Source organism: Elaeis guineensis, chromosome 1 (assembly GCF_000442705.2).
Source record: "Elaeis guineensis isolate ETL-2024a chromosome 1, EG11, whole genome shotgun sequence".
Lineage (NCBI taxonomy): Eukaryota > Viridiplantae > Streptophyta > Magnoliopsida > Arecales > Arecaceae > Elaeis > Elaeis guineensis.
Window position 1 is genome coordinate 168,884,897 of NC_025993.2, and position 68,802 is coordinate 168,953,698.

Sequence of the window (68,802 nt, forward strand, 5' to 3'; positions counted from 1 at the left end):
TAAATGCCCCTTTGGTAGGGTTCATAGACGATGCTATACCTATTGAAGGGGTTGTCACATTACCCATAATCACTGGCCGAACCCCTTGGCAATCGATGGCCTAGGTGGACTTCTTAGTGGTACGAGCACCCTCTGCATATAATGCCATCATTGGGCACCCAGGCCTCAACACCTTTCAAGCGATAGTGCCCATTTACCACCTCAAAATAAAATTTCCAACCCATAAGGGGGTCGGTGAGGTTCGGAGGGATCAGATCTTGGTGCACCGATGCTATACCATTTTGCTTCGAGATGCCAGACAACCTGAAGCTTATCCTATTGATGGGCTAGACACCCACAATGATCTAACAGAAGAACATGGGGAGCCGGTGGAAGATCTGGATGCAATCCCATTAAATGCTGGGAACTCGGGACACATGGCACGAATCAGATCCAAACTGGACCCAGAAGTAAGACAATAACTTTTTTTTTGTAGGAAAATGTAGACATTTTTATCTGAACTCCTGCAGACGTGCCCGAGATCGACCCCATGGTAATGATGCATTGATTAAGTGTCAAGCCCACTTATTAGCCAGTCAAGCAAAAAAGAAGAAATTTTACCCCCGAATGACAAAGAGAAATGGCCGAAGAGGTGGAAAAGCTGCTAAAAGCCAACTTCATTAAGGAAATAACTTAACCTAACTGGATTGCCAAAGTTGTCTTAATAAAGAAGGTGAATGGCAAATGATGGATCTATATAGATTTTGTAGATCTAAATAAAGCATGTCCGAAGGTAGCTACCCTCTGTCCTCGATTGATCAATTGATAGATGCTACTTTGGGGCATGAACTCTTTACCTTTGTGGATGCCTTTTCAGGATACAATCAAATCTAGATAAAATCTAAAGATGAGAAAAAATCCACCTTTATTACTGATTGAGGTCTCTTTTGCTACAGAATTATGTCCTTCGGTCTAAAAAATGTAGGCGCTACTTATCAGCGCCTGATAAACAACATATTTGAACATCAGATTGGTTGAAAAATGAAGGTCTATAGAGATGATATGCTCGTCAACAATAAGACTTCATGCTGCCACATGGATGACCTCAAAGAGAACTTTGCCACACTTTGAAAATATCAGATGAAGTTGAATCCGGCAAAGTGCGCCTTTGGCGTAAGCTTAGAAAAATTTTTGGGATTTCTAGTGTCAAGTCAAGGTGTGGAGGCCAACCCAGATAAGATCAAAGCCATCTAGGACATGAGTCCGCCAAAAATCATAAAAGAGATCCAAAATCTCATGGGATGGGTAGCGGTACTCAACCGATTCGTATCCAAATCAGCTGAACAGTGCCTCCCATTCTTCCAGATTTTGAGATAATCTAAGAATTTTTTGTGGACTTCGTAATGCGATCGTACCTTTAAAGAGCTGAAGAGCTATTGACTTTTCCACCACTCCTCAGTAAACCAAGGATAGGTGAAGAACTCTATTTATACCTAGTAGTATCGCCCATCACTATAAGCATTATTTTGGTTCGAGAACAAGAAAAAGTTCAAAAGCCCATCTATTATGTTAGCTGAACCCTCCATGATGCGAAGACTCGGTATATTAAAATAAAAAAACTCATCTTCACCCTTATTATTTTCGTTCGATGATTTCAGCCCTATTTTCAAGCACATCTAGTCATGGTCATGACTGATCAACCCTTAAAGGTGGCCTTACATCGGCCAGACACTTCAAGATGATTGGTGAAATGGGCGATCAAACTCATGAAATTTGGGATGGAATTCAGATCTCGATCTTCTATTAAAGCACAGGCCCTGGCTGATTTCATTGTAGAATATACTATTCCTGAAGATCCAACGAAGTTGGACATGGCCATAGGAACAGAAACACCCGATCTGAACCTACCCTATAAATTAGATTTTTGGACCACGAATGTAGATGGATCAACCAATTCCGCTGGGTCTGGTGTGGGCTTTCTGATTTCAGGACCGGATGGATTCGTCATGGAATACACCTTATGGTTCAATTTTTTCATGACGAACAATAAAGCTGAATACGAAGCTCTCTTGGTTGGATTAAGAATAGCATGGGAACTGGGAGCTAAAAATTTGAGGATTTACACTGACTCATAATTGGTGGCCGGCAAGTCAAAGGGGAATATGAAGCGTGAGAGAAAAACATGAAAAAATATCTCTCAAAGGTAAAGAGTCTCACATCCATATTTTCTAATTTAGAACTTCAACAGATACCTCGGGTGGAGAATTCAAGGGCCGATCTGCTCTCCAAATTAGCCACCTCTGCACTGGACGATCTTCCTAAATATATGTTCTTTGAAGTATTGGAAAGACCAAGCCTTGAAGACCCGATCTATGTTCTACAAATGGAAGAAGAACCCAGCTGGATCGATCCTTTTGTCCACTTCCTGAAGGATGAAATTTTGTCGGCAGACTCAAAAGAAGCCAAGAAACTTAGGCACCATATTCCTCATTATATCCTCTATGAAGGCAACCTTTATCGACGATCTCTTTCTTTACTGCTCCTCCGATGCCTCCACCCCTCTAAGGCAAATTATGCTCTTCGAGAGGCACATGAGGGGATATGCGGGAGCCATGTGGCCAGAAAGTCGCTGGCTTATAGATTACTACGACAGGAGTATTATTAGCCCAAAATGCAGGATGATGCCATCGACTTTATCAAGCATTGTGACCAGTTTCAGAAGATTGCCAATGTTCATCATCAGCTAGCCATCCCGTTAGCCCCGATTACAGCTCCTTAGCCCTTCGTGCAATGAAAAATAGACATCCTGGGTCCTTTTTCTTCAACTTTGGGACAAAGGAAGTTCCTACTCGTGATAGTTGACTATTTCACTAAATGGGTGGTGGCCGAACCTCTGGCCAGGATTACTGAGGTTTGGAAGTCCATCATTTATATGTTTGGTCTTCCACGAGTATTGATTACAGATAATGGAGGATAATTTTTTAGATCAAAGTTTGCTGAATTCTATCAAAAATGGGGCATCTTTCAGTATTTTACATCGATAGGACATCCATAGGCAAATGGTGAGGCTGAAGTCACCAATCAAATTATTTTGCGAGGGTTAAAGGTCAGGATCGATCGAGCCAAGGGAGCTTGGGTTGATGAACTCTATAGCATACTGTAGCCTACAGAACCATCCAGAGGACTCCAACAGGTGAGACTCCCTTCAACCTTTCCTTTAAAACAGAGGCCATCATACCAGTAGAGATTGGACTTCCATCATTTCGGATCGAGAATTATAGTGATGAAGCCAATATGAAAAATCTTTGGGCAAATCTAGATTTACTGAAAAAAGTTCGTGAAAAAGCACAAGTTCGAAAGACAGTTTACCAACAAAAGATGGTCTGATATTATAACTCCCGTGTCAAGAATAAAAAATTCAGAGTCAGTGACCTAGTCTTACGCCATAGCAAGATCTCTCAGCCTGTAGAATATGAAAAGTTGGCTCCTGGATGCGAAGGTCCTTACCAAGTGGAGAAAATCATTAAACCCGGAACCTACCGTTTAAAGCAACTGGATGGAACACTCTTGCCCCATGCTTGGAACTCAAAAAATCTTCGCATGTATTATAAATGATGTATCTGGTTAATAAAAATATTTCCTCCTTCCTTTTTTGAATCTTTATATTCACCAAATTGATCTCCAACCTCAGTCCGATCCTCCTTGCAAAGGAAGCTCCCACCTATTCGGTGGGAGTGCAAAGCAAAGTCCCTACATATTTGGTGGGAGTACAAAGGAAACCTCCACCTATTTGATGGGAGTGCAAAGTAAAGTTCCTATCTATTCGGTGGGAGTGCAAAAGAAGCCCCCATCTATTTGATGAGAGTGCAAAGTAAAGCTTCCACCTATTCGGTAGGAGTGCAAAGTAAAGCTCCCACCTATTCGATGGAAGTGCAAAGAAAGTCTCCACCTACTTGGTGGGAGTGCAAAGCAAAGCTCCCATCTATTCGATGGGAGTGCAAAGGAAGCCCCGACATATTTGGTGGAAGTGCAAAGCAAAGCTTCCACCTATTCGATGGGAGTACAAAGCAAAAGCTCCACTTATCTGGTGGGAGTGCAAACGAGGCCCCCACCCATTCGGTGGAAATACATAATGCTCCCGTGACATTACAAATGCCCACACTATCAAAGATCTAAGCTCTGTTATTTGCATATTTGTTGAGTTGTGATTGTATCACAAACTCCCCACATGCACCCCCCACGTTTACTCGACAATAAGACAGGAACTACTCACTAGAGAGTCGTACCCTAGGTTGTGTTAGGATATGTTGCTCTCCTGACTCCAAGCAGTAACAATTGGTTTTAAGGCCATCGGTCATGAGTTCGATCTCTGTGGAAGTCGCCGAACTCCTAACCCAGCTATTCCATACCCCCAACAAAGAACGTCTAGGATTATTCTAGTAAGGCTCGGAGGGAGGGAACGAACAATCTAAGCTAAATTGAAAAATAAGCTCTAAAAGCATCAGTGAGACTATTGCTAATAGAGTCGAAGTAAAAGCTCGTCCAAAGATAAGGCAAGATCGAACCTAAGCTTGAAATAAGATAATTTGCGAAGATAAAGACCTGAAGATCCTTCTAAAAGTCTAAAGGCCCTTATGATGGGAAGATTCTGGATAGAGCATTTTCGCCGACCTAACTTAACTAGCACAAAACAATCAAATACAATCAAAAAATAAAACTACAACAAACTAGAGTATGCAACGTAAGTTCTACCATAGTTCAAACATTATATGTATGATGATTATAAGGTAAAACATTGCGGCAAAGGCGATTATACAAATACGAGGAAAATGAAAAAAGAGAAAAAATGGGAGCTAGTATTTACTCTGCTTCGTTATTAGCTCAATGGTTTTTTCACTCACCGCCCATGAAGTCCTCACCGATCCAGTCGGGAAGCAGCACGTCATCGGCAGCAGTGGGTAAAGTCGGTACTAGTAGGCCATTGAGGGCCCCAGGGATGAGATCTCCAGGCGATGAAGACTGCGGTCCGCATTGAAAAGTAATCACGTGGCCCACTATCCATCTCTTGAAAGCACATGCTCCGCACAAATATCATTAGAGAACATCGTTGAAGCCATACCCGACCTGGGCATGGCACTGGGACAGTCCCTCAAGATTGTGGATCTGCTCTTTCCACGAGTAGGATGGCTATTTTCAACACCTCCCAAGCTAAATTTCTCCACCATTAAGTGACCCCCCTTTCTTAGATGATAAGCAGCGAGCATGGTCAGAAAGAATGGCACTTCTACTTATGGAAAAAATTTTTATCGTGCATTTGCAGTGAGAGGCACAGCCCCACCGTTCCATAGCACCCAAGATGTGGAGCTCCTCTCAAATATCCTTTCCCTTATAAAGAGAAAAGTAGAATTTAAGCATCTCACAACCACTTCTATTAACCGGTGTGTTGTGGTAACTGCCAATTAATAACAAGCTTCACTCCAGCTGTGTGCACTTAAACGTAGATGTGAGATAGCCGTGTTGTCTTGTCTCACTTTTTTCAAATTCTGAAATGACGAGCACTTAATTCAAGTACAGAGGCACAGGCGTATTACACCCTTAGGCAAAGGGGTGTTCTATATTTCTACATCAACATGTATGCAATTGTTTTCTCTCAACCTGGTAGAAGCAGTGAATGTGTTGGGCAGGGATATTAAGCCTGACCCAAAATATATTCCTACCAAATACCCAAGTAGGATTCACCTCCCATGGGATCTGTGTCACCTTAATCATCGATCCTTTGAGTTAAGTGAATCTTGCCCCCAACCCACTTACGCCTTCAGATTACTACTACCACTGTACGAACACGAGCAATGTATGATGGTGCCCAAACACATATCCAATTCATACATCAAGCCTTCAGTCCCTATTATGAATTAACCAAATTAAGATAAAATACTTCATTCATACTAGCTATGGAGTTAAAATAAAAATAATGAACAAAAAAAAAAAAAAGAAAGGGCTCGATTTTGGCCAATGAAGATTACAAGATAGGAATTCTTCCCGGTGATCTTTCGAGATCAAGAACAAGTACAATGGCTGAACTCTCCTGCTCTTCAGAACAGATCTTCAAGATATCGAGAAGACTAGTGTCTATCTTTAGGAAAAGCTTGAAGGCCTATGCTTCGCACTTCCCAAATCTAGCTCTAAAGGCTTGACGAGATGCACTGATAACCCAAGTAGCTGCTTCTCTTTGAGCAGCTTCAAGCAAAATTTTATTTTTGATCCTACCTTCGATAGTCCTTCTCCACCAGTCTGATCTGAAGCTCCACCAACTCCGATCTCTGTTTCCTGATCATCTTAAGGAGATTGGCGTTGGCCTATTTGAACGAAGTAAAATCCACTTGAAACTTACCTGACAGCTGTCATTCCTTTTCGATCGTCTGATCACGATCAACAATCCTCAACCGCTCCGAATGAAGTTCCCCCTCAAATTGCCTTATTTGTGCGGCTGATTTCCTGATGATTCTGTCCCCCTCCTCAACTAATTTATGCTTCAGCATGATGTAATCATGTAAATTTAGCCAAGAACCCTCACAAACGTGGCTCACTTCAATCGAAAGATCTTCATATTTTTTTGTCATAACTAGTAGATCTTGTTTGGCCTTGACCGCAATCTTCTTTGCCTTAGTAAGCGCCTTCTGTAATGCCCCAATCTATGGCTAGTTGGCAGCACCAACCTTATGGTTGGAGAACCAGTTCATTGCTTATGTTGATCCGGCTGAAAGTAAATGCTAAACATCAAAGGAGGCTATTCTAATAGAAAGAAGACAATACTACTGAGAAGAGAAGTAAAACTTTCATTTTTATTAATCCAAAAATTTATTTACACTGTCTAGGCATAAATAAAAATACAATAACATCCTAAGTTTTTCTGACCTCGACTTGAGCCATGGAAGGCTCCAAGGCACCTTCCGTCAGTGACGCCCCCGCTGGAGCTGGAGGCACAATGGATGATGCTGGAGCTAGAGTTATGGTGGATGCTGCTGGAGCAAGAGTCCTTTCAGCTATGTTTTCGACAGATGGTGGGATATCTACAGCAATCGCTCCAAACTCCTGCACCCCTTCAGCCTCAGCTGAAGCCGAACCCTCTTCGGCTTCTACTTCTCTGACGGCTCCTAGAAAAGCCAAGTCGAGACCAGAGAAACGTTCTACGACCTTGACCAAGCAATCCTTTTTAACCAGAGCATATGCCTCGAGGGCGAAATCCACCTTAATTTTGGAAAGCTTTGTGAATTCCCAAAAGGTCTCCACAGCTAGCTGCCCTTCTTCGATGACTTATCTTTCCATCTTTTTTTGATCTCGAGGAATTCGGCTTGTATTGCCCGACGTCTCTCCTTCTCCGCAGCCAAGTCGGCTTCGATCCTTTTTTTGTTCTCCTTCTTGTCTACCTTCATCCTCTCCAGTTCATTCCTCAGGTGATCAGCTTCGGCCTCGACAGTCTTTAACTTTTCGTGTATCTCAGCAAGCTTTGACTATGCTTCTCTCACCAAGATGATAAAGGCTGCAATCTGATGCCCCAGCTAAACCAATCAAATTCGATCAGTAAAAATATAAAGAGGCAAAGAAAGGATTCAGAAGAACTCACCTGAACTAAGAAAGATATTGATTCCTTCTGCTGCAATCCGAGACTTTATTGTTCAACCCTCAAAATATCAGGCCCGTGTAGCATCCCCTTCAAAGCCCTTCGGACATTCTTATAATCCTTAATGATAGCATTGTTGGGGACTCTGGCTAAGTATTCCCACTGACCCATCCGATCAGGAGAGCGGGTTGACATCTCCCCTCCTTGGGGGGTAGGAAGGACTCCCAGATCGGGGATATCAACTTCTGGGGATGGCATGGGGCGAGTATGGGTTGATGGTGGGGGCATTGAAGGTGCTCTCCCGGCACTCACTTTGATGGATTATGGTTTCTTCGTAACTCTCACTACGATTGGGAGGGCCCCCTTTCTCTTTTGCTGTCGCAGGGCATCTCCTTTTCGAAGCACATCGATTTTTTCCGACCTCATCTTTATATTATCCGATAGTTAACAAATTAAAAAAATTAAATAAAAAAAAATAAGGGTTGACCAAACTGACCTCCAAGGACAGCTAAACTTAGCCTACCATGGAAGAGGGCTGATTCTGACAGCAGATCCTTCACAAAAGGGATCTTATACTCCTACAATATCTCAGAACTATGAAGATCCTACTTCTCCAGCTTCAAGACATCGAATACAGCCTCCCTTGGCCGATCTCAGTTCGATAATATTAAAGACTCCAGAGAAGGGTCTGAAACAAAGAAAAACCGCTCCTTCCATTCGTTGACGGAGGTAGAAGCCTCCTTTATTAGGGTGGAGGCACCCTTCGAAGGAGAAATGTACCACCAATCTATAGTACATCTCTTTAGGATAAAGAAAAATCAAAATGGAAAAATCGAAGGATGGACATCGACCAAAGAACAAGCAACCATGAATTCGATGATGAAGCAGAAAGAGTTGGGGACTAGAGAACAAAGAGAGAGGTTGAAGAAATGAAAACATCTACTATAAAGGGGTGCACAGGCAACTGAAGCCCGATCCAAAATGATTCCTTATAAAGACCGATCCACCCCACAGGAGGATTGCCAATCCTTTTGCTAGCACTTGGGGATTCAAGCTTGAAGGAAGCAGGAATCCTATATCGAGCTCATATTAGATCCGAATCTTTTGGACCTAGCATAGATTCGATTGTGTCCGGTGCAAAAGTTGACTCGCTTTCACATCCGACACTGTCCCCCTCGATGCTTTCACCTAGTGTCAAAGAACGTCTTGAGGACCAGCTTCTGCTGGAGTCCTTGGTGCCGGCCATTGAGAATCAAAGAAAGGATAAAAACAAAAAAGGAAAGGTAGTGGGAAGAAACGAGAACCCATCTGTCAACTAAGGCAAAGGAACAAAAGAGGAAGTCACGTATGCCAAACACCCTTCCTTTAAAAACTAACCACCATCCAAAATTTGAAACCTTCAGTGAATAATAGCCGTGTAGCACCTGTCGTCTCTCCATTGGCTAGCGCAAATCGATAAACGGCTCATTATGAGGAACTCCAAAAATGAAGCGTGCCGCTCTTTGAATTTTATGAAGATCGATTCCTTCTTCCTTAGCCTTTAATGACTAGATAATGTAGCGGCCTCCCTTTTGAAAAATATCTCCCTGACTCCGAATAGGTGCGCATCCTCTACTATTTGCTATACTCCCATCCTCTGAATCGCTTAAGCTTCAGACTCGGGAGTAGAAGGCATATGTTGGAGGGTAACACTTTGATCATCGTAGAATGACGAAGGAAGTTTTGATGTACTTAGTACTGTTTGAATCTCTTTGATGATTGACCTCGAAATCAGTCAGCTGGACATTCCAAAGGAACACCTATAAGAAGAAGAAATTGAGATAATACTCACTGTTGGAGGGAAGAATCCTCTTTAATGTTGAAACCCGCCTTCGCCAATCGTTGAGTGGAGCCGATCTCTAAGGGGTTTGACTGCACTATGCCTGTTTCGATCTCCGCTTGGGGGTCAAGCTGAGGGACAACGGACGATCCTCCCCCCATAGGCCTGATAGACCTCACCATCCAGTCATATCACTCTACTCATCGGTCGTATGCCACATCGCCTCACTGTCTCTTTCACAACCCACTGTGTGCCCAGTGAGTTTATGATCAGTGTCAGAAGTATTTAAGTATATCCTCTGCCATCTAATATGATGGGACATCGAGGAAGTGCCCCTTTGTTCTTTCAACCTTGATCCTAGTCTCTTCCTTTTTTGGAGGAGCATTAATAAAGTTGCGACATCAATCTCTATCTCGGTGATCGATTTAGGTATCCTACTGATCCATATGCCAGCCAATCCATTCTAAAGTAACCACCTAAACATCAGGTTTAAGGCCAAGGAAAGCCCGATGGTGGCATTATTCCTAAAAATTCTTGGCCGATCCTCACTCTTAATCGGACCAAAAATCTTTTACTATTACAACATTTTCGAAAAGGCTGGCCCCTATTGTGCTGACCCTCTGAATAGAACTCCGTAGTGAATCATTCGATGCTCGTGCCCCTATCATCGAATCTGATCTCTATCAGTCTATGGTTGGCGAACCCGAACGAGGTAGTCGGTTCTCCTCTAATCGATTTTTTTAAATAATGGATCTCTGATAGTCCCCAGACTTTGACATCAGAGGAAGGATCGGACATCGGACATCAGCTAATTCTCTTGAAGGCAAGTCAAAGGATCACTTGTAATTTTTGGTTAAAGCACATCAAGTCAGGATACATCACCGCCATCTCACTCACCGCCCATATGTCTATTCAACCCAAGTGATATCTCTTTCCCTGTTGGCAACACGTTAAGCCAAAAATCCACCTATGAATGACATATGTGATGAAATCTGTACGGCTAATCATTACTAATCTCCCTATAAATAGAGATAAAAAAAAGAGTGTCATTTACGCCCCGCATATGCTCAATACCCCCTGTGCTCTCCTACAACTTCTTCTCTTTCTCCTCTGTTATGTCAGATTTCTGATTTGACCATCGGAGGGTCATCGCTGGGACCAACTCCGATTGAGATTTATTTTGTAAGAATGCCGCTCCGATGGTCCCCAGCTTATTTCAGTCGTATCCATGTATAGTTGGAAATCTTCCGCAACACCTACTATGGAACATGGAAATGGGGGCACAAATCCTTCCTTCTTTTTTTTTTGGGTAAGAATCCTTCCTCTTTTTTTTGGCAAATATAGGTGGCACCTAGAATTAAAGTTTTTTGGTGGAAGGTGATATGGCAAATGGTACCCTACAAGATTTATTTTACTTAGATAAGGATGCTCAGTCTAAGTATCGTTAACTGTGGCTTTTTTGATAGATTGGAGGACACAGAGCATGTTTTGGTCACTGCAATAATGCTAGGACTACATGGGGTCGTATTCTTCACAAGGTTGGTGCTTTTCGATCCTTTTGACTCTTTAAATGTTTTGGTAACATACTTCATGCAATGTGGTTTGTCAGCATTTGCCGTTAATTATAGTTTGTGGTGCTTGGATGCTTTGGTGGTCCGGAAACAAGAGCGTTTAAGAGCACTAATTCTAATCGTGAGCATATTGCCAGTCAAGCTATTAGATTGGCTTTTAAATTCTCTGATGCCATGTTGGATGCTCGAACAAAAAATTAGTGATGGTGGGATATTTACAGCTCCAATAGCTCCCTTTTAATGCCTCCTTAGGTGAATTGGATGCCCCCACCCTTTGGGTTGCTAAAAAGTTAATTTACTTGGCTCCATTGGAGACCACTGAGGAGATGATGGACTTGTGGTAAGAGAGCATTATGGCTGCATTCTTGTAGTTGGTTTGAGGAACTTTCCAATAACTTTCATTCCTTCAGTAAAGTTAAGGGCTACTTGGGAAGGACTCACCTGCTACTATTATGGCCCTTAGTGCTAAAAGAATTATTTTGGAGGGTGATTCCATCACAGTAATCAACTGAATTAAAGATCACAAGCGGCCAAAATCCTCTAAATCCTTTACTTAGAGATATTCATCTTCTTATTACTATATTGGAGGTGTTTAAGGCTGAGCATATTTATCCTGAGGCTAATTCTGTGTAGATTGTTTGGCTAGTGGGTGTTGGGGTAATTGAATCTACTCTCCTCGATTCATAGTCGACAAACTCGACTTTTAGTCAGTACGACAAGTGGAACCTCCGACTATCAATCGGTTACACTGACATATAGTCAGAGATTCTTGATCAATTTCTGCCCAGACCAAATCAACCATGATGACTGCAGATTAATCGGTAGTCCAGAATAATCAACCGATGACCAGCCAAAATATCATATATACCGACATACAATCGATACATCAAGATTACCGACATATAGTCAGTGCACTCGGACTATCGATATAAAGTCGGTATATCAGAAACTGTCAGTATAGAAAGTATATAACGATCATATACCATGATCATTAGAGGGCCTTAACTGCCCATCCTACAATCACATAGTGCCAGAATAAGCGGGATCCACATGTATAATCGTTACAAATGGTTACCAGTAAATTATCTATAAAAGGAAGGCAAATGAACAGCTTTGGTAAGACACTTCTGGGTTGATACTCTATCTCTTTGAATATTCTATCTGCTGTTCACCCCTCTCCACTGATTTAAGTATTGAAGGATCTCCGTCAGACATAATTTCGATCTATGGACTTCTTTTGTAAATTGCTCTTCGTCGAAGCTAGATGCAACAAGGGATTGGATGCAATAGATTGGCATGCTAGGTAGGGGATTGGCAATAAAATAAAAAAAATGATAAAAATAAGAGCTCAAAATAACTCCACTGGCTCCGTCAGATAATCTTTCCATTGAGAAGACCTCCCTCCTTTACCTCAATGGCAGAATCCAGTTTTTTACGTCCCGTTATCACTACAGATGTCCAACTTGCTGCTTTAATGCAGTAAATGAAAGTACTGGCAGAGGCAGTGCATAATCTTTAGTAGCAATAGATACACCAATAACAGCAACCGATGGCAGAGAAGTCGACAGCGCATACAATGCTATCCAGGCATAGTCATCATGCTTTGCGATGATCTCTTTCTCTATCCCCAGAACTACGACCATCTCGACATTCTCACCATGTCGAGCCACCATCTTCTTGGCACTCTAACCGTACCGCCCGTCATTCACGACAATCTCCTTCTCCTTCGCATGGACATAGCATCAAGAAGGGGAAGAGACTGCACTCACCTTCAACTTCTCAATCCTCAAATTCTTCAGAGGACTCTATCTCTAGATTCTTCTATCAATGGTGGCTCGACGATTACGAGTACAAGTTTAAGAAGATCGACCGTCAATTCGCACAACTCCAAGTGGATGGTTGAGGATCCTCCAATGATCTTGACTTCCACATTGCTCAGCTTCTCTTTCAGTGTATCTTGAATAAGCCGATCTCATCTTGATTTAAGATGCCACAGATGGAGCCATATGATGGCTCCATCGATCCAATTGACCATCTGGAGAGCTACAAGACTCTCATGATAATTCAGGAAGCAACCGACGTCCTCTTATGCATTGACTTCACAGCTACCATTCAGAGGCTGCTCGAGCCTGGTATTTTGGGTTCCAACCGAAGAGCATAAATTTTTTTGAGCAGCTTAAATATTTATTCGTAGCCCACTTCAGCACCAGCTGAAAGGTGCCACGAACATCTGACAGTCTCTTCTCCATCAAGTAAGATGAGGGAGAGACACTGAGAGACTTTATGGTGGTTTTAATGCTGTCACACTTGAGGTCAGGGACCTCAATGAAGATATGACCATCTTGATCATGAAAAGATATTTGAGGGGATCCAGATTCACTTACTCCCTCAATAAAACTCTCCCTTGGATTTATACTGAACTTTTGAAGCATACGTATAAGTATATTCATGTAGATGAAGGTGCTTCTAATCGGCATCAAATAGAAGGAAAATGTTAGAAAAAGAAATGAAAGAAAAGTGGAGCTCCGATCGAATCAAGTCGGCCAACAACCAACAAGGGAGCTTCACCCCGTCAATAGAATCCAAGGTCGAATCATTACAGTAGTAGGTATGACTCCTATACTCCTCTTTCTGCTCTCCGTATGCAGATTCTAATAAAGATTGCGGGAGAGGAGTACCTTCATCACCCCCATTAATGAAAGCACTACCAAGGAGCCATGATAAAAAGAAGTATTATTGGTTCTATCGTGATCTTGGTTATGATATCGAACAGTGTATTCAACTCAGAGATGAGATAGAAGCCCTAATCCGATGAGGCTATCTCAAAAAATTTTGATGAGACCATCTGACTCATCTTCCTACCGACGACAACCTTAGCCACAACTTGAGGAAGCAATCGACAATCGCCCAACGACAGAAGTTATCAACATGATTTTTGAGCAATCGAAAGACTGGAGGGTGACTTCTCTGCAAAGAAACCAAGACTTGATAATAATGTAATCTTCTTTTTGAATAATGATGTTCAAAAAATACAGACTCTCCACAATGATGCTGTCGTCGTCTCAATGACGATAGCAAATTATGATGTAAAAAGAATCTTGATAGAGAATGAAAGTTCAAATGATATTTTATTTTACTCGATTTTTTTTGAATGCTACTACCGACTGACCAACTCAAAAGAGTCTCAATGTCATTAGTCAATTTCACTGAAGATACAATCAGTGTGAAAGAAGAAATTACTCTCTTACTAACTGCAGAAATAGATTCACAACAGAGCACCGTCCTCTTGATATTTACAGTCATCCGAATTTCTTTGGCTTACAATGTCATACTTAGACAATTCGGACTTATAATGTATTAAGAGTGGTGATGTCGACATATAATTTACTGATCTGAATCCTGACAAGGAGTGAAATTAGAGAAATGCATGGAGACCAACAACTAGCCCGAAGCTGCTTTATGATTTTTGCTGAGAACAGTAAGCCTGAAGACCTTCTGTCAGTTGACAAGTGGATCAGAGAGAAAATGAAGAAAGAGGTGAGCCAGCTGAGCAACCGATTTCGATCCCACTAAAAGAAGATGATCCTACAAGAATAGTTCAAATTGGATCGCAAATATCTGATCCAGAGCAAAAATAGCTAATGGACTTACTAAGAACAAACATCAATATTTTTGCTTGATCAATAACCGACATGTCAAGAATTTCTCTGAAAGTAATAACTCATCGATTAAATATCGACCCCAAAGTTAGATCGGTGGGGTAGAAGAAAGGTATTTCATCCCTAAAAGATCAAAGATCATCGATGAAGAAGTTGATAAGCTCCTCGCAGCTGACTTTATAAGAGAAGCCAACTATCTAGATTGGCTCACCAATGTAGTAATGTCATGAAAGGCCAATAAAAAATGACGAATCTGCATTGACTATATCAATCTAAATAAAATTTGTCTAAAAGATAGCTTTTTCTTACCAAAGATCGATCAACTAGTCGATGCGACTTCGAGACATCAACTTCTGAGTTTCATGGATGCCTTTGCGGGCTATAACTAGATTCAGATGGCACCTGAAGATAAGGAGCATACTGCATTTACAACCAACAAAGGTATCTACTACTACAAAGTTATGTCATTCGATTTAAAGAATGTCAGAGCGACTTATCAATGATTAGTCAATAAAGTATTCAAGACATAAATCAGATGTAACATGAAAGTCTACGTCGATGATATGCTGGTAAAAAATATCGAAACTTCTAATCATATTCAAGACTTAGAAGAAGCCTTCAATACACTTCAATAACATCGAATAATGCTAAATCTGACCAAGTATGTATTTGGAGTGACAATCGAAAATTTTTTTGAATTTCTTATATCGCAATGAGGAATTGAAACTAATCTGGAGAAGATAAAAGCCATCATCAACATGAAGCATCCCAACTCTAAAAAAGAGATACAACAACTCAATGAAAGGATCGTCACACTTAGCTGATTCATTTTAAAGTCGGCAGAAAGATGTCTGTCCTTCAAGATTTTGCGACAAACAAAAAATCTTTCACGATCAAATGAGTATCAACAATCTTTCAAAGATCTAAAAAAATATCTGACATCTCCCCCACTACTCACAAAATCAAAGATGGGAGAAATATTTTATCTTTACTTGGCGACCTCCACAGAGATAGTCAATTCGATATTTGTCTGAGAGGAAAAAAATTAGATTCAACGATCAATTTATTATGCCAATAAAGTACTCCATAATGTCGAAATACAATATTCAAGAGCGAAAAAGATGATCTACACTCTGATCATATCAGCACAACGACTTCGACCGTATTTTCAGACACAGTTAATAGTCATCTTGATAAATTAATCCTTGAAGGTGATTCTATACCGACCTGATCCTCCGATCGAATGGTGAAGTAGGCAATTAAACTCAGCGAGTTTGATATTCAATATCATCTACGACCATCGATGAAGATAAAAGTTTTAGCTGACTTTATCGTTGAGTGTACTGTGTCCGATGATAAACTTGATGACAAGTCGAAACAAATCGAAGATTTTGAGGCCGAATTAGCATCGATATGGGTGTTATATGTTGATGGAGCATCCAACGCTCAAGAGAGTAGAGCCAGCCTCATCTTCACCAATTTCGAAAGGATCGTGACGAATATGCCCTTTGGTTAAATTTTAAAGAATCAAATAATCAAGTTGAGTATGAAGTCCTTTTAGCTGGCTTGAAAATTATCAAAGAGCTCGACATAGACAATTTCAAGGTCTTCATCGATTCACAACTGATCACCAAATGGATCAAGGGTGAGTTTGAAGCCTAAGATCCGATTATGATGAAGTACCTTTAAAAAGTAAAATATCTTACATCAGCTCTCAGATATTTTGAGATTTCTCACATTCTGAGGATGAAAAATTCTCGAGCTGATGCACTTTCTCAACTTGCAACTACTTCATCCAACTTATTCAGTCAAACATTCATCGAATATCTCGAATAGTTGAGTATCGATAGGGTTGATGAATTGCTACAAATAAATGATGAATCAAATTGGATGGATCTGATCATCCAATACTTGGCCGACGAAACTTTATCCAAAAATCCTTCAGAGGCCAAACAACTAAGATGGATGGCCTCACAATATATTTTGATAAATGGATAACTTTACAAGAGGTCATTCTTCCTTCCATTACTGAAATGTCTGAGACCTACAAATGTCGACTATGCTCTCTGATAAGTTCATGAAGAGATTTATGAAAATCACTTGAAGGATAAATCGTTGGCTTATAAAGTTTTACGACAAAGATATTATTGGCCCATCATGAAGAAAGATACAACTGAGCTTGTCCGAAGGTATGAACTATGTCAGAAATATACCAACATACAACATCAACCGACTTACCAGTTGACATCAATCATTGCACTATGGCCATTTTTACAATAAGGAATCGACATACTTGATCCGTTCCCTCCAACATCTGATCAGAAAAAATTTTTAGTGGTCGCCATAGATTATTTCACCAAATGGATGGAAGTCGAACCCCTAGCGTAGATCACTAAAAGTAAGATAGAAGACTTCATCCAAAAATTAATCATATGCAGATTCGGTTTGCCATATATCATCATCACCGACAATGATCAATAATTCGACAATCAGAACTTTAAAAAGTTTTATGCGAAACTTCATATTACATACAAACTCATTTCTATCGGTCATCCACAATCTAACGGTGAGATAGAGATGGCAAATCGAACGATTCTATATGGTCTCAAAATCAGATTGAATGAAGCCAAAGGCCTCTAGATGGAAGAATCATATCCGCTTTTATGGGTATATCGGATAACTCCTCGCATACCAACAGGAGAATCGTCATTCAACTTGATTTATGGGATGGAAGCAGTGATCCAACTGGAGATTGGATTGCCATCAATGAGAGTCGAACAGTATATCGAGTCAAGTAACTTCAAATGTCGAAGAGCCACTTGGACTTACTCTCAGAGGTTCAGCAACAAGCTCAAATTCGGATGGCAGTATACCGACAGAGAGTAGCCCGGTACTACAATGCAAAAGTCAATCTAAAAATTTTTCATTCAAGAGATTTGGTCTTAAGGAAGATAGAAATTTCAAAACCTTGGGACCAAAAAAAATTATCGTCAAATTGGGAAGGACCCTATAGGGTGATCGAAACACTTTGTCCGGATGCATATCGACTAGAGACTCTCGATAGAACAATTATTTCTCGAACTTAGAATGTCGATAATTTGAAAATGTATTGTGAAAATGTATTGTCAGTAAAGTTGTTCGCATATGCAACACACTTGAAATAGAATAATCAGATTTCAACTTTTCTTCAATATTCAGTTATCTACAAAAATGATATTAGATCGATGAATAATCGGTTAATATATGCCGATCCCATCTCGGTCGGACAATTGTGAATACCGACTCAAGTCAAATGACTACTCATACCGATTTAGCTACGGTTAAGTGGAATAGTATGCTGATTCAACTATGGTTGAACGGAATAATAAACCGACTTGACTTTGATCAGTCGAAGGATATTCAGCTAACTTCCATCTATCAAATATTTAGAAAAATCTATACCTAAAATTTAGTCGATTGACGCTCGACTATACTTGAAAAAATTTGCACCTACAATTCAGTTGGCTAGTATCCGACTAACAGGTAAATTCTACAACTTGAATTATCAATTGGCATTTGGTTATCTGACTGATACTCAACTATATCAGCAATAGTGAACATCAAGTTTTAAAAGGTGACATATAAGGAATTCCATGCTTTGAAAATCTTCAACACTTGAAAAAATTTTCTTTTTATTCATGAGCAAAAGGGTTACAAAATTGGACCTAAAAGTCTGATTACAAAAGTAAGTTAAACTATTGTCCGAGTACAAAAAAAAAAATATCTACATCGATCACCAGTTGGTCTCTTCCTCGACTATGTCAGTAGCCATTGCAGCTCCGATCTCATGGCCTTCAATAGTAGCCGACTCCGGTATAGCTTTCTTCATAACTGGAGCAGACTCTAGTACAGTCGGTATAGCTTCCTCAGTCGGCACTACTCCTTCGGCAACTTCTTCTTCTTCCAGAGGAGGGGCAGGGATACTGCTCAGATTTAAGTTTGAGAATAATTTTCCAACCGCATCCCTGCCATCTTCATAGCCGACACAGTAAGAGGCATAGCCACTCTCGAGGATTTTATTTTTGAAGTTTTCAGATTCTTTGTAATCCTCGATGGCTTGCTCCTACACTCAACTAAGAGCATCCTTGGCCGACTATGCTTCCTCCTTAGCGAAAGTCGACTCTGCATCGGTCAGTGCCAACCTTGCTTCGATGGCCTGATACTTCTTTTTTTCTTCCTCCAACTCTTTAGTGCAGCCATCATGTTCCTTCCGGAGCTGATTAACTTCATACTTCTTCTTTTTAATTCGGGACTCTTGAGATTTGATGGTTTGCTGTGTCGATTCTAACTCGGCACGGGCCGACTACAACTTGCCCTTTGCTGATTCTAATTCGGCTCTTACTGACTCCAATTCCACCTTCATGCAAGAGTTCTCCTCTTGGTACTTTTTCTCTCCCTCAGTCGTCGCCTGGAGCCATTCAGTGGCCGTGGCTTTCTCGACGTTCATGGCCCCAACTTTCTCCATCCACATTCGATGAAAGTCGGTAATTTTCTGATATCCACTCTCCAATACCTGTATGTCACGTGCTAGCTGAAAAGAAAAGAAGACAAGTCAGATGAAGTTAAAAAAAAAAGAAAAGAAGAGTAAAGTATCGACTTACACTGAGCATCATCGGATAAAAAGATAAAAATATTTTAGATACTGTCCGATCCTTTCTGTTCTTCTTATCAATCGAAAGAAGAGCAACCTCGATGAGTCGCTTAGCCAATTTTGGGTTGGCCAAGGCCAACTCACCTGCAGGGATTCGAACATCGAAAACTGTTGTGAAGCCCGTCAATGACCCATCATTAGCCAAAACAACTGGTGCCTTCCCCCACTCTCCAGTAGGTGGTCGCTCGCTTGAAGCCACCATCCATTCGGACGTTGAGGGTGTTCGAGATAATGTTAGCCCAATTGAAGGTGCCCGAGTTACCGTCAGCACTGCAGTAGCCGATTTTGATTCGGGTACTGGCGCAGTTTCTATTCGACCCCCCATCGATGAGACTATGGTTAGTATTGTCTTTGTCGGTATTGGTATGATGATAGTGACATCATCATCTTTATTTGATTCTCCTCCAATAGGCGGTGCGTCAACTGATGGAAGTACTGTTGGAGCTGATGGCCCAATGACAGGTTCAGCTTTCGGGATGACTACCAATGGAGTGTCGATCTCTTTCACTGATGTCGACTGTGTCTCAACTCGACTCTTCTTCAGTGCTCAGGATGATCCGGCACCAGTCACTGCTCTCTTTTTAGTGGCATGCTGTCGAATATCGATGGCTGAAACTCGCACCGTTGGTCCCATAGCTACAATCAAAAGGCAAAACAACTCCGTTACAAAGTTTGAAGATAAATGAAAAGTATAATAAAAAATCGATCAAGCTATACCTAGGGAAGTCATCGGACTAAGTTCGACATCGTAGAGAGTTTGCTTCATCAATAGCTCTCTTTGTACGAAGACTTTCATATCTTTTAGTCGGAGAAAGTCTTCCCGATCGATGACTTCGATCTAACTATGTTCATTGGGGCTTGTTCGTGAGTCTCTTCAGGAAGAAAGGAAGCCCCAAGGTGAAGAAGAAGAAATAAAAAAAATTAATTCTTCCACCCGTGGTGGATGAAGGAAGGCCAGAAATAAAAAATAGATCCTTTCTCGAGTTGAAGAACCACCAACCCTTAACTTTTGGATGAGGACGAAGAATGAAAAAAGCACAAAAAAGAGAAGGCCAAGGGTTGGTCGGGATCATGTGACACAACAAGTCAAAACTGATGATTAATCGAATGGAATTCAAAGCTAACTAGGTAGGACAAAGACAGTAATAATCAAAAAGATTTCGGACAAACTCCGAAATCGAAAAATGAAGACCAATTCGAAGGTCCTCCATATAAATTACTATCTGATCCAGAGGATCCGACCATCTAGATCAAGCGTAAAAAGCTAAAATTGCTCCGAAATACGATATTGTTCCTGGAGCCGATCAACATTAGATCCGGATAAGAAAGAAGCTTCTATGTCCGAATCCAAAGGAGAATCGTCAATTGGATCACCTGATTGACTATCCCGAGAAGGTTTATCTACTCTAACCCTTCTTACTGCTATTAGCCATCGAAAATGGTAGGAAAAGAAATCGAAGAAGACTAGAAAGGAAGAGAAGAAAGAGAAGCCTAATCTGAAACTAAGGGATGACCTGGAGACCATGAAAATACAAAGAAGAAGACTCCTAGACCCCTGAAACTCTTAACACTCAGAGCAAAACCCTTGTTTGTAGGAGAATGACAAGCAGAGATGTAGAAAATCTAAATGAAAGCGACATTATATATATATAGAGCCCGTCAATGGTCGGGATGGATTTGTTCAAATCAAGATTATCTCAGATTTTGATACGTAGCTACATCAAAATCGATCATTGATCGGATGATTCGATGCACTTATTGTCTGATTGTGCCACATCATCTCTATCCACATGAACGGTTAAAAACCAATAACAACTGAACGTATGGCAAAAATCTACTAGTCAGAATCAAATCGATTAGATCGTTCGGCCGTCTCATCATCTTTTCAAATCGACATCCCAATGATGGCCTTATGATTATCAAAATGACAAAACGACCGGAGATTTTTTGATTTTTGAAAGAATCATTAATGTCTGCAGCTGAATCGAAGCTCGAGATAATACGTGACAACTCTCTTCGTCCAACATGTCAAGCTATGTGTCAATCCACGTGTTAAGTACTTTGAACTTGAGAGTGAGGAGCAACTGTTGGGGCAATTGAATCTATTCCTTCCGATTCATAGTCGGCAAACTCGACTTTCAGTCATTGCGATAAGTGGAACCTCCGACTATCAATCGGTTACACCAACACATAGTTGAAAATCTCGATCAATTTCTATTCGAGATCAAGTCAACCATGATGACTGCTGACTAATCGATATTTCAGAATAATCAATTGACGATCGGCCAAAATATCATATATACCAACATACAATCGGTACATCGAGATTACCAACATACAGTCAGTGCACTTGGACTACCGACATAAAGTCGGTATATCAGAAACTGCCAGCACAAAAAGCGTATGACGGCCACATAACATGATTATTAGAGGGCTTTAACTGTCCATTCTATAATCATATAGTGCTAGAATAAGCGGGATCCATATGTATAACCATTACAAACGGTTACGAGCAGATTATCTATAAAAAAGAGGTAAATGAACAGTTTTGGTAAGATGCTTCTGGACTGATACTCTGACACTTTGAATATTCTATCTGCTGTTCATCACTCCCTACTAACTTAAGCATCAGAAGGTTCCCATCGGACATAATTCTAATCTGTAGGTTTTTTTTGCAGATTACTCTTCGCCGAAGCTAGACACAACAAGAGATTGGCTGCAACAGTGGGGAATGTAATTTAGATATTAATGTAGACTCTAAAATCCATCTTGAATTAAGATTATTGTTGTGGATTTTCTCATTTTTGAAGATGATAGTTTATTTATTTTCTTGCTAATTATTTTTCTTTGTTTATTTCACTTTTCTCCATTGTTAATTTATTAAAAAAAAGAATCTTTGCCACTTGTGTTGGCAGTAGACATGTAGATTCCTAAGGGATAGATATAGTCTGATGAAATGAGGTCCAGTGCAAGAGAGAAATGGATGTGGCTTCCTCCTGTGTTTGGCTGAGGTTGTGAGAGAAAAGATGGATAGAATTGAAAAGATGGATTGTTTCTACCCATCATTCAATTTAAAAAATCTTATGATGAATAAAAAAGAGATGTTGTCTATATACCCTAGCTACCAATTTATATCATTCCAATTTGAGAGGATTTAAAAGAATACAAGGAAGAATGGATGGAAATATCTACATTATCAAAATTATCATTCATTAATTTTTTGACAAAATTTTGATATTTTTTTTTATTAAAAGATTTCTTCATAAAAATATTATATAAATATTATCTATTTTTTTTTTTTAATTTTTTTTATGCCTAATAGGTCCTTTAATGATTTATCAAACATGAAAGAGGACAGATGGAACGCCGAGTCATCCTCTCCTCCATCTATCATTCTTTCCTCATCCATCCTCCTTCTAGCCCAATTTTTGTACCAAACGATCCCGTTCCGATCGTAGAGTAACTAGGGCTTGAGATATTGCTGACAAAAAACCCTGAAGACAAAAAGATTACTTTAAGCAGACTGCCGACAAAGATTAACTCCTGAACTATTCGATCAGCTCACCAAACTTCCTGATTTCCGCGAGGATATAAGGGCTACAGCCTCTAACAGCAAAATATAGATCCTGAGCATCCATTGCCTCAGTAAATCACACAGATCGAACAATTTGATGGTGCAGATCGATTTGATGGGAGTCATCAGTCACCATCTCATCCCTAATTGTTTTTGGGCAGGCTTTTGGTCCCACGGAACCTGGGCCAGTACCGAACCGGCTCAAGCTGTCTCCGGTCTAGGAGCTAGAACGGAAGACACATTGCTGATCACAGGGGTGGGTTACAGTTAATTTAAGGACCGGCGAACCGAGTCTGGACCGGAGGTGTATGGAGCGGTGACCGTACGCGCGTTCACTGCTTTGTTACCCCCTTCCCCACCCAGTTCCAATTGGCCAATCTACTCCTTATCATTGCTATCTTAGAGGACGTCCTTCTCGCGGCGCACGTGCCAGAAGGAGACTAGAAAACAAAAAGAGACAATGAGAGCAAAATTAGAGAGAGAGAGATAACGGTAGCGTAGCAAGAATCAAACGTCATCACCGTCTCCGAAATCAAGAAGACAGCGAGAGGGGAGAGACGATACCGAAATTCTCAGATATTCTCCCCTATTTTCCCATTTCCTTTTCCTTCCTTTCTCTTTCTTGATCACGGAAAAGGTCCAATTTTTCTCTCTTATCCGAAACAAAATCGCAAGAAACGACGGCAAAAAAAAAAAAAAAAAAATCGATGGGAAAAAGAAGTGGGAAGCGCCGGCATTAGAAAGAAAGAAAGATTTCTTTAGGTCGCTGCAAGATTTATGCTTGGTTTCTGGATCAAACTGAGGGATCTCCAACGCGCCCTGCTGGTATTGCGAATCTAGTTCAGCTGGCTCGAGATCTTCTTCTAGGGTTTTTAGCTGGGGTTCTAGGCTGTTGGATTTGATTCGGTTGGATCTGTGGAATGGCGTTGTTTCGGAAGTTCTTCTACAAGAAGCCGCCCGACGGGCTCTTGGAAATATCGGAGAGAGTTTACGGTATGTTGCCAATTTCCATACTATCTGATAAAGTTTCCATTTTTCTTTTTTGATAAGATAAAGTTTCCTTTGGTTACTGATGTGTTGTGTTATATATGACTTCTTGTCTTTGAATAGCTTTTTGCTTGATCAAAGATTGAACCTTTCCTGCCAATTTCTATACTTTCTGATAGATTTTCTTTTGCTGGTCGCTCGATTTTCGCTGATATGTTGCTTTACGTGAATTATTGTCTTTGGGTCCCTGTCTTTTTTTTTTCCTCAAAAAAAAAAAAAAAAATCAAAGATGACATCCTTTTTGCCTCATATAGAACTCTTTTTTTTTTTCCTCTGTTAGAATATTATTGTTCATTAGGAGATTTATAGTTCTTGTGTAATGTAGTCCATTGGTGAGGATAAGGCCTCCCCCGACCTTCTTTCATTCTCTTTCTATCTATTATATCAGAGAAGAACCCATCAAAAGATCCCAAATTTCAACTATATGGAAAGGAGGGCATGTCACTGTCCATCTTTTTTCTGTTCTGATAAAAAAGAGAAAAGGAGAGAAGAAGCTGATTGGGTAGTTTGGGTTTCCACCCAGGCGTTGCTTCTTAAAATTGCAGACTTGTGTTGTTAAGTTCTAGGTCGTTCTCCTCATACCTTGTGTTGCATTAAGCAGAAAGTTGAATTGTAATCTGCAGGGTTTCTTTCTCCTTTCTCTTATATTGTTCTCTTAGATAGAAATAAAAATGTGCTTTCTTTTGTGGAACACACCATGCCTAGCAACAAATATATCAGAATATTTGATTCACTGTCTATAGCATGTGCCACACCAAGCAACAAACATATCAAGATCAAATCTAGTATGCTGCTAACTACTATGGCCACATACATGATGGGGCTAATCAGTAGGTAATTTGAATAATGAAAAGGTACTCAAAATCTTGCTCTATTGGGGATATCTATTCAATGCAGAGCTATGTTTAGTGTTAAGGTACTTAACATCGTGGTTGATGCTTGTTTTACCATTCTGTCTGAGAGGGGGGGGATGAAAAAAAATACTGACTGATTTTATTAACCATATTTTGAAAGAAACAGGGGGCAGAACCTGGAATTTTCCATTGGGGGTGGGAGGAGGCAAGGAAAATCCATGCTTGAAAATTAAAAGTGACTATTATACTTTAGCATTTCTTATTAGAGAAGAGAATTGATGACTCAAATTTCTCTAAAAGTCAAAATTGAAAATAAAACTAGAAAAATCTAATATTTTAACATTATGTAGCTTTTCCTATTTAGACAATAAATTTTTTTATTGATTTCTACTGTGCTAATTTGACAAGTAAATTTAACTATCACAGATAAGAAAATTAAAGAACATAAAATCATTATGTGCAGTGATATAAAGAATAGAAATTTATGCATAGGATTATATGGATATGTCCTACAGCCGGTCCATAAAGTTGGTTTCTATTTTTTTTGACATTGATAAAAAAAATGAGAATATATTTTTTATGTTTTCTAAACCATATCTATAATAAATTTTTTGGCATAATTTTTTGAATGAAAAACAAATTTTCAATCCCATATCAAGTTAAATCTTTTTATGGACTTAACAAGACAGATATGGTTAGGTTTTTGACTATAAGCAGAAGTTTTGTGATACCGATACCCAAGCAATGGGCATATGCAAGGGAAAGTGTAAATTTATTTTCTATTCTAAGAGCAGCAGGTGTGCAAAGGTTGTTTTTTTTTTTTTGGGAGGGGGGGGGTTGTGGTTGGGGGGTGGGTGGGGTTCCAAAGGTTCCAATTAATGGATGTGGATATAAAGAGGTGAAAAAAGTAGATTTAGAGAGATAAGTATTGAAACAAGGCTGTTTTAAATCCTCCTAAATTGGGATAATATCAAGTACATAAAAGAGGCCTATATTTATGGACACTGATCAGATAGGCACCTATCACTATCTAAGATTTTAAATACAGATATGGTCACAGACAGATTTTTGGGGAGTGGAGGGCATTCCAAGATTGATAGAGCAGGTGTGGAGTGGTTGGGGGCAAGGCCCCTGACGCCCTCAGTTCTGCCACTGGAAAGAAAAGCAATTCAGTGTTTGTGCTCGGAAAAGAGTGATATCTTTGGCATGTTTGGTAAAGTACAAAATAAATTAATCCTAACATTGGGTTTGAATTGGTTTTCCCTTGTATAGCAGGAAGATTTTGTCCATTCTCCAAAGAATACACCCACCAAGTATTTACACGTGACAAAAGTAACTCAAGTTTGATGCCCACTTTGATTTAATACCTGATGAAAATGAGGATTTGCAAGTATTTTAAAATTCTTTCTTTGAAATTTTTCCAAAGTTAACTGGCTGCTTGTTTAGAATCTGTCTCCATTTTCAAGTAATTGGCTAACAACTGAAACACTGTGAGGTGATTTAATCAGCAAGCAAAACCTGGCCTTTCTATGAAACTGGAGGTTACTGATTAGACCATCAGCAATTATTTGAGAGTTTCAAGCAATGATGCAATGATTTTGTATCTGTTGCTTTTAATTTAATAAAGAGGAGAAAAGGAACTTTATTTTTCAGGGAGTTTAGTTACTCATGCATGGATTGTTCTAGTCTATTGTACCATTTTATTTTACTTTTGCTCAAGGGAAATCATTAGATGTTGCTGTATGTGCACCTGCAGTGTTTGATTGCTGCTTCTCCACTGATGTCTTGGAAGAGGATGATTACAAGGTATACATTGGAGGCATTGTAGAGCAACTCCGAGAACATTCTCCAGATGCTTCCTTCATGGTCTTCAATTTTCGGGAGGGGGAGAGGGAAAGCCAAATAGCTAGCATTCTGTCTGAGTATGATATGACTGTGATGGATTACCCTCGGCATTATGAGGGGTGTCCATTGCTCAAAATGGAGATGATCCATCATTTCTTGAGGTCCAGTGAGAGCTGGCTTTCTTTAGGTCCACATAACGTATTACTGATGCATTGTGAGCGAGGCGGCTGGCCAGTTCTGGCTTTCATGTTAGCGGCACTTCTGGTATACCGAAAGCAGTATACCGGTGAGCAGAAAACATTGGACATGATTTATAAGCAAGCACCACGTGAGCTCTTGCACTTGTTGTCTCCCCTGGATCCTGTGCCTTCTCAGCTAAGATACTTGCAATATGTTTCAAGGAGGAATGTTGCCTCAGAGTGGCCTCCACATGACAGAGCACTTACTTTGGACTGCATTATGCTCAGGATGATTCCAAACTTTGATGGTGAGGGTGGCTGCAGACCAATGTTTCGGATTTATGGCCAGGATCCCTTTGTTGCTTCTGATCGGACTGCTAAAGTTTTGTTTTCAACTCCAAAAAAGAGCAGATGTGTCCGGCATTACAGACAGGTAATTTTGAATTTGTTTTGTGTCATGTGTCATATGTTATATATTTATATGTTTTTCTTGCACATAAATTTCAGTAACTGAACTTCTTAGTTTCATTTATTCAAGTCATTCATATGAAATTCTTGTTTGAGTTCCTTGGTTCAGATTATCAATTCTACCATGGACCTAAGAGTAGATATCACAGGCACATTTTGCATGACATTGTTCCAGAATATCAATATATTAAAAAAATTTGAATTACTACCAAGGCCAATAGTTTGCTACTCATATTCTTATTATGTTGGACTATTCTTTAACTTTCTGTCTGTTTAGCACATTTGTACTTAAGTTGAGATATATTTTAGCCCCTGCAAAGGAAAAGTAAAATTATTTCTTCAACTCCTCTGGAGCAAAGCATGCAATAAAAAGATTTAAGATATTGTACTGATTCATGTTTATGTCTTCAGACAGATTGTGAACTAGTCAAAATTGACATCCATTGCCACATTCAAGGAGATGTTGTTCTTGAGTGCATTAGCCTGGATGATGATCTAGAACGTGAAGAGATGATGTTTAGGGTCATGTTCAATACAGCCTTTATACGATCAAATATCTTGATGGTCAACCGTGATCAGATTGACATTCTGTGGGATGCTAAGGACAGATTTCCAAAAGATTTCAGAGCAGAGGTATGTAGTTCTTTCAGTTTCAGAATGTTTGAGTTCTCCAGTATGATTTAATGATATGTAACATTTTCTTGTTGGAAGGTTCTTCTCTCAGAAATGGATGCAGCTTCATCAGTTATCACCACGGAGTTGAATAGTGGTGAGGAAAAAGAAGGCCTTCCGATCGAAGCTTTTGCCAAAGTGCAAGAAATGTTCAGCAATGTGGATTGGCTAGATGTGAAGGGGGATGCAGCACTTCATGTCCTTCAACAATTAACATTGTCAAACTCTTTTCAAAAGAAATCTGATGGAGTTTCTCCACGGAAAGTAGAGACCCATAGCATGCCACAGCAACCAAGCCCTCTCAAACTCACTGAGAAAGCAGATTATGATGAAATCAGTAATAATGCTGTCTCTGATGTTAACATGATGCCTCCATCTTTGATGTCATATTCAAATAGTGCTGCTTCTGGCTTAAGTGAACCTGCAGGAAAAAATATATCTATAGGTTTGCCATCATCACCATCATCACCTCCATCTTTTTCAGCAAGCTCTAACCAAAAAACTTCAGTAATTCCTCCCCCTCCTGCCCCACCTCCTCCTCCTCCTCTTGCTACCACCTGTAGTGTTAGTATTACCATTTTGCCATCCCGATCAACACCACTGATAACAACTCCACCTCCACCTCCACCTCCACCACCTCCGCCTCCGCCTCCACCTCTACCCTTGATTCGACAATCAATAGTGCCATCACTGCCACAGTCATCATTGTCATCACCACCACCACCTGAACATCTTCCACCTTCAAAACCAGTGACTACTATACCTCTCCCGCCTCCTCCTCCTCCTTTCTTAGGGGCTTCATCCACTCATCAACGACCTTCAAGCAATACCTCCACCAAGCTATCATCCACTCCACCCCTTCCTCCTCCTCCTCCACCACCGCCTACCTCATCAACTCCACACACTCCTGCTCCACCTATAAAGAAACCAGGTGGTCTGGTAGGTGCCCCTCCACCACCCCCACCCCCTCCTTCACGTCCTGGAACTGCTCCGCCCATGGGTTCACCTGCAGCACCGCCCCCACCTCCACCACCTCAATTTACACCAAAGCAATCCACTGTTTCTACTTCACCAAAATCATCACCTGTCCCACCAGTGCCGCCTCCTCCTATATCCAGTCGGGGCTCTCTGAAGTCTGCTCAATCTAATTCTATGGGGAGTAAGGGAACTGGCAGTGAATTCATATCTCCACCTGCTGCACCACACAGTTCTTCATTGGGTGTTAAGGGACGTAGCTTGACACGTGCCAAAAGTCCTAGGAGTTTGCATTCCACCCAGTTATCATCCAAAAGGACTTCTCTGAAGCCTTTACATTGGGTTAAAGTAACAAGAGCTATGCAGGGTAGTTTATGGGCTGAAGCACAAAAATCTGATGAAGCTTCCAAGTATTGAACCACCCATACTATCCCATATTTATAGTCTACCTGATGATATGGATGACTAATACATTATTGCAATTCCATGTATGCCAGGGCTCCAGAGATCGACATGTCTGAACTTGAGAGTCTTTTCTCAGCGGTGGTGCCAAATTCAGAATCTGGTCTGGGTGAACGATCGAGGCGGCGTTCCTCACTTGGGGCCAAACCTGACAAAGTCCATCTGGTAATCCCATATTTAATTTGCAAATGTTCTTGGTCATATATCTTTTCCCCCTCCCAATCTGAATTATTTGTGGTATTTTGGTTTTGTTTGTCTTGTTAAGATTTACTTTTACTTTTTTTGATCCTTTTATCAAAATGGTATATCTTCACGTACTTTAGAGAAGGCAAATGCTGCTAGCTTTGAGAAAGTATTATATTCTTGTTGAGTATGATTAGTTGAAACATACTGTATTCTAAACAGTTATCAAAAATTAAAATGTTCTGCCAAATGGTGGAATATCTAGTACAAGTATGTTTGCTGAACTTTGCTATTTTGCTTGAAGAACAATTCTTTTTTATCAAAGCCTCAAAGGGTTTATGTTTGTGTAAACATTCCTTTTTTAATTTCTTTTATGTTTCTTCCTCTGATTGATAAAGTGAAAATTGCATTGATAGTAAATTTGGAACAATATTTATAGCACACAGAATAAGCAAAAGGAGACTAATTCAAGCAATATAGCACTTTAAAACAACACTACCTAGTTAAGCCAATAAAACCATAATAATGTTAAATATCCCTTGTAGACCATTACCGAAGTAATTGTTTAATTAATCTCAAGCATGTGATAATTGACATAATCTACTAACTGCCAACTTTATCCCTCATACCTTTGTCCATAAATGATATATCAGATATCAACATCATTGCTTTAACTGGTTGATGCTGTCAAGATCATTAGAATGGATTTTTGCTTCAGTAGAATCTGCAATAGATATTAAAAAATAAAGATGAGTTTATAGCTTTTGCTTTAAAATCCTGTAAAGCTTCCCCATCATCTATTGAGTTCTAGAGCTGTGAGATGGATTTCTTGTTTCTTCTTGATCCTGCTATTACGGCTTTGCTATTTATTTAATTTGACCAGTTTCTTTTGCAGACATTCCAGACTTTCTTTGATGCCATCCCTGTAGATAATTATCTCGATAGTGTCTGGGAACAACATTAAACCTTATGCATACTTGAAGGCTTTACAATGTAAGCTACATATAAAATGAGAGAAAGAGGATTACTCATCCATTCTTACTACATTTGGTTCTCAGGAATGAAAACGAACCACAATGGGAATTAGATTGGAAGGCGGGGAATGGGAATCATGAGTTCATGACTGTCATTCCCTTGTTTGGTCAAAGGAATGCATGGAAAAGAAATGGCAGTGGAATCCCAAATATTTAATTTAACTAGTTACACATTAGAAGGTAGTCAATTTTATATCAATTTGTTGATATATCATTAGTATTCTTTTCTATTTTCTATTTCATATTATTTTTTAGACATATCATTGCTAATATTTTCTATTTCTGTTCATTATTTTTTATTTTATTTATATTTTATATCCTAAATCAAATATTTTATTTTTATTTAATATTTTTAAATTTTTGTTAGTTATTTATTAATACGTTAGCTATTCCATGTGGTTTTAATATTTAGTTAATATACTTTTATCTTTTCTATTCAATATACCATTTAAATTTCTATTTTTATTTCTGTGACATGATATCATATTATCATTGATATTATTTCCTTTTTATAACTTGTTAATTAAATTTTTTGTTCTATTGTGAATCAAATATTTTTATTTTTAATTTTAATCTTAGCTAGTTTTATTTTATCTTTTTAATTTTATTTCATTTATGTTTTAAATTTTATTGAATTTATTATTTTAGTTATATATTTTAGTCATTTTTTAATATTTATTAATGATATTTTTATCTTTTTTATTCAATTATATTTAATATTTTATGTTTCTATTTTTCTCCTTAACATGCATTGCATAATGCCCATTCGCTAATATATGATACATGATAAACCTTTAAGTAATAGTTGAGATAATATTACAATGCGTGCTACTTGATATTTCACTAGTTTCTAGCAAAATATAATTTTAGATTATGTTTTTATTAAATAATTTATTTTTTATTATGTATCATAATATGTCATTGGTGTTACTATTTGATACCATAAATAATCTTAATTAGTTCATTTACAAAAATATCATTCGTATTTTCATGGGAATAACAATTCCTCCAATATATAATTGGAGTCAGGCTTTACCAATCCGTACTACTTGGTGCAGGGCATATCGACCCAAACTGACATGGCACGGTTTGCCGAACCGCCCCGAGCAACCCAGTTCGGGGTGTCTCGAATCATATTAACGATCAATCGGGACGGTTCCGGCATTCGAAACGAGAAACCAGCGAGGAAGGGGGGAGAGAGAGAAGGAAAGAGAGGAAAAGAGAGGGTGAGGGAAGGAGAAGGAGAGAGAGAGAGAGAGCACATCCGGATGCTGCCAGAGACAGTCGAGGTTGCGCCACTACCAAGCTTGGTGGAAGCTATAGGAGGTTGGAGGGAGGGAAGGAGAAGGAGAGGAGGTTGTTGGATGCCTCTGAGGGGCTGGCTAGGCCGCTGCGCCACTACCGAGGCTGGTGAAGGTTGGAGAAGGGCATCGCGCAGGTCGTTGAAGATTGAAGGAGCTGCCCTCCGGCCTTCATTGGCATCGACGGTGGCCTCACCAACCCTCCAGAAGCCTCGATAGCCTCTTCTTCCTCTCCCTTTCCTTCCCACCCTCCACCCTCCTCTAGCTTCCACCAAGCTCAGCAGCCGCATTGCAAGCTCGACTACCATCCAGCAGCTTCCAGAGGCCCTCTCTCCCTATCCCTCTCCCTCTCCCTCTCCTTCCCTCTTCCCTCTCTTCCTCTTTTATTCTCCCTCGGCCTTCTCTCTGTGTTGGTTTGGGCCTGATATAGAATGGCAATGGGCGTACTAAAAGCAAACTGTCAGCCGACTGGTTCGGGCTTTGGTACTGGCACAATGAACCTTGTGATGTCGTATCGGTTGGTTTGGCTTTTCGGCTTGGTAAAGGGCTTGAATTGACCCAAACAATGTAATCATCCTATTCCACTCATTTAGAGTGGTTGGGGGTGGTTTGGCTCAAGGATTCAAATCCTGGCGGGATATCCTGTGGGATATTGGGATGGAGTACCATCCCATGTGTTGGGAGAGGGTCACCCAGCCAGCATCCTAGCATCCCAATCGGGACATCTTGAGACATCTCTTTTCTCAAGTGTCGGAACGGGATGAAATGGTGACATGTCCCGTTCCATGAAAAAATTGGGACAGTCTCGTCCCACGGAATTTAAAACCTTAGTCTTACTTTTTTTTTCTTTCTTTTTTTCTTCTCCCTTTCTTTCTTTCCCTTTTCATCTTTTTTTCATTTCTTCTTTCATCTCTTCCTTTCTCTTTCTTTTCCCTTCTTTTCTTCCTTTTTCTTCTTCTTTGCTTCATTTCTTTCTTTCCTTTTCTTCTTCTTCCCTTTCATTCTTTCTTTCCTTCTCTTCTTCTGTCCCTTTTTGCCTTTTTCTTCTATTTCTTTGCTTTCTTTCTCTCTTTTTTCTTCTTCCTTCCTTCTTTCTTTTTTCCCTTCTTCTTCCCTTTCAGTCTTTTTTTTTCCTTCCATATTCCCTTCCTTTCTTTCTTTCCTTTTCTTCTACATTCCTTCCTTCCGTTCTTTCCTTTCTTTCTTTCCTTTTTCCTCTTCTTTCCTCACGTGCATCGGTATTTTAAAGGGTTGATAAACCTTAATTGGGTACTTTGAATGGTAATTGAGACTTGATTGGGTACTTTAGAAGTACACTGTAGTACTTTTAAACATCCATAAACCATAAAATGATCCTCAAAAATAAAAAATTGAAAAAAGCAAAAAAAAAAAAAATGCTGTATCGATAGCAAAATGGTACATTTTTGCATAATAAGTGTTGATATTGAATCCTACTGTTCAGGTACGAGTGCAATACTCAGTGTCAAAATTGCAAACCTTGACTGGAATCACCATTCCTTCAAATGATGGAGTTGTAAGTCCAAAGAATTGGGACTTCATCTTTATTGTCATGCCAAACATTGGAATGAGGCCAATGTTGGAAATCCTACTCCATTCCAATGCTCATTCTGATGAACTAAATGCAGTGTTATTGGGTATTATCTTATTTATAACTTAAATTTTTATTTTACCTCCTTTATTATAAAATGCGAGGCCTTTAGCCTCCGTTTGTGATTCCTAGAGCCACCCATCAATACCTCGTTCAATACATACCCTTCTTAGAAAGAGACACTTTATTTGATGCAGTTCTCTGTCTTTTAAAGGAAAGAGAAAGAAGAAGGGCATCAAGCAAAAAAAAAAGACTTGATTCAAGTCTCTATCTTTAAAGGAAAAGGAAGAATGATGAAGCAAAAACAGGAGTGTTATTCAATGATATAGTCAGTTCAAAAAGAAAAAAAAAACTGATTAGATGAAAAGGAAGAACGATGAAGCAAAACAGAAGAGTATTATTCAATGATATAGTCAATTCAACAAAAAAAAAAACTGATTAGATGGGATCACAGCATTTTGTCCTTATCATGTGGATCACAAGTTCTCGACACTAGCAATTATAGAAATAGTCTTTCCCAACAATATAGAATTAGCCTTACTGAATCCTTCTTCTTTTCTTGTTTTGGTGGAAGGAATGATTATAAACTTCTTTCCAGAGTGTAAGATTTGGGTTTTTTGGTCAAATGGAAAAATGGGTATGCAAGCTGGTACTTACCACTTCTTATTTCTGAAACACCTGGCTGGATTTCATCAGAATACATGATTTAAACCAATCACTTGATCTCCGGAAAACAATTCACTTTTCCAGTTATACAGGCACACACATGCACGATACCCTTAAGCAACTTAGATCACTTTTTTAGTTTTATATTATGCATTTTTTATGTATGCACTGCATGCAAATCTGTATAACTTTTTGACAGAATTTATCATTATTACTTAATTTGGCAGATCTACCACTTTTAGACATCTGATCAATCTTTTCCTTTGATGTTGCATATGTTCCTTTCTGTTCTAGTTTGCCCTGTGTGATTTTCCCGCTGGTTATATTTTTTTGTCACAAATATGCGGAGGAATAAGTTTCTTTGCTTGATGATGAACATGAATAGAAAAATATAGCCTGAATTAATTATGGAGATACAAATTAACTATTAGGCTCATAGATATTAAACCTTCATAGTAGGTAATAACATTTAAACCCTGTGAGTGAACTTACAATCCATAGCATAATTTGATTTTCTGAATTGATTGAGTTTCCTCCTCCATCTTAAGAAAACTTCTTAGAGGCGTGAGGTCTTTGGTTATGAGAGGAGGTACAGTAAATTACATATCATAGACAACTCTTTGGATGGATTGTTGCTGGCATATTTTATGATCAAATGTTAGGACAATAAACGACAAATAGGGAATGCGAGAAAGGTGCTTTACTACCATGAGTTATACCAAGAGATGAAGATAGTGGATATGCTATCATGATAAGTTAAACTGAAACAGAAGGCCAAAATTTTTCACCATTTGGATTCCAGAATACATATCCAGGTAATTTATTCAGCTGAGATTAGAAGCTTAGGCAATTCTTTGTTTTGGATAGTTGTTGATGTTGCTGAGTAGAAAGATAGCAGTTCCTTAATATGCTGGCGCCAAATATAGTGATAAAATTTCTTCTTTACTTGATAGTGTTGTTCAAACATTGCTTTTGTAGCAGATTAGTACATTATATTGAACAGAAACTATTGATATATATGATATTTTATAATTCTTTTTTTTTTCTTTTGCAGATTGATCTTAGAAGGGCTAATAATTGCGAAATAATGCTTACAAAGGTTAAGATTCCATTGCCCGATTTGATGGTAAGGAGATAGAGCTGGAATTATTGCAAATAAGATCCTGCACATGTCATGTTTTCTTTTCTTTGGGGAGCCTGAGTGAGGGAAACATGGGGATTTTACGATTATTTCAGGATGGTGGGGGCACATGGAGGTGGGGTAATTTTTAGTGTTTTTACCAGTTGGAGCCTTGCTTAAACATGAAGCCAATCTCAAAACCTTTGCCATTATTTATTAGTAGATTTTAAATGATTTCTTTTTGATGCTTTGCTCTGTGAATGCATTGGGTGATTGTAAACTGTAATATACATGTGGTCTCTCTCCCTCTCTCTCTCCATGTATATAGTGTGGTTATAATAGATGTAGGATGTAAAGAAAGAACTTTACACGCATCACCAAATTCAATATTGGTGGTCAAAAAATGTAAATGTAAGCCATTGGATGTTATATAGAAGCTTAAAATATCTATATACAAAAAATCATGTGTTTTGGACCCCAAGACTAAGCATTTACCCCAAAATCAACAGATAACATTCCATTACAACTATATCATTGGGTGACTAGTCCAAGGCTCCAAGCCATGTGATTTTTTGTATATAGATATTTTAGGCCATCACAGTCACATCTAATTGCTTACATTTTTATCTTTTAACCATTAATATGGGATTTTATGGTGAGTGTAAAGACCCCCCATGTATATTGTGATCACACTCATACATGTACGCACACATACAAACATACATAAACATACATACATGTATGCATGTATTTATATATGTGTGTGTGCATGCAGCGGTGTGTGTGGGGGTGGGTGGGTGGTTGCGTGCATGCATGTGGATGGGCACATGCTTGTGTATGCATGCATGCGTGCGTGCATGTTCCTATATACATATATGTATATGAATATACTTGCCGCATACATGAGTATAGTTTCCCCACTTAATTCTATTGGTCTTGTTTGTTCCAATGGCACACGGCTAAAAAATGAAGCATAGGTTTGATGTCGGTTTGGCATGTGTCTAAAAAGATAGAAACCGAATGGAATTTGATATGATTTGCATGTTCATATATCTTTTTTGTTTCAATTTTTTGATAGGACAGAACTTATCTTCTGGGTTTAACAATTCTCTTTGCTTCATTTCTTATAGTTTTTGGTGCCCTAGTGTATAGCTTCTTTTTTTCTGGTTTCCATATTTCATGACTGTCGTGCATTTTTAATTCCAGAGTTCATTGCTTGCTCTTGATGATTCTGTTTTGGATGTCGATCAAGTGGATAACCTCATAAAGTTCTGTCCAACAAAGGATGAGATGGACCTACTCAAGGTACATATGTATTGTCACTTAGACCATTCAAACAGCTATTAAGTTTCCTATATCTGCTACATCACCTCTTGTACTTTCTTATTTGTGTGGAATAATTAGTGCAAGTTCTCTTTCTTGTTTTGTCCTCCTTGCCTTATAGATTTTACTTGACTTTGCAGGGTTATAATGGTGATAAAGAAAGCTTAGGGAAATGTGAGCAGGTTAGTTCATTTCATTTTTGTTTTCTGTTTATATTTGGCTGGTTGATGGATGCTGTTGTGGTATTGCCATAGTGCTAAAGTTAGTGATTTAAGCTCACGAGCTGTTTTAGGCATCGCATTAATGCAGCTCTGTGGAAATAATGTGAGAGCATCATCAGAAGTTATAGACAGAATTCCAACAGCTGGATTTTGCTTCAGAAAAAAATTCTAAAATATGTCAAAAAGCCAGTCACACATATAAAAACATCCGGATACAAGACCTAGTCTGGTCAACTTATCATCAGTCTGATTTCTCTTAGGGTCATCAGCTCCTTCTTCCTCTATTAATTAAGCCCATCTATCTAGGGGTCATCAGCTCCTTCTTCCTCTATTAATTGAGCCCATCTATCTAGGGGCCCTCTTTTCAGATTGCAACAAAAGCCCCTTACTTTATATCCTACTTCCTTTGGGGCTTCCAAAACATAGCCAAAAATAAATCAACCTAGACTCTGTATCGGACGACCATATAGTTCTATACACATAACCAATTACAGATCTAACAATGAGTCTTAGGATTGCTTTGGCGCGACCAGCTGGGCCAACAGATTCCCCAAGCTGTAAACCGTTATAATAAGTCAGACAATGTATAGCACAACTTCTGATATCCGGGAGGCCAATCAGTTAGCCAATTGATTTTACAGTAGCTGTAAATTTGGTGATGGTTTCTACTTTGTAGGTATGGAATTGCCTACTGACTTGCTGGCCCTGGTTAGGACTGGTTGTGTACATGTAATCTTCATAAAGTAATATAATGCCCTTTGGCCCATCTGCACATGCGCATGTGCACACACAGAGAGAGAGAGAGAGAGAGAGAGAGAGAGAGAGAGAGAGAGGATGCTTTTTCTAATAACTGGATGCAGCTAAAAATTATAAAAACCTTGGTTACGTCAAAATTCTTGCTCAGAAAACTCTATCAAACTACTCATTTTCTTGTTAAATTTAGGCTGAAATGTGGTCATAGTACCGGTTCTAGTCAAGTTTGATGCACCCAATAGTCTCTAATCGATACCATACTAATCTGTTCCATCCATCTGTAATCTGGACACTGACTTCATTGCCCCATCCAAGCAATCTGCCTAAGAAGCCAAGTTTTATGTTAGGCCAGAAAATCTTGAAGATATCCTTATTAACTGGGTGCAGCTGAGAAGTAATTAATCTCCTATCTGGCTTAAGCTCTTCAATAGGGTGTCAAGATGCCTGGTAGGCTGTGCAGAAGTCTGCACTAACTTTGCTTAGTGCTAAATGGCCATGCCTAGGCTCAGGGCTGGGTCAGACATACTAGGTTGAACTCTTTATTTGGCAATGCTAGGTTTAGAGTTGGGCCCATGCTGATTTTCTTAAAATCCTTTGCCTGAGCTTGGACCAAATTCATGCAGGCTTTAACTTCTTAGGCTTTGGTTCACCCTTAATTTTTGAGCCCCTTTTTTTAAGGCTGGCCTGGTCTAATGGCACACCTATGCCTAGATGAAAACTCTACAACCTTGAATAAGACAGAGATACAAAGACTATTAGATCAAATTCTTGCTGGATTTCGATTGGAATTTGATCATAATATCTATATCTTAGAGTCTGATAATGATTGATGCATCTGATGATCCATTAACTGATATAGCTGCTAGTCTGGTTCCTTTGTTAATTATCGTTTCATTGCCTTATCACTTCTTCAACTTGCTGTTCGTGAACCCTCAAGAAATCTAAAGTACTGGAACTTCCTGATCCTTGCTTGTGATTGAAATTTGAAAGTATTGAGCTGTATATCATAACATTACATATAACTTGAACATTATGTTCCTATAATAGTTGCTGACTTGTGCTCCTTTTACATTTCCTGCCAGTTTTTTTTAGAGTTGATGAAGGTACCAAGGGTGGAAGCCAAGCTGAGAGTCTTCTCCTTTAAGATACAATTCCGTTCCCAGGTCACAGTTACTGTTTTCAGTGTGCACTGCTTCCAATATAGTATGTTTATTATATATTTATATATTAATGCAAAATACTTCCATTTAAAATTTTATTATTCCAGGTTGCTGACCTCAGAAGTAGCTTAAACATTATTAACTCTGCAGCAGAAGAGGTAACTATTCAATCTTTCTAGCATAGGATATTAGCTGTTTTTAAGTATTGTCACTAACCTATATATACCTCCATGTTATATCAGATCCGAAATTCTATGAAATTAAAAAGAATCATGCAGACAATTCTTTCTTTGGGAAATGCATTGAACCAGGGAACTGCCAGGGGTGAGTCAGAATAACAGATATGGTGCTCAAACATGAGTCAACCTTTTTTTTTTTTTGTCTGCATTACAAATTTACAATTATCACTGAAATTACAATGGAATGCCTATTTTCTTCTAGTCATATAGGCTACTAGTTTGACTTTCTTCTAGTCTCAGAATTACAAATATCAATGCAATTACAAGCCAAGTTTTCTTCTAGTCACATAGGCTATGAAATCGACTTTCTTTAGGCTTAGTTATCACCTATTTGACAATGTCACTGATATGATGGTTTTGATATAAAAAACAACTATATTTGGGAATATCACTGGTTTTATGATTCCAAACTTATGCTATCTTTGAGCTAATAGATATCTATCATTAAATTGTTGATATTTTCACTTTTTTGGAGAAGGCAACATTTTTAGTATTAATATCAGTTTCGATGCTGTCCTCTGTCCTTTAGTGATCACGCAAATCCCAATGATTAATTATTTTTTGTGGGATGACTTTTCTTTCTGAATCTGGACCTCATGAATTATTACATCCATGTTTATCAGCATAGTCTTTTGGGAGAAAATTCATTGTTTGCTTGAAAATTATTTTTTTTTTAAAAAAACATAAAGATTAAGTGTATGAGGCCTTCAGAAAGCACCATTAACTTACAGCACAATGTGGCTCCTATATGAACATGGACAGGGATAGGACTTACAAAGACATCGAACCTTCTAGATCACCATAAACTATAAGAAACTGTAGGCTTTCCAGTTTCAGGAACTAGTTACTTATTTGAATTGACTTCTAAGTGTATCGCATAATAGGATTCTTTTGTGGAAGAATCCAAACTTAGTTTTAGCTATAGAACACCAAGCCCTAATAGTTGAGAAAAGGCTACATGATTGTGATTATGTTTCACCTATAGAACAGTGAATTTCAATTTTATCTTTCTTTCATGGTCTCAGCTCTAGTTTTGGCTATTTGCTTTTAAAATAATGATCCAGCTCATTTCGAGCTTGATTAATGACGACAAGGTGACACACCAAATCAGTCCCTCTCATGATGCATACTCAAATAAGCTACATAATCAGCCAAGTATGTCAACAAATCAGCGGAAACATGTGAATGTTTCAAAGTGCTAAGAATTAGCAAAATATGTCAACAATTCAGCTTCGTTCTTCTATCTTCATATGCAAAATTAATAACTAGGAAGGCACAATGATAGTTGAATTGTCATCCTTCTTTATTAAACCAATCTAAAAATCAATAAATAGCACTTAATTAATGGATGGCAATGAAGGTACCACCTTGTCACATATTGGTCACTAGATGCCTATGTTCTCCACTAGGTGTCAACCTAGGCACATAGGTGGCCACCCTCCAAGGAACCTATAAAAGCGTGGGTGCCTAGGTGACTGGGATTCCTAGGCACTAAGGCAGCCACCTTTGACAACCTATTGTAGTAGATATACCTTGATTCAGGAGGTTTCTTGGAACGGTTGCTGCCTATGTGTGAATTTGTTCCTTTTAAGGAGTTCCTATTGTTTTACCAACTTATTTCAAGTTCTTTGACTTTCAGTTTCTTTAACAATATTGGAGGTTCTCGAGTTAATTTTGATCATTTTATTCACCACTTGATCTTTTTGTTAATAGTTCTGGTTTCCATAATGGGCATCCACATTTTGACTTAAGTGTTTACCATGTGAGCGAGTTAGTTCTCCTGTTCATGCAGGATATCAGCTTGATAGGCTTAAGATGGTTGTAACTTGTAAGTGTAACCATTATTTGCACTTTGTCTGTGCAAACTGACTTTCAACCATTTCTCCATAATTGCAGGTTCTGCCATCGGATTTCGGTTGGATAGTCTTCTCAAACTCACCGATACACGTGCACGCAATAACAAAATGACTCTCATGCATTATTTGTGCAAGGTACCTTAGTCTCTTCTTTCTATCACTGTATTTTGGTTTCTATTTTATGAGTAATATAATCTTGTGACTAGCTTGACTACTAATGTTTCAGCTATTACAAGCTTCATTGCCACTGTTATCTATGTACGCGTGTTATCATGTATTCATTCATGTTCATTCTTATTCATGTGTTCTGACAAATTTAAGTACCACTTGTATGAGCTATGTGTAAATTATGTTTCTAAATTAGTCACTGGAGTAATGTACAATAGTCACATGAGCATGAGCATCGGACTTGCAGTTGGATTTTGATTCAGGACAGAAAGCCATATCTGTCAGGGGAAGTGGAAACAGTTTGGTAATTTTCTCTTAAAAATGATTAGTTATAGCCGAATTTGGAAATAAATGAATAGGATTTGGGAAGTATAAAGAATATTTAGCTATATGTATAATCCATATCACAGTTCTAGGTTATTTTGTACAATGCCCTCAGGATTAACAGTTGGAAACACATTGTCATGGCATTTAAGTATATTGCTTGGGTAAAAATGGAGATGATGTGGATTTAACTTCTCACTGATGGTGGAAGATTAGGTTTTGTATTGTTGGGAGGATGGGATTGGATGTGCAGATGTGAAGGAATAAGATGAGTAGTAAAAGGCCGCTTATGGCGATTTTTTAATGCAGCATTGTCATTTGGCTGGGAGATGGAAAGAATCACAGAACATATTGGAATTAATATGAGTGGCATTGTAGTAAAATTTGTTTTAGCATAGGTGCAGGATGTCTGTTGTTAGGCAAAGTATTGTCTTATAGGATCTGGTGGAAGAGGGTTATATGGTGTTCAAGAGCATAACATGTCATAATGTGCTTGGATCAGAAGATGGCATTATTATGCATTGTGATCTCCTAAAAGCTTGGTTTGATGGTTTGTGTTCTGAAAAAGAACATCTTTTCCCTTTTGGGAGAAAATGGGCCAAGGCCCAAAGAGGATTCATTAGGAAAATTAAGTGTATAGCCTCTTAAAGGAGGGAGAAAAAACCAGGGGCACAGATAAGTACCCCAGAACACAAATGCAACAAACACCGGTTCCCAACTATGGCTGTCAGATCATCAGAAACAAAACTATAGTTTTAACAAAAGAAAGCTCAACTGCTGGAGCACCATTTATGAAGCAGCTCGAGACCCATCCTTGATGAGATGCAGCTTGAAAGAAGGCATCCTCAGGGTGCTTGGCTTGATCAGAGAAGATCCTGCTATTGCGCTCTAGCCAAAGACACCAACAAAGTACTACTACCCATGCATCGCATCCCTTTCTATGTTCTCCACTTACCCATTGAACTTGCTAGCCAACCCAGTAATGAGATAGTGAATCCAGGCAGGTGGTATAGCTGAGCCAAGCAAAGCAACGAACAGCTTGGTGAACATCATTCCCTATGAACACCACCATACACGAAGTTGATTAGTACTCCAGAGACTTCTTTAAAGCAACAAAAGATTAGCTTCAAGCATGTAATCTGTTCCTTTTCATCATGATAAAATTATCTACATACTGTGGACTCATAATCTCAGCCAGCATATTCGAAGGCCCTGAAACCTTTGATAAGAAAGTCGGATGTGGTAGTCTCTAGAAATCTTGCCAACACTTAAGAAACTAAGACAAAGAGATGAGGGGATAATGGATTCCCTTGCTTAAGGCCATAGGAACATTGAATCTACTTTCTGATCTCTCTGCCAATAAGAGTAGCAATATTGGCCCCCGCTAATGAAAGTTCAACCCACCATGGCCACTTCATGCCAAAACCTCTCACCTCCAATAATTCAGGTTAACTTGATCATATGCCTTCTCGAAGTCCAGTTTACAGAGTACCCCAATTTGTCCAGGCATTTTGTAGTGGTTATGCACCTCTTGCACGGTTGCAAAGCTCTTAGGTTGCATTTGATGCATCACTAGACAATCTTGGAAGGTAATGTAGATTGCCTTCAGGATAGATTGCCACCATTAAATTGTTAGTAATGTTGATTACTGTGTTTGGTACACACAAGTAATGTTGCAGTAAAATTATTGAAAATCTTAATTGACATATTTGGTATGACAATCAGATTATTGGTAATGTGAAATCAAATATCCAAAACACCCCCAATAATTTTGTCCTGGTGCTCTTCTTTTTTCCTGATGAGAAGTAACAGGAGTGATATGGGTGTGTTGGTGGCGTGGAGAAGTGGCGGACCGAGGGGTGTGGGGAACCGCAGACACTAGAGAGGTGGGGAGGGGGCGGGCATGTGTGGAGCCATTGGGTTCGTGGGGATGGGCGTGGAGGAGCCACGGGGGGGGGGGGGTGTTGGGGGGTCGAGGGTACACGCATAGGGGGGTGGGGGCGAAGGGGGGGCATTAGGCAATGGGTTTTGTGTGATTTTTTTGAAGGATAATTTTGTCCAAAATTTTTATTGCAATATTGCCAAAGAAGTGATAATTTGGATAGCCATCCCTCCCCAAGGCAATCTGAATTACCACCCAAAAAAGCATACCAAATACAGTAATCTAGATTACCACATTAAATTGCCAGCAATCTGGATAGATTGCCAGCTACCAAATGCAACCGTATGGATAAGTCTTCCTTATATGAAGGCTGTTGAGACTCCCCAACAGATTGGCCCATAAGAGGCTAAATCTGTGAGGCTAATACCTTCGAGATGATTTTATGAATGCCATTCATTAATGAATGGGTTTAACCTACTTCTTTGGGGTTAGAGTGATGCACGAGTAGTTAAGTCTAATAGTCCCTGAACATAGTTCCTCACAAAACCAAATGAAATAACCTTCGAATAGCTCCCAATCTCATTGGTGGAAAGCCATGGGGAAACCATCTGAGCTAGGGGCTTTTTTGCTGCCAGAGCAAAAGATAACATTCCTAGCTTCAGAGAAGGGCTTTTCCTACTTTTCTAGTAGATCTGCTTGTTATAGATTTTTTTCTCCAAGCCATTCTGATATGAGATTCTTCTTCCACTTTGAAGAGAAGAGCGAAGGACTTCTGAAATTCCTATTGAATCTTATCAGGTTCCGAAGAGTACAATCAGTTCAACCAATACCCAACATATGGAGAGAAAAAGGTATTGCAGTCAGCAGCAAGAAGGCATTGAGAGTGATTAAAAAAAAAAAAGGAGTGAAGATATATGTGGCACATTGTGGGGATAGTCATAGATGCGAAGCAGAACATCATCATGTATACTGACATGGGTAAATCAATGAATATGTGGATATTTGTGTGCTAAAAGGCTATTTAACGTGAAATGCTATGGTGTAGGATCTGGTTTTGGTAGCCTTATAGGGTGTGAGGGCTGTGAAGTGCTGGGTGAAAAGGCAAGTGCAAATCTGTTAACTAGGTGGCCATAAAATATGCAAGTTAATTTGATGATTCATAGACCAAGTTGGGGAACTGAATTTGGGGTTTTGTCAAGCTACTTTGGTGGTTTAGCCTCATTAGAATCTACAGAAAATTTATGATGGAAAAGACCATTTTGTGATAATGGTCCATTGTTTCCAAAAGGTCTACGTGGTGGATTAGTCCTGAGAAATGACAAGGTGACCTGAAAGTGTCTTAAAGCTTCAGAGATGATTGGGTTTCTGGTATTGGATGGCTGTTGTGCTAGTCTGCCAGGTGAAAATTCCTTGTATGAGAGGATAAGGCTAGCATTATGTGGGCTACCTGGATGAAAATATTCTTTCTTTTAGTTTTCCTTTTGTGTGTGTTCCTGGGTGCGAAGATTTTTTGTGGGGAGGGGAGGGGGGGGGTGGTGTGGGGAGGGAATGTTGCAACTTGGGTCCAGTATTTGTCCAAGCAATATTAAGTTTGGGATCAAGGTGCAATGAACATTACACTGAAAATCATAAGTGGTACCTTAGAAGTGTATGACATGATTTGCAGTTGCAATTAATTCATGTTTTTAAAATTGAACCTTGTGATTGTTGTTTTCAGCATGGCGTGGGGGAAACTTGTGTGTCTGTTGGTCTAGGTTGAGCAAATTCTAGAGGGTGCCAAGTGGAGGATCTGCTGACTGTCTACGTTTAGAAGATGTTACTGTGAGTTGGGTAAGGTTAAGGATCAGCCAGTTAGCTCCAAGTTCTAATTACTAGGATCCCTAATAGGTCCTAATGGGCCAACTATGGGCTCCAAAGACAGAGACTGGATGAAGTCTACATGTGACATACGGTTGTCTGCTTTTCTTGATTCAGGCGTGTCCCCAATAGTAGCTTATTATAATATAGCAAACCATGCACCCAATGGTAGCTATTATTATATAATAGCAAACCATGCACCATTTGCTCGCCTAACTTTGCATTTTCCACAAGAACTTATGAACTTAAGTTTTTGGAAGCACTCTGTTATTTTTCTTTCTTGAACTACATACTTTTGTTCGACCGGCAGGTTCTTGCTGATAAACTTCCAGAAGTTCTTGATTTTGACAAGGACCTTGTGAGCTTAGAAGCTGCGTCAAAGGTATTATTGTTTTTGCTTGGAATTTTTTGTTCATCACTAACTTATATTTGGCAGCTGATTGGGTAGAACAACTGACTTGTACAGATACAATTGAAGATTTTGGCAGAGGAAATGCAAGCAATAAGCAAAGGATTAGAGAAAGTTGAACAAGAATTGACGTCATCTGAAAATGATGGTCCTGTATCTGCTACTTTTCATAAGGTACAAATGCATATAATCAGCAACCATTTACCTAACTCCTGATCTTTTGCTTGCTGGGTTTCCAATCTATGATATTACATAATTATTTGCTGAAAAAAGGTCTTATCAAAATGTTTATATGGTTCTTCTTACCTGAATGATGCTCCTAAATGAAGTGTCTGGATGTAAATCTATCAATAAAAGCAGTTTCTTGGAAAAAGACCATTCCATATTCCCAAGGAGGAACTGAATTTCTGAAGCCAAGCATGTACCTTTTAATGTACATCTCTCATGCTAAGTTATCTATATACAATAATTTGTCATTTTTTAAAATAAGAGGCCTCTCATGTCTCTTTTATTTTACTCAATTTGTCAGACTGATGCAAGAACAGAAATTAGGACTCTTCCGATCAGGAATGTTTTGTAAGTTCAAATCTATAACTGGTTGCAAGGTTTTTAAGTCAGTATTACGCCTCATACTAGTACCTAACTGATATGGTGCCTGATCGATATGGTAAAGTACTCACCTATACCAATGAATGGTACCATGTCGGAATCATCACAACACTTGTACCATATATCGGCATGGTGGCATACCAAGCCCTGCATTGCATTGAGTCAGTATTGTATGCCGCTTACCACCCTGTGGAGTTGGTAGTTAAAATCCTTGATTGTTCATTCATTATATGTATACATGCTTGCATTTATGCTTAGGAACAAAACCCCTGGATCTGGGTAAGCCTCGCTGCATCTATACTATGGGAATGGATTCCTGCATTTGTTATCAATCAATTTTCCTTCCCCTCGAACAGATACACATTTTCTTGGAGCAGATTTAACTGCTATTATGATTTTTTCTCTTTATTCAATATTTTGCAAACAATTGTTGGAAAAAGGTCAACTAACGTTTATATCATTGGAGTAAGTTTGATTAGATAGTGTTGGCAATTGCAATTATGCATGTATGACCACGAGAAAAGCATGATTGGATATGTTTTGGTTTGGCTTTTTAAGCACCTTGATGATAAATGACTATCAGTGAGAAAGACCAAATGATACCTCAATGAGGAAGAGATGTTCATGTAAATTAATTGCACTATTTGCCATATTACCTTGGAGGCTCTGAGCATTTTGGAGACGTTTACAATTCATGAGTGCATAAAACATGCATGTATAAAATAGACTAAGATTAACCGCACAATTGTTTCTGAAGCAAACAACACTGAATATAAAGAAAAATAATTTTGCTGACAAACAAGTCAGATATTCAGAATGAGATTGATAAGAATAACCATAACCATCTAACCTTGCCCCAACCATCTCGGTGTGGCCTTGCGAACCATATTTGCATATTATTACAGCTTACATTTGGTCTTTCCAACTGAACTTTGGTCTGCTGGTTGGCACCACTCTTATCAGTGCAGGAATTGAGCCAGAATTTTTGTGCTTGCTTTTTGTCTCCTTTGTTTGCATGTACACATGCATGTGTGTGTGCATCTGTGTTTGCCTTTTTGTGTGTGTGTTTGTGTCTTGGTTGGGGGGGAGGGAGAGAAGGGGGGGGTGTGTGGGGGCGCTGACAAACTTGTCACAAACTTTATGTTATAATCTTATAAGGCACTGTTCTTTATGTTGTTTTGAACATTTGAATAACATCTGTGTTTGCCTTGTGTTCTTTATGTATGTCACAAAAATAACCTTGGGGTTGACAAAAGGAGATAGCCAACCGGTAAACTCCTGTCAGTGACCTTCTTCTTATTTGTCCAAACAATTTACAAAGATCCCATCACATCATAATATTCTCTAGTTAGCAAGTCACAAACTTTATGTTGTTTTGAACATTTGAATGATCTTATAAGGCACTGTTCTTTATATTTATAGACCCACACTTGATCCATCGATTGGTCAAATTTCAACTACATGAACTTCTTAGAGGGTTGAAAATTTGTTCATTTGCTATTTCTGTGAACAATTTGATGGAGATATGGCTGTAAGATCTAGTTTCTGAAATAGTTGTATTAGAATATTTATAGAAAGCCATGTACGGAAAGAAAATAAAATTGAAGAAAAATCACCATATTTGTTTCATGCTGCACTATTATCAGTAATCTGAAAATCAGTTTTCCTCATGGTATTCTGTATTGGTCCGAATAGGCCAGTAATCCTGTACTGTACCATACTAGTAGAGAACCGATTCGGTTTAGATCAATTTTTCTGAAAATGGTCTGAATCGGACCGAACCGATTGGTTCAGTACGGTATTGGCCCGCACCATCTGATACCAGGCGGTTTGATCTGGTATGGTACCGGTTCGATCCGGTTTGGCTTGGTTTTCTTTCTTTTTTTTGGCTGTTGGATGGGATTTTTTTGATTTTTTTATTATTGGTACGGTATGGTACAATACGGTATGGTACCGGCCGGCAACCGGCACAGGTTTCTGTACCGAGTCCGCAAACTTTGGTTTTCCTATTCCTAGTAAAGACTTAATCCCCTCTATATTTCTTTTCTATGTTATGTTTGTCAGGTTTCTTTTCCCTTATTGGAGTTTTGAAGAATATAAGGAAGCAAGAACATCCTACTCCCCAGTTCTAAATTAATGGTTTTGGATTTTTTTTTTCAATTATATACATCTAGATAGATTATAATTGAAGGATTGCAGTCCACCAAAGATTCCTCTCAAAACTCTGCTAGCACGGACAAGCGACACTGTAGCTCTTGGAGTTTAGTTTCTTAGAGGAGTCAACATAAGAGCTGGCTTCGGAGTATATGGGGTTAGAGACTTCGAATGTTGCGAGTTCCGTGGTTATATATTGTTGGAGTTTATCGGTAATTTAGGATTATAGCATGGGACTCAATGGAGGTTATGCAAGTACCGAATTGATGCTATCAGGTTAAGGGGGTCATCGTTATTAGGCAAGATTTTGAAAGGCTTGGAAAAGAGATGGCCACATTTGTTGATGATTTTTTGCCCCCCTGTGGGATGGGGTTTAGCGCTTGTTCTTGTGTCATAACCAAAGGGTTTTACAAAATTGGGGTCGGGGAGGGGTGCAGCTCCTCTTGCACATGTGGCTCCACTCCTGTCTCAGCGTTGGCCCTTGGTGGAGGTTCTGGGTTCATTTCCTAGAGGCCGCACTCTCACCATTATTCTCAATAGTAAGGGTTTGCATCTGGTTCAATGGCAAGCTTTTCCAGTTCTCCCTTGCAAATTCCATCGATGTTGATTTGGGTCTTCTCTTTATCTTACTTAAACCTATGGCACAGCTTTGATCACTATTTACTGAGGTCTTATTTATTTTATTTAATTTTTTTCATTTTCTTATATCGTCTTGCTCTAGTCTGTCATTTTGTTCTCCATAATTGCAACCCCAGCATCTCTTCTAATATGCTTTTTCTTAGAATATTCCTGGTTGTTAGCTTTGCCACATATCCTTAATCCAGTCTCATCTCTACCATTTCCACCTTTGCTTGGGCCTTGGTATGGCCCAAAGTCTTGAATCATACATCATTACATGCCTATCATTATTGCATAAAATTTTGTTGCAAATCATCAAGAGGCATACATCTATCACACAACATCCAAAAGCATCTCTATATTCAACTCAATCACAATTCTGTTAGGCAAGTCTCCATCTTCTCACCATTCTTTTTATGTATTATGGATCCAAGATAACTAAAATGACTACACTGGTATCTTTTGGTTACCAAGTTGAGTGTGGTATATTTGATTTTCATCTTCATTTAGAGTTCGACACACTCTTTTGGTTCTATTGATTTTTGGCCCATGTTGCGTTTCTATATAATTATAGTTTAGTAATGAACTTTTCCTTCTCATCATTCAACACTACATCATCTGCAAAAGTTATTGGCAAAATGCATATTCTTGAATATGACATGGGGACCAGATAAAGCATGCATTGCCAGCCTTATTCTCATTTTTGGTGATTATGATTGAGGGAAGCAAACTGGTGGATATAAAGCAAACTGTGAACTTCTCAAAATTTGGATCAAAATGTAGACAAGCATGAATCTGGTATCAAATCCCTGAAGGCTATCTTGTTATATACTTAAGCAGCGGCAAGGAGCCTCTAAGAATGAAAATTTGGGGCTTTTGTCATGTATAAGATATCCCCTCAAAATGGCCAAGGAGGAGGGTATACTGAAGAAGTTGAAAAGATGAGATACCAAAAGAAATGATTCAAGGATAGGTGTTTGGTCTGTTCTTGCGGCCAAAGAAACCACTCTCTTATTTGAAAATAGGGCATCCAGCTATCAGTGACTGAATAAGCATGTTGGATTTCATAGCTATAAAACTGATCATGCATCATTTATCTGTAACTGTTAATGCTTATTCTGACTAGAATTGATAATAATAAATGTAAATCAGAAGGAATATGTTCATAGAAAACAACAACAAGTAATATGCCCATGCATGTATATACTTTTGGGTGCATATTGCAGGCATGCAGGTGTGTTGGTGGCATGAATACATAACCCCAAACAGATGCTCTCCATGTAAAAGTACCACCAATACATGTATCTGTTAATAAAGGGGCAGGCTGCTAACATCATACTGAATGCTAGCACATCTACTCACCTTGCATTAGTTGCATACCACACTTTAAAGGATGTAACCAAAGAGATTATAAATTGAATACCATATATCAGACCTTGATATGTACAGAATGGTGTGTTAACAGCAGCAACCACCTCTCTTATGACGATCCTTTGAAATCATGTTCTAGTCTTGATCCAGATAAACATGAATGTACCTAGATTCAGTCTACAAATCTGAAAGCCTTGGAGGCTGTTCCTTCAAATTTCAGCTAAGAGCATGGAGCCCAGGAATGAAGCTTTGAGCTTTTGTGTTGCACACCAGGGAAAGACAAACTGAAGAGGATGGAATAAAAGGAAAAATGATATATAGGAGGTAGAAGAAGTGGTTTAAAAATAAAGTAACCTTCTATTAATGGCTCAGAATACCAGTTCTGCTCAGGGGTAGGTTGCTGATAGATGTAAACATGATATTTTGAATCCATAACAAATTGTTCAAGGCCAAAAGCATAAAATCAATCACAAATAGGCCTGGTAATGTTAGATGCATGCTTAAAACATGATCAAGCACATGTTTCTTATGAAAGTAGATAGATTTTATTGCTTTACAAGTATATGTTCCTCTTCTTACAAGTTTTTCTGTGACGCTAAATAAACATTTGATTTCAGACTTTGAAGGAGTTCCTTGTTGTTGCTGAAGCTGAAGTGAGATCCCTAACTTCTCTTTATTCTGGGGTGGTATGTTTTGAAATTGCTGCTTATCTGTGATAACACTTGAACAAGAAACAAGTGATCTAGGAGTTGATGAATTTCTGGTGGTCATGCAGGGTAGAAATGCAGATGCATTGGCTCTTTATTTTGGAGAAGATCCTGCACGTTGCCCTTTTGAGCAAGGTGATTTTGGTTGAATTCTTTTTTATAAAACTTGCATAATATCATTAGCAACTCTATAATATCTTCTCAACTTTTTAAGCTTTTTTTGTATTTATAATCTGATTTATGTATTTGAACTTTTTTTTTTTAGTACATGTTCTTTCACTTAATTTCTGGAAGTCCTTTAACAAAAGGTTTTTGTGATACTTGATAATTGCTACTATTTCTTATTTAAGGTTACATGTGTATTAGGGACATGTAATTGATGGTAAGGCATGTAACTGTTTCTCATACTTGACATATAATTGAAATGCCATGTCCCTTGATGTTCATGCAGCCAGTATCTCATCCTTCAGATTCATATATTACCATTGCTGTAATAAAAGCATTTTAGATCTTGCATATATGTTATCAGTTCTATTATTAAGCTTCATACGGACATGTAGACAGTAACTATATGAATATCATAAAATGAAAGATTTCCATTGAATAAATATGGCTAAGATGTAACTCAGAGCAATCATTTTCGTGTTCTTGTATCTATGCATGATAATAGATGCAGAGATGTCCACCATATCGCATGAGTTGAGGAGGTGCACATTTTGTATGTTCACCACATATTTTTAAGAGTAGAGGGGAAAATTTGAAAGAGAATAAATGTTTGAAATAGATGTGAGGGTTTTTGATCTCGGAAAATGAAGAGGGGCAAGATACATAGATGCATGGAAAGAAAGGGTGATACCATAATTTTTCTGTAAAGAATTTCTCCTACTGAAATGTGTATCACATCATCCAGATTCCAGAATAATCATCTTAAATATGAAATTATATTATTTGCAACATTAGTTCTTTAAAGGTATCACTAAAAGAGTACAGGATACATACTTACATGGTATATTTTGTTTACTTTGTTCTTTAAGGAGAATTCAGAGTCATGTACTAATCAAGAAAGCCTTGGAGAAAATACCATTAAGAAATTCTCTTATTGAGGTGTATATCATATTGCTGTAACTTAATTCCCACCATAAGCAATCAGTGCTCCCTGACTAAGAATAGAGCAAACATTTGTGATTTGGACCCAGAAAATGAAAATTTTATGGCAACTCAAATCAACACTTCTTCTAGGCACAGTGGGAAAATTGTATTTTCAGTAGGACATCTTAGAGAAATGGCTATAATTCCTTTCTATGATGTGTCATTCTAGATACACTCAGAAGCTCTTTCCACACTTTGTTTTACCAGAGTAGTTTTATCTTCAAAATTCTTTTTGATTTTCTTCTGATAAAATAAGAATTTAGTTGGTCTTTAGCTTGGGATCTGGTGCCTTCACATCAAAGGATGAGTTCACGGATGTATGATAGAAATGTCTGCACTAGATGACGATAAGGTAACAAAGCACCAAGTAGGATGTGCGAAAAATTTGCAAGAAAAATCTAAAGAGGCCCTGGTAAAGAGGGAAACATAGATCTTATGTCAAAGTTTTAAGAAAGGATGAGGAAAGACTTGAAATAACATGGATGGATCTTTTTAGAAAGGATTTAGGAAAGCTTAAAATAGCAGAAGATCTAACAATTATTAGGAAAGGATGGGTGGTGCAAATAGTTCATAGAAAGCTTGTGTTATGGCTCTGTAATGAAGCTGTTGTAAGTGGGAGGGCATGGTTGAAGCCTTGAAGGTGTATCTTCAAATGGTTAAAAGAAAATAATAGCCCATGATTTTTTTCGAAGAGGCTCCTAAAAATAGTGCCAAATGATAATATAGACTCTAGAATAGCATACTCGCTTTTATTAGGTTGCTAAGATGAATCTTGATAATTATGATTGTTACAACTTACATGAGCTTTCTTATGTTGGAGAACTCAATGGAGATGATAGCCAGGATATTGCTGCCTTGGGGTAAGTGCACATGTTCAGCAAATGAAATATCACATGATCAATCCAAGCTTTACCATGTCATGATGGAGGATATCAAGGACTTTGCTGTGGATAATGTCTATCTTTTGACACATAATGCAGACACTCAGCATGGTTGAATGTTTGTGTTGGAGGTGCTGAGGTTCATCTTCATATACCCATTCTCTATTAATTTCACTCCTGGTTGTCACTGTTAGAGAGAGAGAGAGAAGAGGAAGAGGAGAAGGGGGGGGTGTTAACCTAGATGAATAGCATATTTATCGACTCATATGAACAAAATATTTCCAGGTTGCAAGTTTTCTGCCAGACCTTTTATAAGATGACAGGATGCAAACGTTCATTAAATACCCCTTCCTACAGATCTGAACATGCATTGAATGTACTAGGTACTTAGGTACGATTTAACTGTGATGTGTCACTGTGTAGAATAGTACTTCTAATTCATACATGCAGAATCTTGGTTCATGTGACCACAAGAACTTTTTATTTCCCTTCTTTAACAGCTAATAAGGACAAAAAATATGATGCTTAGAAATATTCACATGTTGAGCTTTTTTGGTTCTCTAGAATTAAAATTAATCACACCATGTCTGATGTTCATATTGGTTTTGGTTACTCTAAACCTAAAAAATTAGGACTTGCAACATGGCTGGATGTAATTTCGTGCCACTGAATCTTTTTTGAGAAACCATTTGCTATTGATCTTATTTTCAAAAATAAGATGTGGAGAAATTTTGAGGGAAAAAATAGATGGCATTCTTTAAACTAAAAAACAATTATATTACTGTCATATAACATTTTTAATAGTAAGATGGAAACTTTGGTTTCTGACCTTTATTCTTTTTTGAGTGTTAATTTTTGTGATTGTTGGTTATGGAAACAGGAAGTTCCTAAAATTTAGAGGTCTAATTATTGGGTATGTGGTGGACTCTGTATTATCTCTATTATGTTTATCCAGCAATCCTTCAAAATTGTGCTCAAACCATAGTTAAATAGCTCAGAGAACCACAAAGATAGTGGTAGTGGCAGTAAGGAATATGGGTGCTCACAGAACACCTCTGCAACCTTGGGTGGCAAAGGGCTGGATTCCATGCTTCCAAAGTAGGGGAAGTGGGAAAGAGTACTGCAAGGCAACCTCGAGTTTTATCTTGCCCTTGTGTGTCAAACTTCATCTTTGTTGTTCTTTCAGCACCATGTTATTTTGTGTCCATGTATTTCCAGTGTTACTGACTAGGATCATGAACTGAGAAAAATAAGTTTTCAATTTATCATTATAATTGATGAATGGCATCATAAAAGTGAAACAAAAGTTTTGTTTCGTAGAACTACTAAAGTCTGGTCTGTTGGCTAGTTAGGCTCATCTCCAACTTGACCCGACCCTCTACTTAGCCACAGTGTCCAGCTTATACGCAGCATTCTGTCACCTGTAAGACTTCAGTTTATGGGCTTGCTTTACCCCATCTGACCTTGTCAACAATTTAGTTGGTGGGAAAAAAGATGTTCAGAATCTCGCTATTAGGGGAATGAGTATAAAAATCTAGCAGAGCAAGATGATATGGTGACACTAAATGACTATATAGTTAGTTGCAAGACTGGATATAATACAAAATCATAAACAAAAGTGTAATGCTTTTGCTTTTGACAAAATATTTTTCCTCCAGCAGTGCCAATGCAAAATAGAGAAGTTTAAAATGCCATCGTGCAAAAAGGGCACCCCGAGCATGATCAATAAAATAGATTTAATTTTTGGGGCCTCTGTGGCATGAGATTTAATTCAGCATTATTTGACTGGACCTGGCTCAACCACTCATTCTACTGATCTGAAGTTGTGGATTTGCTTGTTTAGAAACTCAGTGCAGGCTCCCCAACTCAATCCCAAGCTGAGAAAGGTTGTTTGACTCAAACCTAAATCGGATTGGATTTGATGAAATATTGACACTAGTACTCAGAACCATTTGTTATTTATAGCATCACATTGATTTTCTATCGATCCACTCAGATTTAGCATTTAGTTGTAAACTTGTAATTGTTCATCTCAGTTGGAAAATAGATAGAAAGTCAAGGTGAAAGTTCTTGGGAAAATAAGTTGGGTGTGATAGGCTGTTTTCACTGTTTGCAGCATTGAAAAGCTCTATTGTATGCAGTCTGTGCAGTGGTTCATAAAAGCCATTCTGGTCCTTTTTCTGGATGTTTTGCTCTTGAAGTTCTAATCTGGCATCTTTTTACTTCTTTCCCTTTTTAAAGGAGCACGTTTGCATGGCCTTGTTGCTCGTTGCAATGGCTCTCTTTCATCTTGATAAAGTGGGTCAATTGAGGCAAGGAAATTCCTCTTGTTTGAAATATCATCTATAATAAGCTATGCAGAATGGATTAAAAATAGGAGTTTTTTTATTGCCTACTGCAACAAACAAGAAACAAGCAATAGGGGAGCAGGAATACTCAAGCACCTGATATCACAGCAGTTTTGGTACTGGGTGCAATCAAGTCTCCTGAAGAAAGAGTTGTGCTCAGTCTGTTGACAATGTGCGTGTAAGACAAGAAAAGACTTGTGTTGGTGCAGTGAACAAGGCATATGCCACAGGGAGCAGACCTGACAGTTGCAATTATATAGCAGTTATTTATCAGCAAGATTTTCTGTGGGTTTTAGGATGTTAAAACTTGTTTGAATAAATTGGAGAGCTTGTCAGAGTTATGAGTCAGTTAAGAATATATCAAGTCAATTTGGTTACCTTTTATATAAAATGGGTTTCATGCAAGGCCTGAAGAATAGAATGTGTGTGGTAAAAAGAATTAAGAGAACGAATAGAGGTATGCTTCTAAATTTTATCATGCCAGGTACATTCTATATTCCAAGGGTTATGTCTATTATAGGATTCATTGTGTTTCTATGTTCACCTGTTTGTTTGAATGACAATCTTTCCTTTGGTCAAACACACTATACAGCTCAGAAAATTTCTGGATTGCCCTTGTAAGATTATCAAAGGATAAGTTAGCTCTTACAATTCTTGGATGCCCACTTGTGAATGTTTTCATATTGGCCGTTTTCTCAATTAACCTAGTTTATCGATCGGCATTTTTGGCATTACTTCTGGTCTTGGTCTTTCACAGCGTCTTGATTATCATGTGCCAGCTGGTCATTTAGAATCTTCTTGGCAGGTCTGTATAAGTTCATTCCTAATTGATTTTTATTACTTGTTTTTAATATCTTTTGCAGTGGTCTCCACACTTCTCAACTTCACAAAAATGTTTGGACGTGCCCACGAAGAAAACTGCAAGCAGCTAGAGCTGGCGAAGAAGAAAGCTCAGAAGGAGGCAGATAATGAAAATTTGAAGCTGGCTTCTCAAAAGAGGGAAACAGAAAATGCATTGCGGCCTCCAATTAGAAGTGGAGAGACTCAATAATCGAAAGCCTATCCAACTAACAACTGAATAATTATTCCATTCTGTAGACAAAATAACTCCTGCTCCATGACCAGGCACGAACAATATGATTGAAATAGAGGAAGTTACAAATCAGAGATGAATAAGCTTGGTTGGACATAATATTGTCCAGTGTAGAGGTAAGTGTTATTACCACAATTTTCACAGTGTGTAGTTGTTTATACTTTTATTTGATCATATTAATTCAATTATGCTGTCCAATTTTTCGCATGCAGCTTGTCTGATAAAAGGGGATGGATAGTTCAGAGAAATCCCCATCTTGTAAGATGTATATTAACTGGAATCTATTCACTGTAAGATATTGCAAAGTCGAGCTCTATATGTTTGTTTAACCTGAATTTTTTTTCCCATACGTATCTTTTGTGTATATTTTTTTTTGTTTCTGATAGTGGATGTACAGTAATTGGACAAAATGTAAACTAAGAGAGCTGTCATTCTTTGTTTTTGTCTCCATACACCTAAGCTCCATCAGTTCAACCGACGTCCCTTAAGGGTTGTCTTTCATCAGCGAATTAAATTATCACACAACGTAGAAGCAGCATTGAAGTTCAGTTTTACATGGATTATTGGCATTCTAATTGGAAGAATTGAAACGCCAACATTGATCCGTGAACAAATTCAGGCAAAAGGGAATGCAATTGCTGCAAGCTGGGATTCAATATGTTCTCCAAGTTCTCATCCAATGTCTACCAAGCCATTATGGCCTTGTGCTCCATGATTGTTGAAAAGTTCTGTCATTCAAGATCTATCAAAAATTCAAGGATCCATGATTTATTCATGAATAATAAATTGCTGTTATTTACTATTCATGAGGCATTAAAGAAAATCCTTTCTTTCATTTTCATTTTCCTTATCTTTTAGTTACTGACAGAGCAAACTGTTCTAACGTTTATAGCAAAGTTTTGTGTTACATTTTGTGCTTTTCCCCCTTTCTCAATTGGGTTCTTTATGTGTATATCATCCTTAACATTCTAATTTGTATGTAATATTCTTTCAAAATTGATATCTACATCTATATTATCATAAAATATTTTTTTTGTATATATACCCATATCATCTGTTAAAATTAACAGTTTAAAATTAAAATGATTAAAATATCTTTATAGATAGATGTGCAAAAAGAAAAATTTATAAGGATATATATGTAAATAGCAATTATAAGGATATTCATGTAAATTTAAATATTTGAAAAGATATATATATATATATATATATGTAAAAAAGTTCAAATTAGATTTTTTGTATGTAACATGTCTCTTAGTTTGTTAATTTTTTTCTTATTCTAGTGAAGAAAAATAAACATGCACAACTAAAATAACGAATATACTTAATTTATTACTTTACATAGGTAAAAAATTTTTTTTATTAAATGATAGATTAAAATTATTTTATTTATAAAATAGATAGATCGTAATCATCCATATTTTTTTTAATGTATAATAATATGCTTCTGAGAAAAATGTCTAAACCTAATATTAGATAGATAGTTTGTACATTTTTATAAAATGGATATGGTTATGGGTTTGGATGTTACATAATAATGAAAATTTATAATTTTATTATATTTTATTTTAAAATTTTTTATCGAACATATTTTTGTAAAATATACAAGGTATATCATGTTATTATAAGATGGATATAATCATCTCATTTTATCCAAAAATAAAATAAAATATAATTTTTTAATATATAAAATATTATACAATATCGTCATTGATGTTGTTATATTATATAATGTATTACTACATTGTAGAGTAAGAAGGTCTGAATCTATCTACATTTAATAGATAAAAATTAAATTAGAAGTTTTTATATGTATATTTTTTAAAATATTCAAATTTGTATGAATATTTTTATAAAATTATTATTTACATATATATCTTTATAATTTTTTTTTTTGCATATCTATCCATAAGAATATTTTAGCTATTTAAATTTTAAACTGTTAATTTTTTAATGACGTTAGAAGATATAGGTACATATGTAAAAAAAATAGACATACATGCAAAATAAATATTTTATGATGATATATATATATATTAATTTTGAAAAAATATTTATATAAATTTAAATATTTAAAAGAATATACATTTTTGAAGGAATTTGCATCAACCTCAACCAAACAAGAAGTGCACTGCCTGGGTTAATATTTTTTCGTGAAAAGTCAGATTCACATTGCTTTGAAAGATGTGTCAGGAAGTTTTATGCATAAAAAATATATTTTTCTTTTTTGTAAAAAAAAAATTGGATGGTGGGGATATGTCGGTAAGAATAAAATACATCTAACAGTGTTGGGGAAAAGGTCATTAATGTTTCATATCGTTAGACGTGTTCATTTTTAAATGACGTCTATTTCCTATACGACTTCCTTGCATGATCTTAATGCTGAAACACGTAGGGTGCCGTCTATGTCAGGTTTATTTTGACCATAACCATCAAGCTTTGCTTCAATATCCGTGATTTGGTTTCATATCATTTGTTGAGTTTCTTTTTCTGATTTATGGCCAACATACACTTGAAGCTTTCCCTATTTTCATCCAGAACTGGGACCAGAAATAAGGTTTTTTTATCGCTCGCATTTTTTGATAGGCATAAAAAAAAAAAATGAAATTTGAAATATTTTTTAGGGTTCTGTGAGCGCATGAAATAAAATTCAGGGTCCATGCATAAAGTCATATAAATAGTTACAGGTGAAACACATCCTGCAACTTTTCTGGAAAAGGTCTGCCACAAACTTACAATTTGGTCGTTCTTTAATTTGCCTTGTCGTCTTTTAGGTGTTCTTTATCTTGCTTATTAGTATCATGTACACAATTCAATGAACCGCCCACCATCATTGAGAAACTACATATCTCAAAGCAGTAATACAGAATCCATATATATATATATATATATATATATATATATAATGGAAATGGAGCTTTCAGAGTGATGACTATTAAGACCTCGTGGGTCTTCTGGAGGTAGTCGCCCTGGCAACATGACCTTCTCACTTCTTTGGTCTGCTTGGCTTCAACAGTTTGTTGGTGCGTATAGAAAGAACGGAATGGAAGAGTTTGTATCGGTTGCTTCCCATGGAAAAGATTATTGGATAACAATGTCTTCTATAAGCCCTCTTTGGAGGAAAAAAAATGTATGGTGCAATTTATTTGCATTGAATGGACTGCAATGTTAGAGGTAGTGCAGAAGAAAAAGTGGGGGCACATTGATCTAAAGAAATGTCTCGTGATTGGATCAACCCAATCATATGGTGAGGGCTGGATATATCTTTTAGGATATTTGTTAGGTACAGACAAGTATTTATCCACCAAATTGTTATGGAGTTAACTGAAACCATAGAGTTTGCCATAGCATTCTAAACATTTAAGGCCCAATATATACAAGATATATACGAAACATGAAAAGGAAATGCATGCTTTTCCTCAAGAAAAGCGAAGAAAAAAAAAAAAAAAGGAGACGCATGTCTGTTGGACTATATCCCAAGCTTTTGCAATCAATTTGTGCTGTATAAAAGACACTGGACCTCTTTGCAACATTGCATTAAATAGTTTCACACTTGAAAGAGAAGATAAGTGTATATTTTTTCTTTATAATTTATAAAAAAAAAGTACACTTAAGTACTCTGTGGTTTACGCATTTTATTATAAGGGATCTGAGATTTCTTTTTTTTGCGGTTAAGGATCCATGGTCTAACACATTAGCACTTAAGGAAAAATTGCCAAACGACGTTAATGATTGCTTATGTGGCAATCTGACGTGGCAAGGTGGGTCCTACATGTAAATTTTTTTTAAAAAAAATTTAATTTATCTAAATAACTATATATTATTTTTAAATTCTAGAATTTCTAATACCTCCATTTCATCAAATCGTGTAGAATAGAGGAAAAAAAAGAGAGTGGGAGAGATGAGTTTCAATTCATCGAACTCGCATATATCAGCATTCCAAACTCTAAGCAATGATCGAAGATGTTCGTATGGTAATGTAGCTCCAATTCGAATATCTTGGTCAGATAAGAATATGGGTAGAAGATACCATAATTGTGCAAAATTTCTAAATAATGATAGGTGCGGCTTCTTTGAGTGGATTGATCCAAAGGAGAAGCCAATGAGGACAGAGGTTATTTCAAACTTGATAAAGGATACAAGAGCTGCGAAAAGAAAATCACGATCTATAAAGTGAGAGAGGCTGAGCTTGAAATAAAAGTAAGTCGAGCGAAGGAGCAAGTATATCGTTTGGATAGCATCTTGATATGCTATCAGAAATAAATCATTAAGATGCATATGGAGCGAGAAATTGTCAGGAGAGAGCAAAGAATGTGTAAGTGCAATTTTATTTTTTTCAGTTATAGGCTTCTCTGTACTTTTGATTATGCTATTTGTGTTATTGAAAAATTAGTGTAAGTAATACAAATGGCAGAATATATTTGCCATGAGGTTAAGATGTGATGTAATTAGTGTTGAGATATAATTGGTGGTGTAGGTGCAGGACATGCCTTGTATTTGACATACCAGATATTTGTGAAAATGTCTGAATGAAAATGCGATATTTTGGTAAACTTGGTTTGATTTGTTAATTGAATTTGCAATGAAAATGTGATGTTTTGTTAAACTTGGTCTGATTTGTGAACTGAATTTGCAATAAGATATTATGTGTAAATAACCTGTGAATATAATTAGAAATTACATGATATTGACAGCAAACTGAAAGTATCACTGTAATATTGCTTCAAAATTATCAGTAACTTGAAATTACATAACAACTGTGCAAATATCATTTAATTACATAATAATATTTTTGTCAATATGTTACTGCATTACTTGAACAAAACAAAAAATACTTATACAATTACATTGCATACAAAAAGGCCTTTATAATCGCTGCTAACAAAAAAACCTGTTTAATCTAGCTTCAAACTCATTTATCTATCTGTACTAATTACAATCAACAAATAATTTCAAACTGTTACTCATATGCCCAAAATACATAACAAGATTCTCAAAACTTATGTTCAACCAAAAAAAAATTTCAAAACCTACAACTATCTCAACTTGCAGCTCATCCATAATAATCTTCAATTAGACTTGTTATAGGCCTTCTTCCTAGGAGAGGTCCTTATTCCTACTTCTTTCAGTTTTTTAATTGGTTGCATGTAGCTAGCTAGCTCATTTGTCCTCTTGACATTTTGTAGGCTTGAAGGTGGAATGGTGACAGGTTCACTTTGCTTTAGTTCCTGTTGGCTTTGGAGGCTTAAATGGTCCTGTTTTAGCCTAAAAAAATAGATTACAAATTAGTTTCCTATTATGGAATTGTATTAGCTTTTGAACCAGGTTAAATATGATCTTTAACCTTGCTTTGCTGTGTAGCTGTCTGATTGCTTATAGTATGAGTGCGCTGCTGAAAGCTTTGGTGGGTTACTGAATTGTTGCTTTGCTATTGACTTTGAAGTATAGACCCTAAATGACAGCTTTGCTATATGCTTGGCTGTTCAACTACCTTCCATGATCTTCTCTTTTTCTTTTTTTGTCTCTCTTTATACATATATATAAGAGAAAATAAAAATAATATCTTGGTATATTATTGATAAAAATGGATATATTTTTTATCTGAGTTTGCTCTGAATCAACTTGATTATTTTTTCTCTTTGCTGTGTTCTGACTTTGAGAATTTGTTTGTTGAGAAACACTTTAGGCTTGTTTGCTTGCTCTCATACACCTTTGCCAAGGAGTTTCACCAATAATAGCTATTTTACAACCTCTTACGTTGTGGCCTTCTTGGCCATAATTATCACAAAATATTGGTTTACCAGCCCTTGGTACCCTTAATGGATTTTTTTCTTTATCCGCACTTCTAATCCTCTTTTTTTTGGATTTGTCTGCTGGTTTTCTTACTATAGGGAGGGTAAATGGATCAGCATATTCTATTTTCTCCTATTCTTCCTGGCTTGGCACTGGATGGATTGCATGATTGTATACTGCCAAATATGTGGATTTGCAGTAATGTTGATGCACAAAGTCTCTGGCTTCTATCTATTTGTATGTGTTGCTGCAATTGCATGTTTACAAGAGATTCCAAACAAATCCCATAGCCTACAGCTGCAAGTGAGTGAATTCAGTTCAACAACATGTTGTGTATTATAGAAATTCACTTCATACTTTCTTTCTCCAACTGGAGTATAGAAACAGTTTCTTGCCTCATATTTTTTCTTCTCTAAAAGGTCATGTATATTTGGACAAATATCTCCCTTATACTTCAGCATTGCTGTGTATTTCATATGGAAACGTTTTATTACCTTTCTTCTGATCCACTCAAACATGCTCAAAATAGGCATGTCTCGGCAATCTTTATCAATGAGTTGAAGGTCTCACTTATATTATTTTGTAGAGCATCACATTTTATTTTGGTAGAGAAAAATATCCTTGCCCAGTGTTTTGGATCCATACTCATCAACCAGTCATATACATTTTCATCATATTCCTTTAATTTTATCATAGCATAATCAAAAATCTTCTTTATCCCAGCCCCGCTGCAAACCATATCTTCTTTTTATACTCCAACCCTCTAAAAATCTTCTTATAATTCTCATAAAAATGTTTGACACAATACCTATGCTCTGTCCCAAGCATAAGTTTCTGAAATATCTCTACCAATCCCTATGGTATAAATTATTAAAATAAGTTTAATTTAAGGAAAGAATTAAAAAATAAGTGAGATAAATTTTTCAAATCTTTTGTTGATCTGAAATGAAGATCCAACCTATCTCAGATGGATCTCCAAAATCTTCAAACAGTAGCTTTAAAAACCATAATCATGATTCTTTGCATTCTATGTCAACACAGACAATGGCAAGGGAAAATAAATTCTCATTACCATCTCTTCCAACAGCACACAATAATTTATTAGGATTTGATGCCTCGAGATTCGATTTACATTATACCTACAACAAGATCTGCGATAAAAAATGAAGTCCAACGAGCCCGAGATCACCTCAAACGGAGTTTGGATGGTCGAGATACAACTGATTAAAGTTGGCACGAAACTCGAAGCGATGGAGAACCATCGGCGGTCGGTGGTAGTGCGGCAGTGTGCAGCCCAGGCGTGGCAGCACGCGGCCCAGGCCCAGGTGCGTGTGCAAGTGAGGCCCAAGCCCACGCGAGCCCGTGCGGGAGCAGAGTAGCCCGATCCATCGTGGATCGGGTAGTGCACAAAGTGATATGTGGGCCGCAAGACCATTTCCTCTCGATTTCTCACGGTCCACCATAGATCGAAGTCGTTTCTCACGCATTTCTTGTGGTCTACATATCTTCTCATAGATCGGTGTGCGATCTGGTGGCTTAGGGAGGTTGTGGTCTTGATCCAACGATTCTGGAAAAACTCCAGATATTGTAAGGAGTCTCTTTCCTATTGTTCTTGGGTTTTTTAAGCCTTTAAAAGCCTGTTCACCGCAATAGAAGTGCGCGTGCGGTGGCTTCGACAGTGAATCCAGAGAGAGAACAGAGGAGATGCGACATGCCAACAGGAGCAGGAGCAAAGGCTAAAGAGACTTCTGGACAGCGGACAGCGGTCACTTCAGAGGTTCTAGGGGGTCCTCCTAGAGAGAGTTTTTATGAGAAAAACTTTCTGTGAGGGAGAGATTGGGTGTATGAGGGTTGAGGGTGAGATCTTTTCTTGTAATATTTTTTTTTTCTCATAATGAAGTTTGCATGCCCCGTGGAGGCGAGCCCTTTTTTTGGCTGATTCACGTATTTGATTATTTTTTATTTTATTTTTTCTTTCTTCCTGCTGTGACGCGCAGTATCGAAAAAATTCTGGGAGGTGATGTCCTAGCCAGACATTTCACCTACAAGTGGTATCAGAGTGAGACGGTACAAGGATGCAGATTGCAGTGATGGTGAGTAAGACTGAAGATGGAGAAGACAGGATCAATCAAAATAGAGATCAACAAGCTTAATGGAAAGAATAATTTCTCTTTATGGCAGACAAGGATGAAGGACGTACTCATCCAGCAAGGATTGATCGATGCTCTCTGTGCGAGGAGAAGCTGACTACCATAGAGGTGCAGGATTGGAGGTGGCTCCAGATGCAAGCAGTGAGTACCATCCATATGTACCTAGCGAATGAGGTGGTGATCCATGTGCTTCGTGAAACTTCTCCGATGGTGTTATGGTCGAAGCTTGAGAAGTTGCACATGATGAAATCTCTCACCAACACTCTCTTCCTCTGGAGGTAATTCTACCAACTACGGATGACTGAGGGATAGAGCATGTAGGAGTATCTCAGCTACTTTCAGAAGATCCTCACCGACCTCCTCAGCGTTGGCGAGAATATTGAGGAAAAGATCAGGACGTTGGTTTTGCTAGCGTCGCTTCCACCTTCGTATGAGTTCTTGATAACTGCTCTTCTAGTGGAGAAGAGCACCATCACGATGGATGAGATCACCATGATGATTCTCTAGAACGAGATTCTTAGGAAGGAGAACCTGACTTCGAGCTCAGGAGGTGGCAGCTCAGCTTTAGTGGTTTCTAGAGGAGCAGGAGGTGGTAGATGGAGCGACAGGAGATCGCGACGAGAACTATCCAAGTTCAGGAAGGACTTGAGCAAGACCAGATATTATCGGTGTGATGAGTTGGGACATCTAACCAGAGATTGCTCTCAACTCAAGGATTGGACGATGGCTGCTGTAGCGACAGCCAGTAGTGATTCAGAGGGAGATGTCCTGAAGATATCTGATAAGATATCTACTTCTTTCTAGCAGTGGATTTTAGATTCTGCATGTACCTATCATGTATGTTGCAGAAAAGAGCAATTTGACTCTTTGAAGAATAGTGAGAGTACTATTTATCTATCGAATGGACAAGTTGTACGATCAGAGGCATCAGGATGGTCAGCTGGTGGATACATGATGGTGCAGTGAGGAGATTAGGAGGATCCAATACATACTCGATTTTAGACGAAATCTTATCTCACTGAGCAGACTGGATTCGAGAGGCTACAGAATGATAGTTAGTGAAGGAATCCTGAAGGTGCTACGCAGCGATAGAATTTTTTTAGAGGAGAAGAAGATAAGAGGACATTATTATCTGATGGAGAGCCCAATGCGAGATGGAGTTTTAAGAGCCAGGAGGAGCCTAGAGCGACGTGGAGCTCCAGATGGATATGGATTGGGCACGAGATGCGAGACTTGGGAGGATGAAAGGCAATATCGCAAGACGAGATTCCTATTACTATAGAATGATGACTCGAGCAGGTCTCAGATTAGGAGTACAGCATACGATAAAAATAAAATCGAGCAGCCTAACTCAACTCTTATATTTGCCCATCCATGATCAGCAGGCGATTGTCCTAGGATATGGCGTGAGGAGATCCAGAAGCTCTTAAAGTTAGGAGAAGGATGAATGTTAAGTCGAGATAGAGATTGTTAGGATTTGATACCTCAAGATTCGATCCATATTGTATTCACAGCGAGGTCCGTGATAAAAAATAGAGTCCAACGAGCTCAAGATCCCTCAAATGGAGTCCGGATGGCCGAGATACGATCGATTGAAGTTGGCACAACATTCAAAGCGACGGAGGACCACCGACGGCTGTGCATGGTGGTGCGCATCCCAGGCACGGCAGCGCACGAGGTGCGGCCCACGCCCAGGCCCAGGTGCGCCCACACGGGTGCGACCCAGGCCCATACGAGCCCACGCAGGAGCAGAGTAGCCCGGTCCACCGTGGACCGAGTGATGCACAGAGTGGTCTATGGACCGCGAGATCGTTTCCTCTCAGTTTCTCGTGGTCCACCGTAGATCGAAGCTATTTCTCATGGTCTACGCATCTTCTCGTAGATCGATGCACAATCTGGTGGCTTAGGGAGATTGTGGTCTTGATCCAACAGTTCTGGAAAAACTCCGGGTGTTGTAAGGAGTCTCTTTCCTATTGTTCTTGAGTTTTTTAAGCCTTTAAAAATCTGTTCACCGCAACAGAGGTGTGCGCACGGTGGCTTCGGCGGTGAATCCAGAGATAGAATAGAGGAGACGCGACGCGCCAACAGGAGCAGGAGCAGAGACTCCAAAGAGGCTTCTGGATAGCGGATAGCGATCGCTTTAGAAATTCAGAGGGGTCCTCCTAGAGAGAGTTTTTATGAGAAAAAACTTTCTGTGAGGGAGAGATTAGGTGTATGAGGGTTGAGGGTGAGATCTTCTCTTGTAATATTTTTTTTCTCATAGTGAAGTTTGCATACCTTATGGAGGTGAGCCCTTTTTTTGGTTGATCCACGTATTTGATTATTTTCTGTTTTATTTTTTCTTTCTTCCTGCTGCGACGTGCGGTATCGAAAAGGTCTTGGGAGGTGGTGTCCTGGCCAAACATCTCACCTACACAATTGTCCACCCATATATATCTTCAAATGACATCTATCTAAACAAACTATTGGCCTCAATCCAGCAAAACATCCTTGTTTTTGTGCAGAGAACCTCATATATATATAGTGAAATACAAGTACCAAATTCTTGACATTACATTCACTTTACTCTTCAGTGACATTGTTATCTGCTATTGATGCTTCATATATATGTTTAGGCATGGTAGCATACTCTATTTTTACACAACTACCAAGATTTGTTACCCTAATAATGGCTGCATAGTCATGCAACCTAGTGTATTGCTGCTTCAAATCCCCTAATATAAACTTCTTCACTTTTCTTTTAGCTTTATAGCAGGAATGAATGGAAATCTCAGCTCCAAGTTCCCTCTGGATCCTCTTCTTTATTGCATCTACCTCCCTTTGGAAGCATGAATTTTGAAGCCATATTTTTCCTTGCAAATGGCTATTATCTTGGTCTTGGAATTCTTAACAAACTTATAATCAAAATCTCTTTTGACTGCCCATTCCTTTAATGCCTTCTTGAACAAATAAGTATTTGTGAACTTCATCCCCAAATACAATCATGGATCCTTCAAACTATTGACCTCATCAAAATCTAAATAAACTTTCTACTCATCTTCAGAATCTTGAAGACTATGTAACTCTTCATTAGATGTTGCATCTTCATTGAATTCATCAAAGGCTTCTTCTTGCAAGTTATTTACCTCAACATCATCTCTGTTTGTTTCACCATCATCTTTGTTTGTTTCTCTAGATGGAGAGTTGCTTGCATCCGCACATGGTACATTGATGAATATATCATCATCACTATCTTCCATATCATCATAGAGCCAACTAGCTTCACTACAACTGAAGTCACTATTATGTAAATCCTTAAATAATTCTTCTGCAGGTTCATAGTCACTATCCATTGAATCTTTACTCCAACTATGCCCTGTTTTAACAGTCGGTCCCATCTCTAAATCGCCACCTCTGCCAGCTACATGAAACTCACTAGCTTCAAAATCATCAAAGTTACCAATAGATAAACATGCTTCTACAAAGTAAACCTCAATGTGGCCCATCTCTTTATTGTAATCTAGCATGTTAGTAACATTCATATCACTCAAAATCTCTTCATAAGATTCTGGTCCTGTCAATCCAGCAATCTTAAACCACATCTGTGCTCCATCTTTATATCCCAATTCTTTGGCATATCTCAACATTTCAAACATTGACAGATAGTCTATGTCAATGTTGTCATGGTATGTTACTTCACCACCTTCATAAACCATAGTATCCATAGACTGCCACTTCCCTCCATGGTGAGTTGTTAAATTAACTCTTTCAATTATCCTAGTTTGTTAATTATATATAATTTATATAAATTTTAACAAAAATCTAAATATTGACAAATAATATGCAAGATCCAAAATAAACCCATTCGACATGCATGCAAAACCTATAGCACCCCCATTCGAAGACCTATGAAGATGATAAAAGCTCACACTACAAAACTCCCATTTACACAACAACTCCCATCTTTCTGATAGATGATAAAAGCTCACACCGTAACAACCCGACATATCCTAAACCCATATCGAACTCATTAGAATCTTGCCCATTTACATATATATACTTTTTGTCACAAGGGATAAAAGCAAAAGAAGAGGGCTGCCTCCAACAATGACTCTACACAACAATGACTCTACACAACACTTCTGTAACTGGAAGAAGAAAATTGTCCTTATAATTGTAGTCGCTTCTTTGGTAGAGAGAATCAGTAGTCGCTTCTTCGATCATAACCATACGAGTTAACATAACCATAAGATATCCGGATTGGAGCTACATAACCATACGAGCATCTTCGATCATTGCTTGGAGTTTGGATGAATTGAAACTCATCTCTCCCACTCTCTTTTTTTTCCCTCTGTTCTATATGATTTTGATGAAATGGAGGCATTAGAAATTCTATGATTTAAAAATGATGTATAGTTATTTGGATAAAT

The 68,802-nt window shown here is 38.2% G+C and overlaps 1 protein-coding gene across 1 annotated transcript; it reads left to right on the forward strand.

Annotated features, from left to right (window-relative positions):
* The first annotated feature begins 23,439 nt into the window (after positions 1 to 23,439).
* LOC105060193 (formin-like protein 18) lies at positions 23,440 to 56,902 on the forward strand. Its single transcript, XM_073247923.1, has 18 exons — positions 23,440 to 23,906; positions 26,571 to 27,271; positions 27,718 to 27,939; positions 28,018 to 29,363; positions 29,451 to 29,580; positions 35,263 to 35,334; positions 36,535 to 36,633; positions 36,792 to 36,833; positions 38,708 to 38,788; positions 38,893 to 38,943; positions 39,028 to 39,109; positions 40,921 to 41,015; positions 45,422 to 45,493; positions 45,578 to 45,694; positions 50,890 to 50,958; positions 51,048 to 51,114; positions 56,221 to 56,566; positions 56,663 to 56,902. The coding sequence occupies exons 1-17, from the start codon at positions 23,834 to 23,836 to the stop codon at positions 56,406 to 56,408; spliced, it is 3,507 nt and encodes a 1,168-aa protein (XP_073104024.1). The 5' UTR covers positions 23,440 to 23,833; the 3' UTR covers positions 56,409 to 56,566; positions 56,663 to 56,902.
* Positions 56,903 to 68,802: the final 11,900 nt, after the last annotated feature.

Coding starts and splice junctions, on each gene's coding strand:
- LOC105060193 (XM_073247923.1), top strand. CDS start 23,834: ATGGCGTTGTTTCGGAAGTTCTTCTACAAGAAGCCGCCCGACGGGCTC. Junction 27,940..28,017: donor CAAAAGATTTCAGAGCAGAG/GTATGTAGTTCT, acceptor TCTTGTTGGAAG/GTTCTTCTCTCAGAAATGGA. Junction 38,944..39,027: donor TTAACTCTGCAGCAGAAGAG/GTAACTATTCAA, acceptor ATGTTATATCAG/ATCCGAAATTCTATGAAATT.